The sequence below is a fragment of the Eubalaena glacialis genome, chromosome 14 (genome assembly GCF_028564815.1).
Source record: "Eubalaena glacialis isolate mEubGla1 chromosome 14, mEubGla1.1.hap2.+ XY, whole genome shotgun sequence".
Lineage (NCBI taxonomy): Eukaryota > Metazoa > Chordata > Mammalia > Artiodactyla > Balaenidae > Eubalaena > Eubalaena glacialis.
This window is the reverse complement of record NC_083729.1, coordinates 15,423,263-15,491,627: the sequence shown is the minus strand read 5'-3', so window position 1 is coordinate 15,491,627 and position 68,365 is coordinate 15,423,263. Positions and strand designations below refer to the sequence as shown.

General features: G+C 54.5%; 1 protein-coding gene and 1 pseudogene across 1 annotated transcript; both read left to right on the top strand.

The window, feature by feature from the left end:
* The first annotated feature begins 1,025 nt into the window (after positions 1-1,025).
* Positions 1,026-1,621, top strand: LOC133104750 (peptidyl-prolyl cis-trans isomerase A-like; annotated as a pseudogene).
* Positions 1,622-12,241: 10,620 nt separating this feature from the next.
* SDC1 (syndecan 1) lies at positions 12,242-36,921 on the top strand. The gene is made up of 5 exons (XM_061211373.1): positions 12,242-12,582; positions 32,458-32,539; positions 33,484-33,962; positions 34,564-34,699; positions 34,842-36,921. The coding sequence occupies exons 1-5, from the start codon at positions 12,517-12,519 to the stop codon at positions 35,009-35,011; spliced, it is 933 nt and encodes a 310-aa protein (XP_061067356.1). The 5' UTR covers positions 12,242-12,516; the 3' UTR covers positions 35,012-36,921.
* The last annotated feature ends 31,444 nt before the right edge of the window (positions 36,922-68,365 follow it).

Genomic DNA, 68,365 nt, shown 5'->3' with positions numbered 1-68,365 from the left:
TGCTTTACATATAGTATCTCATTTCACCCTCATCACAACACATGACGAAGGTACAATTATTATACCCATTCTACAGATGAAGAAACTGAGGCTTAGAGAGGTTGTATGATTTGTCCAGGGAGGCAGGGCCAGACTTCAAATCCAATCTGATGCCAGAGTCTGGAACTCAGACCCCCGCAAGGCCCAGGAGCTGGTGGATGAGCTGGAAATGCACACACTTCACGACTAGAGGCTTCAGCTGGTCCTTGCCGTGAAGGGATGTGGGTCCGTTGTTACTAGCTCTTCTCATTCTTCTAGGAAAGCAGAAATCTGGATTCTTATGTGTAATCACTTATGGAAATCTCTTTTAAAATACTGTGAGGGTGGGAATTCCCTGGCGGTCCAGTGGTTAGGACTCGGCGCTTTCACTGCAGGGGCCCGGGTTCAATCCCTGATCAGGGAACTAAGATCCTGAAAGCCGTGTGACGTGCCACCTCTCCCCCGCCAAAAAGTAAAACATTGTGAGGGCAAAACACTTTTACAGGCCAAATGCAGCCCTAGAAGCTATCAGTTTGCAACCTCTGCCTAATACAGTCTCTCTAAAGTGTGGACAAAGAACGTCACCTGCCATTTCAGAAAACAAAGGATGTTACGGTCACCAAGCCATCAGCCACGGGAGCCACTCCCCCACCCTCCCCATGGTGTACCCTGAAGGGAATTCAGAAAAACAGGATACTAACCCTAGGTAGTTAAGATGCATATCAAAGGAGCAATTTCAATGAGCCCAGACTCTTGCATCTTTTCATACATGGAAAAGCACTAAAAGCATTAACTTGAGATGTCTGGTTTTTTATGATTGGCAGTAATCTTTTGAAGTCCAACAACATGTTTGTTTGTTTGTTTGTTTGTTTTCTTCAGCGGAAACTCTTATATATCCTGGCTCCTCCCTTACCCCCTTGGAACTGTCTCTCAGAGCTATCTGAGAGGTGTATCCTGGGCTTAAGTCCTCAGTAAGTCTGCCGAATAAAACATAACTCATGGCTTTGCAGACGCCGCCACCCCGGAACCTCCCGCTCTGCCCAACCATGGTCAACCCTACCATGTTTTTTGACATCGCCGTCGACGGCCAGCCCTTGGGCCGTGTCTCCTTCGAGCTGTTTGCAGACAAAGTTCCAAAGACAGCAGAAAACTTTCGTGCTCTGAGCACTGGGGAGAAAGGCTTTGGTTATAAAAGTTCCTGCTTTCACAGAATAATTCCGGGATTTATGTGCCAGGGTGGTGACTTCACACGTCATAATGGCACTGGTGGCAAGTCCATCTATGGGGAGAAATTTGATGATGAGAATTTCCTCCTGAAGCATACGGGTCCTGGCATCTTGTCCATGGCAAATGCTGGCCCCAACACAAATGGTTCCCAGTTTTTCATCTGCACTGCCAAGACTAAGTGGTTGGATGGCAAGCATGTGGTCTTTGGCAAGGTGAAAGAGGGCATGAATATTGTGGAAGCCACGGAGCGCTTTGGGTCCAGGAATGGCAAGACCAGCAAGAAGATCACATTGCTGACTGTGGACAAATCTAATAATGAATTTGACTTGTGTTTTATCTTAACCACCAGACCATTCCTTCTGTAGCTCAGGAGAGCACCCCTTCATTCCCATCTGCTCAAAATATACTATAATCTTTGTGCTCTCATTGCACTTCTTTGGGTTCCATATTTTCCTTATTCCCCTCCAAGTTTAGCTGAATTGCAAAGTTAAGTTTATGGTTATGAAATAAAAACTAAACAACCAAAAAAAAAAAAAAAACAGAAACAAACAAAAAAAACACATAACTCACAACTCTTAGGTTGTGCATTTTTTTTCAGTCGACAGATGGAATTCGAAGTCACTATCTGTGGAGTGAATCTGCGTATGTATCCTGGGGCTGGACGTGAGGCTCACGTGTGCGTGCAGATGCGCACAGGTGTGTACACACAGGTACCTGCACCCACATAACACCATGTCTTCTACAGCCCAACTGCTGTGAGTTCAGGAATCTCTTCAGAGCCCACCTCGGGGTCTCCCCTGGGGGGCTTTAGAATGCTTAACTTCTCTAAAAATTATTTCTATTTACCTGGCCTGGAACCGGGTAAGGTGCTAACGGTCGTATGTGCATTTTCTCATTCAACTTCACAACAGCTGGAGTTCAGAATACTTAAGGAACTTGCCGCAGGACACATAGGGCTCAAGCTGTAAAGCTGAAGTTCAAACTCCAGTCTATCTGTTTCTCCCAGTCCCACTGTCACATCTTCAGCATCACCAACATGCAGGGAGCACTTGTGTGTGTGCTAGGCACCCTGCCCGCCCCCTCACAGAGCTTACCTCATTTAATCCTCCCAACTCTCCAAGGTAGGTACTAGCATTTCCCCAATGCACAGAGGAGCAAATTAAAGCACAGAGAGGTTAAATTACTTGCTCAAGGTCACACAGCTAAAGTAGTGCTAAGAATTTGTCAGAGGAAATTGTTAGCTGGGAGGGAGGGGGAGGGTGGGATGGACTTGGCCTTCAGCTCCCCTGCTCCCTGGCCCTCCACGGGGCAGTATCAGCGCCCCTTCCCAACCCGGGGCTGAGTCAGAGAGCCAGGCGGCTTCGCAGACACCAGGTCACTGATGATGGCCGAGTGGGGATGGGCTGGCGTGGGCCAGGAGCAAGCGGCGCCCCCCAGGAATGGCTCAGGAATAATCTGCCTGGCTGCACCTGGGCAGGCACGGCTGGTATTGGCACAGCTGCCTGCGGAGAGCTTCCTGTCCCAGCAAAGCGGGCTCCCGAGGTAGCCCAGAACTGCGTCACGAGCCACAGGGGGCTTCGCTGCCTGACTTCAGTGCTGGCGCTGCCCCAGCCCTGGCGGCCACTTCACACGCTGACGCGCGCTATTTACATAAACCAGGTGGAAACATGCCTCTGCTGATTTTCAGAATCCCACACTTGCTCCCCGCCATCCATCTCCGAGCTTCATCACATTCTACCTCCTCCGTAGTTTTCCATCCTGCCCTCTCCTCCATCTTCAATGCCACTCTCTCCAGGCAGGCGTGTCCCCTCTCCCTCTGCTGCCTTTCCCTGTGTCCCATCCAGAAGTCTCCCCTACAGCCAGTCCTCCATGCAGTGGTCACATGATCTTTGTAACACACGACCCTGATTGAGTCCCTCCTCTGCTCGGTGGCTCCTCTGGCCTGGGTGTGGCCCAGGTAGTGGAAACTGTCTCCCTCTGACCTCTGACCCACCTCTCCGGGGGGCCTGTGCTTTGGCCAGTCCAGACTCCTTCCAGTTCCAGAACACTCTGAAGCTCTTTCTTGCTTCCCTGGCTGTTCTTTGCTGGGTTCCCTAGCTGGAACCAGGTCGGGAAAGTCCTCTCTCTGTAATTGGCAGAATAGTGGCCCCCAAATAGCCATGTCCTAATCTCCGGAACCTGTGAATATTACTTTACATAACCAAAAAAACAAAAAACAAAAAAAAAAATCTGAGAGAAGGGTCTTTTGCAGATTTGCAGATGTGATTCAGTTAAGCATTTTGAGATGGGGAGCTTATCCTAGATTATCCAGGTGGGCCCTAAAGGCAATCAACCACCTGTATCCTTAAAAGAGGGAAGCAGAGGGAGATTTTACTGCACACAGATGAGAAGGCGATGTTAAGACAGAGCAGAGAGAGCCTTGCAGATTGGAGTGAGGTGGACACAAGCCAAGCAATGCTGGCAACCACCAGCTGGAAGAGGTAAGGAACACATTCACCCCTAGAGCCTCCAGAGCAAGTGCAATCCTGCCGATACCTTGATTTCAGCCCAGTGAAACTGATCTTGGGCTTCTGGCTTCCAGAACTGTAAGAGAATAAATATGTGTTATTTTAAGCAGCCAAATTTGTAGTAATTTGTTACACCAGCCACAGGAAACTAATACACTGCAAAACCCTCTTTTCATCTAAGGACAGGTACTAATGGCTTCCCCAACCCCCATCTGTGAAACTTTCAGGAAACCTTTTTCTGCCTTCTGAATCAGTTGTTCCCTCCAGCTATCAATAAACAGGCTGATATGACACGTTGTTCTTCTTTGTTTTATAATGATTGTCTATATCTGTTTCTTCCCCAAAACTATGACTTCCTCAAACTTGAGAACCTTATTTGGGGGCTGATTCCAGCAGGTACTCTTTCAGCTGTCGCAGTGCTGCACTGCCCAATTCCAGGGCCACCATTCGGGCCAGGTGCTATGGGATGTGAATCCCTAGGGCACAATCCCAAGGGACACTGTTTACCTGGAAGGCACTGGGGATGGCATTTCCGGGGAGTTGGGCAACACTGCTACTTTGGACACATTTATCAAGTGCATGAACTACTACCCTCCACTCTCCTCAAAAAGAAAAAAAAAGTCATTCTCATAGACAAAGAGTCCTACTCCTCCCTGGGGTGATGGGATGGGTAGCAATTGCATCAGGTGATAAGCACGGTCTCCAGAGGGAACCACTTTGGGAAAGTAATACTCTGATTTGGACAGGTAAATTCTAATGATATTTACATAGGATGTACTTATTCTCTCCCCTGCTGATATTCTATCAAATATTACAGGCACCTTAGAAGGCGAGGGATTCCCCATCAAGAGATATACATAATATCTTTGAGCTGTTTTGCAGATACTGAAACCACCACCAGGTGGGAGAAGTTAACTGTATGCTGCCCACAAGCATGTAGACCCCAGACCGGTTGGAACCAGAAGGCTTGATGATGTTGACTCCCACTTACCTCACCACGGAAGGTAACCAATCAGAAGAATGTCCACAAGCTGATCACGCCTTCTTTGAACCATTACTATAAAATTCCTCACTACCCCCTCCAGGTCAGGACACAGTTTTGAGGGCATTAGCCTGCTGTGGGAAAGACATAAAGCTATTATTTCCTACTTCATCCCCCCACCAAAAAAAAGAAGGCGAGGGAAACTATACATCAGAAGTGGGCAGGTAGCATGGGGGGTGAGGCAGGGTGTGAGGATGGTACCAGAGAAGCAGGATGTCCAGTCCAGTACACTGGTAATAACCCAATCACCCGTTGGTCTGTTTCAGTAAAAACAGAACACATGCAGTTACATCTTTCTCACTTTCTATGAGAACAAGCACATTAGTTGCTTAGAAGAAACAAAAATGTCCCACGGCTTTTATTCTTCCTGTCTCCCAGTGGATTCAAGCCCAGCACCATAGCAGGCTTGGGTGAGGGGCTACATGCTGAGCCTCCATGGAGGTCGGGGCCGTGCCTGCCTGCCACCCTGTGAGAGCGGTCCCCAGGAGCAGTCCCCAAGAGAAGCAAAGGGTCTGCACACCCTTCAGACTCTGAAAGAACCCCCTCACTCCAACAAGATATTTCTTGTCTATACTTCTTTTTGGGACGGATGTTGTTAGGTGACTCAAGTCAAATCCAGAATTTAATGCACAGTCCAAGACCAGGAAACTGGCTGGGTTACCTCCTATAGGGGCGTATTGGTGGCATCCTCAGAGCCATTCCTCTCTCCGTCCTCCCCAGGGACAACTGTCCTCCCACACTCCCTTGGGTCCTGTGTAGAAGACTGAATTGATCAGTATATGGTTAGATTGGATTAGCTGGTGAGGGATAGAAAATACAGGATAACAGTGTCTGAAGCAAAGCAGAAGTCTATTTCTCCATCATGAGTATGTTTGGGTGGGCAGTCCAGGGTTGGCGTGGTGCTTCATGGGTCAGGGACCCATGCTCCTTCTAACCTGTTCTTCTGCCATGCATGCTTTGGTTCCCAAGTTCACTTCGTGGTCCAAGATAACTGCTCCAGCTGCAGCCATCATATCTGCATGCCAGCCAAAAGGAAAGGGAAAAGGGAAGGAGAAGGGCATGCCTCCTCCCTTTGACACTTCCCTGAAAGTGCGCCACTTCTGTTCACGTCTAATCAGCAAAACACTAATCACGTGGCTACACCTAGTTGTAAGAGATGCTGGGAAAGGTAGTTTTTATCACAAGGGGCCATGAGCCCAGCTGAAATTTAGGGGCTCTTTTACTGAAAAAGCGGAGTAAAACAGATGTGGGAAGCAACCAGTAGCATCTGTCCAGTCAGCAACAAAAGGCCTCAGCAAAATGTTTCATAACAAGAGAGCCATTCAAAATCAAAATGGTGATGAGATATCATTTTACATGCATCAGATTGGCACAGTACAAAAGGTCCAATAAGTGTCAAGTCACGTAGAATGTAGAAAAATGGGAACTCTCATAATTGCTGCTGGGAGTGTAAATTGCTGTAAGCCCTTTGGAGAGCTTTAGAGATTTGTTTAGAGAAATTGCTTAGAGCAATTCCTAAGAAAACCAAAGATATTTATACCTATAGCCCAGGAGCTCTATCTACTTCTAGAGAAAACCTCATATGCACTCAGGGAGAAAGGTACAAGAATTGACTGCAGACAGGAATAAAGATGCAGACGTAGAGAATGGACTTGAGGACACGGGGAGGGAGAAGGGTAAGCTGGGACGAAGTGAGAGAGTGGCATGGACATATATACACTACCAAATGTAAAATAGATAGCTAGTGGGAAGCAGCTGCATAGCACAGGGAGATCAACTTGGTGCTTTGTGACCCCCTAGAGGGGTGGGATAGGGAGGATGGGAGGGAGACGCAAGAGGGAGGAGATATGGGGATATATGTATACATATAGCTGATTCACTTTGTTATACAGCAGAAACTAACACACCATTGTAAAGCAATTATACTCCAATAAAGATGTAAAAAAAAAAAAAAAAGAATTGACTGCAGCACTGTGTGTAATTTTGAAAAACTGGAAACAACCACATGTCCATGGATGAATAAATTGTGGCATATGCATGCAAAGAATTGTAATACAGCAATTAAGATAAATGACCCAGCATCACATGTATCAACATGGATACATTTCAAAATATAAATTGAGAAGACTCAGTCGAATCTATGATGTTTCGTTTCATAAAAAAAGAAAAAGAAAAGACATCATGTGAAGATTTGACAAACTGGGTGTTCACCATCATATTATTATTGTACAGGTGTTCATTATAGTATTCTTTTTTCAGGATTGCAATTGAAGGTTCTTTTTTTGTATTCTTTTTTACTGTAAAATATACATAACAAAATTTACCATTTTAACTTTTTTTTTTTTTTTTTTTTTGGCAGCGCGGGATTTCAGTTCCCTACAAGGGATGAAACCCCGTGCCCCCTGCAGTGGAAGCGTGGAGTCTTTTTTTTTTAACATCTTTATTGGAGTATAATTGCTTTACAATGGTGTGTTAATTTCTGCTGTATAACAAAGTGAATCAGCTGTACGTATACATATATCCCCACATCCCCTCCCTCTTGTGTCTCCCTCCCACCCTCCCTATCCCACCCCTCTAGGTGGTCACAAAGCACTGAAGTGATCTCCCTGTGCTATGCGGCTGCTTCCCACTAGCTATCTATTTTACATTTGGTAGTGTATATATGTCCATGCCACTCTCTCACTTCGTCCCAGGGAAGCTCAGAGTCTTACCCACTGGACCGCCAGGGCAGTCCAAGGCATTATTGTTTAACAGATATGGAGTTTCATTTTGGGGAGATGAAAGAAGATCTATACTGTAGATAGATGGTGATGGTTACACAACAATGTGAATGTGCTTAATGCCACTGAACTGTACACTTAAAATGGTTAAAATGGGGACTTCCCTGGCGGTCCAGTGGTTAAGACTCCGTGCTTCCACCGCAGCGGGCATGGGTTTGATCCCTGTTCAGGGAACTAAGATCCCACGTGCCGCACGGTATGGCCAAGAAAAAAAACCAAAATACAACAACAATAATGCCTCATTCTCCCCTCTCTCCAACCCCTGGCAACCACTACTCTACTTTCTGTCTCTATGAGTCTGACTACCCCAGGAACCTCATGTAAGTGGCAGCATCATATGGTATTTGTCCTTTTGTGACTGGCTTATTTAACTGAGCAGAAAATCTTCCAGGTTCATCAGTGTTATGGCATGTTCATCAGTGTTATGGCATGTTCCTTCCCTTTTAGGGCTGAATAATATTCCATTGTACTTATATACCACCTTTTATTTATCCATACATCTGTCAGTGGGCACTTGGGTTGCTTCCACCTTTTGGCTATTGGGAATAATGCTGCCATGAACATGGGTGTACAAATATCTGTTCTAGTCCCTGCTTTTAATTCTTTTGGGTATATATCCAGAAGTGGAATTTCTAGATCATATGGTAATTCTATTTTTAATTTTCTGAGGAACATTATTATTTTTCTTTTAAAAAAATTTTTATTGGAGTAGAGTTGATTTACAATGTTGTGTTAGTTTCTGCTGTACAGCAAAGTGAATCAGTTGTACATATACATGTATCCATTCTTTTTTAGATACTTTTCCCATATAGGTCATTACAGAGTATTGAGTAGAATTCCCTGTGTTATACAGTAGGTCCTTATTAGTTATCTATTCCATATATAGTAGTGTGTATATGTCAATCACAATCTCCCAGTTTATCCCTCCTCACCCCTCTCCCCCTTTGGCAACCATAAGTTTGTTTTCTGCATCTGTGACTCTATTTCTGTTTTGTAAATAAGTTCATTTGTACCATTTTTTTAGATTCCACATATAAGGGAACCTTATTTTTTATTATATGTTTGAAATGGTTCACAGTAAAACGATTAACGGTATTTTAAAATGCTTCATAATGGGAAGAAGTTACTCTGAAAACGTATCGTCTAGAAGAATGCCTTTACATGCGTCTGATACTCTTTAAGAACTCGAAATATTTAGTGGATGTGGCATTGACTCCCCCAAATCAAAGCCCCTAGAAGATTAAGCTACACCCACACCGGTATTCAAGCTCCCCTTGCTAGTGTTGGCTTCATGAAGGCATGGGACACACTTCAGGTCAGTGAGATGGGAAAAGAAGTGTGTGTGTGGTGGGGAGTGAACTTCAGGAACTATTTCCTTACTCCTAGGAAAGACACTAGGAGAAGGTGGCCTCGGTTCTGGGCGTGGCTGTAACGCTGCCATTCTGCCACCATCTTGAAGGTGGAGCCACAGAGGAGAAGGCAGAGCCGAAGGGTAGGAGGGGCTTAAGTTCCAGCGTTGTGGAGTTTTTGGCTGTTGAGTGGGTAATACAGGCATAGGTACATGCAATAAATGTCCTATTATTCAAGCGACTTGAGTGGAAGCTATTAGTTGAGGTTGAAAGCATCTTCACTGATTGAGTAAATAACTTCTAATTTAAAAAATTAGATAAGTAATATATATATTCTAATTATAAATACTGAGAAAATTTTAAAGTTCTCCTTCGCTTTCCCCATCCCATTTTCCTTCCCTAGACCTTTTTCACTATATACATATGCAGTCTATGTTTACTCACGTTTTTGTTTTAAGAAAATGTTGGCTATACTACGTATAGATCATTCTTTGCATCGCATTTTTTACCTAAAAATAGGTTTTGAAAAATGTTCCATACCATTTTCTTAATTTAAAAAAGTGTTGTATAGTATTCCATGGTGTGGGAATACCCACATTTATTTCACTGTTCCTTTATCAGTGAACATTTAGACATGCCTCTTTGGGCACTGGTGAAAATACTTATGAAGAGTGAATTCACTGAAGCAGAATTCCTGAGTTAATGGATAAGTGCATTTTAAGTTTTGATAGATGTCAACTTGCCCAGAGAATGCTTGTGCCAATGTAGGTGCCTAATGCATCAAAGGGGCAGCCCCCGTGCCCAAGGTTCACCCTCCCCCCGCCCACACACACAGCTGCCAGCCTCTTCCTACCCTCTCTCCTCCAGCTGCCACCCCAGTGGCAACAGCAAGCCTTTCTCCCAGAAGGAAGCCCTGTGTGTACGTGGGAAGAACGACAGAAATGAGGGGAGGAGACACTGGCCCTGCCTTCCAGGAACTTCTTTTCTCTCATGGGAGAAGGAAGCAACATTGAAGGCAGTTAGTGACTCAACAGGGATATTAAAAATATTTAATACTCCGTATTAGGAACACAAATCAGGAGGCGGCCTTGCCTTAGTGCCTCCAGATGGGAGGCTAGAGGCCCTCTGCTCAGCCAGACATTAACCCTTTAGTTGTCAGATCTATGAAGGTCTGGGGGAATCCCAAGGAAGGGACTGATGAGAGTGCAGACAGGGTGACCACAGCAGTGCATATGGGCTGACGTCCCTGTGGCATTCCAAGGGGTCATTGGGGATCTGAGGAGGCACATGTCCTGGGTACTATGGGACTCTGAGAGAGCTTCCGGGAGGAAGATTTTCTTGCAGAATTTGGGTTGGGAGGAGAAGCAAGCAGGCCAGGAATCAGCTGGGTCAAGGCAAGCCCTGACCCTCTACTTCCTTTCTCTGTTTAAGTGTCCTCCTTGAGTCCCCTTCTCTTCCTAATCTGCCCAAAGAAATATACATTGATCTGGGGCAAATTTACTCAGTTTGAAAGAAACAGTGAACTGGTCATTTTTATAATATAAAAAGACTCCATCAAATGCTCCCTGACCTCAATTTTCTTTATTTTGTGCATTAGAGAAAGGCAAGATTTCAAACGTACCTACTTTTCCTCCATATTGGGTTGAAAGGGCTAGAGAGCTGACTTCAGAGCATGAGCCGCCCCCTGGCAGACACACTCATGGTCTTCTTTTTTTTTTCATGGTCTTCTACTAAAAGGGCATTTTACCCCACCAGGACCCCCTGAGCTCCTTGGAGGAGCTCCTTGTTGGACGATCCTTGAAACCGAGGCACTAAGAGACCCTGCATCAGGCCTCAAGAACCCGGATGAGGATCTGTCGTCCCTCATAGACAGATCCGGGGACACTGAGATCCCGGAAGGGAGAGCTGCCTGAGGTCAAACAAGTATACAGGAGCAGAGGCAAAACCAGGGCTGAGTGCTGTTTGGGGGTGGGGGGGGCATCACTTTTTAGTGGCCTGATGGAGGAGCGGATAAGATGGGGACGCAGGAAGTTGCTTAGCTCACCGCAAACCTGCAGGGTGGGTGGAGAAGAATCCAGGGGCCCGCAGCCAATTGTCCCTACTTGCAAAACCCAGGACCCAGGAACGTTTAATCCGTTTAAAGAGAAACACGGGAGACTGCCCAAGAGGCCAAGACGCCTCAGGAGGCTTTTTGGTTCCTAGTTCCGGCCAACCGGGCGGGCCTTGTCCTCTGCCTGGGGAGGGCGGGTGGGGAAGACGCCATCTTTGGTCTCCAGGTCCAAGGTCATTTGGCACCATCTCTCCTGCCTACCAGATTGCCGGCAGGGCTCCGCCGGTCCTTCCCCTTTTCTTTCCCTGCAGTGGAAGCATGGAGTCTTAACCACTGGACCGCCAGGGAAGTCTCCCCTCCCCCCTTTCTTTCGGGGCCTTTTGCACTACACCCGCAGGTCTTCCATAGTCTTTTTGCACCGAGGTTCCAGATTGGTGATGGAAAGACTGAGGTCTGGGGCCTCTCCGGGAATCATGAAGGAGCAGGAACCTCAGTGGTGCTTCTCAGACCTGCAGGCCAGAGATCACCTGGACACAAAGCCGTTTATTTTTCCTTTTAGCTCGGAGGATGAAGAGAGAGGGCACTGCTTTCTATAGAGACACCGAAAAGTCCTTTCTTAATTCCCCACCCCGCCTCGGCAGGCGGAGGTGACCGGAGATTCTTAAATTTTTTATTTTTTAACAGCCCCTCCTGAGCGTGTCCAGCTGTTTAAAGTAAGGCCCCGCGTTCCCAATACTGGCAGAAGGCGAGCGCATGTGGGAACCTGTGCTGGGGGGAGGGATGGGGGGCGCTGACAGCCCCATCCGCAGCCAGGGAAGGGTCCATCCGTTTAAGGCCTCATCACCTCGGGGCCCCGCACAGCCTCGAAGTGTTCCTGACCGGATCTGGGAGTCCCACGCACCTGGAGGGCGCTCGGTGTCCACTCCCAGAGGGCGCTGCAGACCGTCGCCCACAGTCGACAACCAACTGCCGCCCCTCCCGCCACTCTCCCGGGCAGAGCCTCAATACCCTGGGCCGGGGCGCAAAGGAGTGCGCTCAGCCCCCACCACCCGGGAACCTTGGAGCTGCTGAGCTGCAACGCCGGAACCGCGGCCAGCTGGGAAGGTGGCTCGGGAGGTAGGCGAGGCTCTGCCCACGCACCGCGGGCCGGGGGCGGGGCGTTCCTGAGGGGCCGGACCACTCAGGGGGCGGGGTCCTAGGGGGTGGGGACTGGGGCTGGCCCCAGGACCTGGAGAGCTGGGGGTGGAGGGCTAGTTTTTGCAACGGCTAAGGGCCTACGGCTTTATTATAAGGCGGAGCTCGGCGGGAGAGGTGCAGGCGGGAGCCGAGCTGAGCGGGGAGGAATCCAGCCGTAGAAAGCGGATTGCAGCCGGCGGACCCCGCAGCCCTCGCCTAGGACAGCCAGCCGCGCGCTGGACATCGCTCGAAGGAGCTGCGCGCAGCGCAACCCGCGGAGCCGACCCGGAGCCCCGTGCAGTCCGGGCAGCGCAGCGCAGCCCTGACCCGCGCAGCTCGCCGCGCTCCTGCCGCCGGTCCGGGCAGCATGAGGCGCCCGGCGCTCTGGCTCTGGCTCTGCGCTCTGGCGCTGCGCCTGCAGCCGGCCCTCCCGGTGAGTGCGGCCCGGGGCCGGGCTGGAAGGCGGCGGGAAGCCGGGGTTGGCAGAGCCGCCGATGTCGGCGGCTGCACGTGGAGGGGGAGGGGAAGCGGGGACTTGCCTTCTTCCCGCGCTAGCCCGGCGGGCCCCGGTACCCGGAGCCCCGAAATCAGGGCTCCCGCCCCAATTACCTCCGCCGTCGGGGGGCGCCGCACGGGTGCCGCCGCTCGGGGCGGGGACCCGGGACCCGCGGCGCCCAGTGGAGCGGAACCTGCGCCGGGGCTCCACGCTCAATTAGGTAAAACGGTTCCACAGGCGAAGGAGCCCGCCAGCCTGCGGCGGCGCCTGGGGTCGCCGGCTCCCACCCGGTCAACCCGGGCGCCGCGGCGGCCGGCTCCCCCGCCTGTGACCCGGGAGGATGCGGTGATCGCGGCAACTACGCCCCGTCCGCGGACCCTAATTCAAACCAGACTCGCCGAGCCTCGGCTCCTGGCCCCTCGGGCGGAGGCAAGTTTGGGCGCAGCGGTGTCGGCGCGGGAGCAGGCGGGCGTGTTCGCTAAGGAGCCCCAGCCAGGGCTGCAAGGGGGACTGGGGCGGGCGGGCGGGCGGAGGCGGGGTCCTCGGCTGTCCGTTGGCTGCCCGAGAGGAGCCGGGCCGAGCTGGTAGAGGGAGGTTCCGGGAAGTTGGCCCCGGAATGCTAGAGACCCGCAAGAACCCAACTTCTGGGCTGCTGAAGTTGTGCTGCCCGGGGAGGGACGCGAGCCGGCGCTGGGCGCCGCGGCGCGCGGGCTGCTTCCCCGAGAGTGGACCCGCGAATGGCTCTTCCCCTCCCCCGGCCTGGCTTTGTGCTGGAGCCATGCCGAGGGAAGGCGGGTCCCTTGGCCCGCCCAGTGGAGCTGGAGGAAAAGGGGGACAAATGTGGAGCCCGAGGCTGGGGGGGGAGGCCTTTGGGTAGGACTCCAGCATCCACCTTTGGCGAGGGGTGAGTCCCCTCTGAAGAGGGACCTGGCCGACAAAGAGCATCCCGAGGGTCCCCAGAAAGTGATCTCCCGCCTCAGCCGCAGTCCGCTGGCCCGCCTTCCCCAAAGGGGGCGCTTTGTTCTCGGCCCCTGTAACCCTTTCCTGGGAACCGCCCCGCAGCGCCGTCCCTAATATGGGCTGGGACCTGGGCTGCCGCCAGGTGTCAGCCCTGGCCGCTGGGTGGTCATGTCCACCCCCCAGTCCCCACACCCATTGCTAGAGTCCCGGGGTCCTCCCCGCGGGCCGGGTCGGCCATCCCCCGGGATGGAGAGGGGAGGTGCGGACCGAGGGGCTCTTCCCGTGCCGGAAGTGGCAGTCTCTGGCCACCACATCTGGACGGCTCGACTTCCCTAGCTCTGGCAAAAGGAGGCACGTGGGAGGGGAAGGAGCGGCTGCCGGGAGTGGGTACTCCGGTCCTCCACTTATAATGTATTATCTGGACAAGTCCCTCAGCAACGCCAACCCTCTGAAAGCGGGTCCCTCCATAATAATAGTAGCTCCCAGTTATTGAGAGCCTTGCGGTATTTTGCAGGTCTGGCTCAGGTGAGGTGCTCTTCAGGCTGATATGTGAAGTGCCCTCCTTGCTTCCCAGGTGACTGTTATGCTTGGAAACATTTTGGAGTCCAGGAAAGGGTCCCTAATGCCGCTTGAATTGCTGATGAGTTGGAGTGTTCATGTGGGGTGCCCTATCTGGGGTAGCCATGGGGAAGGACAGGATATCTGAGCTGGGTCTCCATAGCACTCCTGGCTTTTAGGTCCAAGAAGTTGGCATCTGGCTTCTCCTTCACTCTTGAAGAGCATGGCTTCTGTGGGATTCAGACTGCACCTTGAACCAATAGTTAATACTCTGGAGAAGAGGGTGAAGGTGTTTAGCTTACCTCCCTGGCCCACCTGGCCTTTCCTGGCTGCCCCACTCTCTCCAGGCACAAGATGGGGCCTCAGCAGTACTCCACCTATTTCCAGCCAGAATCAGGAGTGCTGGTGGTGGTTCCTTTGCTTGCCTTAGGTGAGGCTGGCATTCCTGAGCGGGGATCCCAGAGTGCCTTTTAACACGGGGAGGCAGATGGGATTAGAGATTCTCTGTGGGCCACGTTTCCCGGACTTTTTCTGTGTGCTGGGAAGGAGCAGATGCTGCATTTTTTTTTTCTACCCTAGAAAATGTGATACATTATGGAAAGGCAGGGCAGTTGAGTTTCAAGGGGGAAACGAGGAAGGGAGGGAGGCTCTTTAGAGCTGCAGTGGTGGGAGGGCTTCCTGGAGGGGGTGGTTGAGCTGAGCCTGAAAGCACTAAGCTTTGGGGTCAGACACTGGCTCAGAACTTAGGTTTTTGTTTGTTTGATTGTTTGTTTATTAAGTGTAGTTTGTTTTCTCTTTCCCAGCCCTGTCCTCTCCCTTTTACAGTGGCTGTCTATATTTGGTTCAAAGTGGGGGCATAAAGTACCTTCCCAGAGCCCTCTTCTACCCTCTTCCTAAAAGAAATAAGGCAGTGGGATTTGCTGAAATAGGAGAAGGTGTCCACTGGTTGCAGAGATCTGGCTTCTCCCAGGGTTCACTTTGGCCCCAGTGGGAAGCAGGTCAGAATCCCCTGGGGATCAGTGAGGTAGGGTATGATCCTGGGCGCCTGACTTTGGACAAGGGAAGGCTGCTAGGGCAGGAGGTTGCTCAAAACCACTCCCAAGAGACGAGAACAGGTTTGTCTAAAAAGGTTTCCGTGTGGTTGTGTGTGTGTGAGATTCCCATGGTCTTTTGTTTCTGCCATGCAAGAAAAATTGCTTGTTCTGGAAAGTTATTTGCTGTTTCCTCTCTTTCTCTCTTCCCTTTCTTGAAAGGCAGAAAATCCCTTTTTGCCTTAATTATGGGGGCTAGTAGAGACATTTCCCGACGGCCTGGCGGAGTGGGTGGGGCGGGGGGAGGCATTAACTTCCTCCGCCTGGGCTCAGAGCCTTCTGGAGGTGATGTCACTCCTGGCTTGAGCTCCACAGGGAGGGTGGGGCTGGTTTAAGTCTCTACCTGTGGCTCATAGTGGGTTCCAATAAAACCTCATTAACCCAGATTGGTGGGGAGAGGGATAAGAAAGGGAGGGAGAGGAGCCTGGAAAGAATTAATGAAAAGCTTGAATTTTGGAGTAGTTTATAGAGGAATCTTTTTTATTGCCGCAGAATTTTGGATACTGAAGTCTCTTGAGAATGAGGTATCCTTGGTATCCAGGTTTTTTCAGGAAGCTAAGAATCCTTATTACCCTCAAAAATATTCTTACTTTGGGCGGGACTCTGAAATATTTATTTCCCTTCCTTTATTAACAAAAGAGTACTAAGCATAGTTTAATCTCTGGATGCCAGGGTCCTCATAGCTGTCACCATGTTAGGTTATGGCGTTTGTCTCCCGGGTTTATTGAGCTGTGAAGAGCACTTTGCCCCTGGGCCTGGTGCCCTTCTGTTGGTGCACTTGGAATTCTGGTTTGCTCTTTTTCCCCTTCCATCCCTGTCTGATAGCAGCCAAAAGTGACATTTGTGGGCCTAAGTATAGCAAGCGGCTTTTCAGTTCAGTTCTAACTGGCACTTTTCTCCAGCAGTACTAAGAAACTAGTCAGATTTGTTAGAATTATTTCTAAGACAAGAGTTTTCAGCGCTGAGTAAGGGTCTCACCTGTGAGCAATGACCTCTGTGGTGTCCTGATAGTACCTAGAATAACAAAGAGGCTGTCGAGGGAGGTGCTTATGGGCTCCCTAGGGGAACAGATGTCAGTGACCTCTGGAGTAAGCACCTGATGATGACCCCATGTTCCAAGTTCTTCCACCTGGCTGAAGTTGTAAATGACTTGCCAGTCACAGGTAGCCTGGACCCAGTAAGGCTAACTCCGTCTAAATCCTGGTTGGCAAGGGCCCTCATTCCTTTTTCTTTTTTTCTTAATTTATTTATTTAATTTATTTATTTTTGGCCACGTTGGGTCTTTGTTGCTGCGCGTGGGCTTTCTCTAGTTGTGGCGAGCGGGGGCTACTCTTCGTTGCGGTGTGCGGGCTTCTCATTGCTGTGGCTTCTCTTGTTGCGGAACATGGGCTCTAGGCACGCAGGCTTCAGTAGTTGTGGCATGTGGGCTCAGTAGTTGTGGCTCGTGGGCTTTAGAGTGCAGGCTCAGTAGTTGTGGCGCACGGGCTTAGTTGCTCCACGGCATGTGGGATCTTCCCGGACCAGGGCTCAAACCCGTGTCCCTGCATTGGCAGGGGGATTCTCAACCACTGCGAAGGGCCCTCATTCTTAGCTTGGGCCCTGTCTCTATTTTTCACACTGTGTTTTATTCGGGTGGCAGTGCACCCATACTGTTTGGCAGGCCAGAAACAGCTTTGGGTGAGGTAGAGCCCTGGTATTGGGTCTCTGCTCCGCCACTAATTTACCACGTAGTCTCAGGCGACTCACTTCACAGCCAAGTCTTGGTGTCCTGTGTAAAGAGAACATCATACCTGTTCTCCTTGTCCTCATTCTGTCATTTGCGTATTCATTTCATAATGAAGGTGTGAAAGTGTTTGGTAATGAAAACGCCAGAGGAAAGTTAGCTGTCGATAGAATTAGGATCACCTTTTTTTTTTTTAAAAAAAAGACACTTTAAAACCTAGGTCTGACTCTTTTTTTTTCCTTTAATTATTATTCATTTATTTATTTAATTTTGGCTGTGTTGGGTCTTCGTTTCTGTGCGAGGGCTTTCTCCAGTTGCGGCAAGCGGGGGCCGCTCTTCATCGCGGTGCGCGGGCCTCTCACTATCGCGGCCTCTCTTGTTGCGGAGCACAGGCTCCAGACGCGCAGGCTCAGTAGTTGTGGCTCACGGACCTAGTTGCTCCACGGCATTGGGATCTTCCCAGACCAGCGCTCGAACCCGTGTCCCCTGCATCGGCAGGCAGATTCTCAACCACTGCGCCACCAGGGAAGCCCAGGATCACCTTTAATTGAGTGCCTTCTATTGGGTGCTCGATGCTTTTCCTGCATCCCTATTTCATATTTACCCCAAACCTTTACCATGTATGTCATTGTCCCCATTTTGTGGATGAGGCCTGCAGAGGTGAGCCCCTACAAGGGGCCGATGTGGGAGAACCAGGATTTGTACATACGTGTGTGCATATATGTATGGCGTGAAGAAATTGAAGGACTGGCAAGTCTCCCCCACGAACCCGGCATAGGAGACTGGCTGAAACCAGCAAGGTTTGCCCTTGTGCTTGTCCCCAGGGCAACAACCAGCCTGCACTGACTTTCATCGTGGACACTGGGGAGACATTTGTGGAATTAGTAGATCTTTTTTTAAGCCTCGAAGCCAGGCACTGTGGCCCCAGTGGGGCGACCAGAACCCAGGACTCGTGGCTCCTGTACTGGGCTCACCTCCCGGCCCCTTCAATGCCGGGTCCCGCCGCCGCTGCAAGAGCAGCCATGAGGAATTGTCATTAAATGAGTTCTAGTCCTGGAACCCTGGGATTTTTACAGAACAAACGATTTCCTGATTTCCTCCTTCTTTTCAGCAACGAATTTTGGAGTCTTGGGTTGAAAGCCCCCCCTTGAGGGCCTGCGTAAGTGTGTCTAGAGAGACGGAAGGGGATTAACAGAGTCTGTGGAAAGAGGGCTTTTGGCGCCAGGATCCTGCACCCTGGAACAGATTCAGTGCGGTGTCATTTCCCTCTCAGCTGTTCTGGCAGAGGTTGGGCGTGCATTCTGGAACCTCCCTCTGAGCGGCCATGAGTGCCCCGGCAGTGCGGAAAGAGGGCAGGCGTGTGGGCATCCCCTCACCCACGGAGGCACGACCCTGCGCTCGGGGTCACTTCAGCAACTATGCAACTTCCAGCTCCAGGTGGACGTGGGGAGCCCCCTCCACTGCCCCCCCCAGAAGCACTAGCTTTATCTGTGTGGTGTTACCACCTCTGCCTGTCCTTGGGATGCTGACATTGGGTGGGGAGTCAGCCCTAGAAGTCCCCTGCATTTCCAGGTCCAAGGCAGGGGCACCTGGTCAGCTCCCTGGGGCTTGGTACCCTGCGGGGGAGTGGTGCAGAGGAGGGGTGGCACGGGCCAGGGTGGGCTAAGCTTTTTCTGGAAAGGGTCCTGCTGCCTGTCATGCCGTTGTGGGTTTGGGGAGCCAGGGGGTCTGGCAGAGCCTCAAGGCTGTGGAGGCACTGGGCAGTCGTGGGGCTCGGGGCCGTCGGATCAGGAGGGGGAAGGCTTGAGGGTCTCTCTCCCGCGTTTATGGCTCTGTGGTGCTGCCTAATTATATGGAGAGGCTGCTCTTCCTCTGGCCTTCAGCCCTGGGAAGAAACTCCTCTGCCCAGTGACTCACCTGAGGGTTGCAGCCCCACGAGAGGCCGTGTGTGCGCGTGCACGCTGCACGGGTTGCAGCTATGACTGGGCTTTGCTTGGCCCGTCGATTTCCCCACTGGGCTTCCCCGCAGGTTAGGCTGCAGTCTGAGATTTGGGGAAACCTGGTCACCACCTGTCTGCAACTTCCTCCTCAGAAACCAGGAAGCTGTCTTCCTCCCTCCCTCCCTTTTTAACTGCAGCTCTTCCTCTATCCCTGGCTTTAGAAGAGTGCGGAAGTTATTCCTACGGACAAGGGTGGCCAGGACCCCTGTCCCACCTAGTCTCAGTTTAATCCTCCATGGTATGACTTGGGCAGGTCCGTGCCCCTCTGCGTCTCAGTTCCCCTGTGCACTCAAGCGGCCCCTCTTATCTGCTTCAGCTCTAACAGCCATGTGGTTGCAAAGAGACCTTGTCCTGGGGAGGGTGAACGTGGCCCTGGGGGGACCTAGCGGGGACTCAGAATCCTCCAACATTATTCCTCTGGGGACTCGAGGGAGCACTGCCTGCCCGAGGGCTCATCTGTGGGGTGGAAGTCGCGGCAGGCTGCTCTTGGAAGAGGTGGACTTAGGGCTCAGTGTGGGAACCAGAGGTGGATGGAGGCCCCTGGGCAAGGTCAGGCTGGGGGTGAGGGCCGGGTGGTGTTCTCTGCACACGCCCAGGCCTCCTGGCCACCTGCCCCAGGTCCGCTCATCCTCAGGAACGGAAGCCGCGGCGGGCAGGTTGTGGCAGTTGGGCGGGCACGCGTGCTTATCGCTCCACTCATCGGCTGAGTCATGGTGCCAGGCCCACAGATCCTCCCCTGAGACTCATCCAACCAGCTTGCCCCTGAGCGCACTGTGTGTGAGGCAAGACTAGGGCTCGGGGGCCTGGCTTCCAGCCCGACCCTTTTTACCGCTGAGTGACTCTGGGCACGGGCCTCTCTGGGGCTCAGTGAGTTCACGTGTGAAATGGGGGTGCGGCTGAGAGGCAGAGGCGAGGTCACGCATTTGGATGTTGGTGACTGTCTCGTGGCTGTGTCACAGGGCTGGTGGCGTCTGGGTGGGGCCTGCCTCTGCTCCTGCTGCTTCAGGAGAGTTCTGCCGCAAGCGCGGGGGGTTGGGAAGCCTACCTGGCTTGACCAGATCTAAAGCCCAGAGCCTGGCTGCCTGCCGTGCGCACGGCCCTGAGCAGGTGGGGAAGGGTCCGCGCCTGGTCCGGGGCCGCGTGTAAGAGAGGGTGGCCGTTACTGGGACCAGACAGCAGGGTCGGTCTGTGCAGACAGGCCAGGGGGGCAGTGACCACCAACGGTCATTCAGCCTGAGAAAGGGTTCATCCCAGAGCCCCTCAAATCAGGAACTCAGGCCGTAAGGCAGGGCATTTTCTGTGTTGGGGCAGGGGGCCCCTCGATGGAGGCAGCGGGAGTGGCGGAGACTGCCAGTGCTGCTCTGGGACCCCGCTTGGGCTCCCTTCGTCTCCGGAGCAGCGTAGAGACTTGTCCCACCACGGAACGTTGAATTCACAACCTTTCTCGCTTGGGCTGCCTGAGGCTTCCTGTGGCCATGCTGGGCCTCATTGGGTGCCTTCTGCCCCCCAGCAGGCTTAGGAGACGGGGTTCTGGGGCCTGGCCCAGGGTTGGTGGGGCGTGGGGAGGTGGGGGGGAACTTCTGGAGGTCCGAGGTGGCTCGTCCACCCCAGCTCCTAGCACGTGCTGGGCCCCAGGAGGCCTCAGGAGGACCTGAGAACTTGCACTGCTGTTTCCATGTCACGTCTGATGCCCTGGCCGCGTCTGACCTGTTTGGGGACTTGACTGTGTCAGTCCCGTGGCAGGGGCACAGAATGCATTGCCTCTTTTTTCTAGTAGCTTCTCAACATCCCTGCTGCCCACAACACTGTCCAGGGCCTTGGAGTCCCATCTCTGGGGAGTGTCCCAGATGGACATGTGGTCAAGTTTGGGCTCGCAGGGTGTTTCAGGAACCTCTGAGACTATAGTAGAGGCTGAGGTCACTCCAGCTTCTCCCGGAGAAAACCGCTGGGGGCCATACTGCTGTCCCTGGTGACCACACTCCTCCAGGATGCCGTGGGGGGAGGGCCTGGGCAGCACGACCTCCAGGCTGGCCAGGGCCTGCCGGGCTGGGAGAATGGGCCCGCTGGGGCTGAGCTGAGATCCTCGGGTGCTGCCCCTGCCTCTCCTCCCTGCCCCCCACAGGCACTGGGGAGCAGGGGACAGGGGTCGGAGGGTGAGCATAGGTGCAGAGTTTCCCTGGGGCAGGCCTGGTTGTTGTAAAGTTCCGGGAGGGCTCAGGCCAGGAAGTCAGCCCTGAGGTCTTCATGGTGACCCTGAAGGAGTGGCTGAGGCCACCTGGGTTCTGGGAATCGTGTGAATAGCAGAAAACCCCCAACCTAACCCCCTCTCCCTTCCACCCCTCTGTGGAACAAGATCATCCTTCCAGAGCCTCATCTAGGGGCTGGGCGTCCAGTGGATGCCCTGGTCCAGCTCTCCTCCCAGGGTAGTGGCGGCAGCCTGAGCCTGAATGTCTGAGTCTGCCTGCCTGTGGAGTGGATTTGGGGCCCCGTCTGGGGTCCTGAAACCTTGGGCCTGGGCAGGCGAGGTGGGACCCAGAACTGGCCAGTCAGTCTGCCTTGGTTAGTCCCACCTGGGGCTGGCGCAGAGAGAGGTGTTGTGCGGAGGCCGGAAGAGCACAGGACGTGGAGTCTGGGCAACCCACGTCATTACCAGGCTCCACTGCTTCCTCCCCGGAGCATCCTGGGCAGGTTTCGTCACCTGCCTCGAAGCTTCAGTTTCTTTATGCGTAAAATGGGATTTTTTAAGTCCTGCTTCGGAGGGCTTTTGAAAAGATCCTGTGAAATAACCTGTGTGGTGTGATTGGGAGCCTCTTCCTTGTCTGGGCTCAGAGGAGCAAGTCTGGGAGAGCTTTGGGGCTGACGCTGCTTAGGGAGTCCCCTGGGGAGAGCCCCCCGTGGCTGTGACTGGGGGGAGGGGCACAGTCTGACCTGACCTGTGTAGTCGTCACTCAGTGTGAATGGCCAGCTGGTCTTACCCCAGGGTGCTGATGTAGCAGGACCTACAAACACGGCTTTTGCCCCTTCTCAGAAATATGAGCCTTCTCTGTCAGGCCAGACTTTGCTCGCCTCTGCCTGAGCCTTTGCCAGGGGCCGGCTCCTGCCCCGAGGAGGTGTGGGCTAGGCTGGTAAAAAGTGGGAAGAGGCCCGGTGAAGCCAGATGCCGGGGCACCTGGGGGGGGGGTCTCAGGCCAGCTGAGCAGGGCCCCCTGGCTGTGGGGGACCCATGGCCTGTGCCCAGAACTGCAGACTGAGGGGTGCCCTGGAGTGGGAGCGGGGCTAGGCTGCAGGGTGAAGGGGGAGGGCCCCACCCCCACCCCCACCCGGGAGGGCCCCCACCCCCACCTCCACCCCCACCCCAGGGTCCTCCTTCCTTCTGCACTTTCTCCTGTGCCGCCTCCAGTGGAAATGATGGCTGTTTTCTCCCTGAGGGTCAGAGAGCCCGCAGTCCTCCCTGTGATGGGGTGGCTAACTGCATGCCTGCTGGAGCAAGACTTCCTGGTCCCAGACCCCCTCTCTAAGCACTTCAGTGGCTGTGTGCCCTGGGACAGATGACTCGTCCCCTTTGCCTCAATTTTCTCATCTGTAAGGTGGGTTTGGTACTAGAATCTAAGGTTATCATGAGGTGTAAATGAATTCATTCAGGTAAACTGCCTAGACTAGTACCTGGCACATAGTACTCAAGACATATTAGCCGTGATTACTATTTTTCCCCCCAAGACCTAATTCCAATATTTCTATTTTTCAAGTGACCCCCCACCCCCAGCCCAGGTCAGATCCTTGGGTTCTTCCTTCTGCCCCATGACTGTCCTGAGTCCTGGGCAGGTGTTAGGGCTTCTTCCCCTTTCTGGGGTTTCTCTGAGTTCATAAGACTGGGGCTGCATCCACAGTCCTCCTTTTAACTGCCTTAGCACCTACTGTGTGCAGAGGCTGCCAGGGCCTGGGAACTCAGTGCTGGACATTTGAAGCTGTGCGAACCTTCTAGCCATCAGGAAGCCACTGGAGGAGGGCAGGCTGACAGTGAAGGGGCCCAGGCTGCTTTGCTTCTTATTGGTGGGGGTCCCACCAGTAATCTGGGGAACAGGCCCAGCCTATTCAGACCTGGCCTTCACAGGAAATTCTGCCTTCCATCACTCAGGCCGGAAAGTACCAGCTCTGCTCTGCCGCTGGACCCCTTCAAGGACACTCTGACCTTCCTTTGTCTTTGTCTGGGCTCCAGCAGCCTCAGTGCCTACTAGGTCTGAATCGTACTTTATCCTAGAGGCAGGTTCCCAGACTAGCCCATTATTCTTCTGGACGTGGGAGGAGAAGCCATGTACACCTGTGGCTTAAGCAGGAGCAAAGGGAATTTCGTCGTTCTTTCTTGGGTATGGGGTTGGCTGGCAGCCACATTCTGACACAGGTTAAAAAATTTGCTCTTGGCATCTTTCAGCCTCCTTTTTGCAATCCTTTCCCATCTTCCAAAGCCCCTACCCATCCCCAGTGCCCCAGTTCCAGAACTAGCCTTCCCCCATAGAGCTAGTTTCTGCTCTAGTGTGAGTGACTAGCACCCCTTAGCCCTCCCAGAGGCATTTTCATCTTAAAAGGGATGCTCTGTAACTGCACGGACACTGCTGGGGAGATTTGGAGGATAAAGTGCTCCCCTCCCTCCACATACACACAGCTGGAGCCCTGACCAGAGGCTGCAGGTGTGTCAAAAGCTGCAAGTTTCTGCCTCCTTGAAACTTGAAGACACTTTATTTAGCCAGAGCAGGGGGAGGATGTCTCTAGAAGCCCATATGCCAGACGTGTCAGGCCCCCAAGCCAGGCGGAGTTTGGGGATTAATCAGCTAGAGAGCAGCTCCAGGGGCCCTCATGGGGTCCGACTGGGGGATCCTGCCATGAGCTTCTGGCCTTAGCTGTCTCGTTGGGACAGCCAGGGCGGCGGGGAAAGAGGCTCTGGGGGCCTTGGCTGCTTGTTCTGTCCCCGTGGGTTGACAGTTGCCATCTCCAGAGTCACTTTGATGTGGGACATCTCCAGCATCCTGCCTAGGCCATCATGCCCTTGGGAAGCGGAGAGCGGTGACCCCGAGTCACTGTGATCAAGTGCCCCTCCCCCCACTTGCCATTGCGGGTCCTCCCCCTGCTGAGTCCCATGTTGGTGGTTGGCTGCCCCTCCCGGGCGGGCCTTGAGTCCCCACCCACAGACTTGGGACTCAGACCCCCCTTTCGACCTCTTGGCCAAGCCCCTGTCGTGCAGAAGGGCACCCTGAGGCAAGGTCTCTTCAAGGTCATCCAGTAAGTTGGAAATAGAGCCCAGGTTTTCCAGTACCAGGTCTGGTCACTCTCCCCTGGCCAGCCCTTGTCTGGCTCCCAGGACAGTGCTGGGCACAGAGGCTGGCTGGGCTGGGCCAGGCGGCCTTGCTCAGTGCCCAAGTGGAATCCTACCCTGCCTGGCCCAGGTTCTGGCAGGTGGGGAAAAGCAGAGGAACTGGTCTTCCAGCTCCTGGCCTCACACCCAGCCCTCAGCTGGGCCTGTTCTAAGACGAGCCTCGGCACGCGGGCAGTGAGGCAGGCGCCAGCTCTCCGGAGGGGTGGGTACGGGGGTGCTGGTGGCAGCTCTGACCTGGCTTGGGCATCGGGGCTGGAGCTGGCTGCCAGGATCACCCCTCCTTCAACACAAGCCTGACCCCTGGGGTACTCCAAGGGAGAAAGGCTCTATGACCTTGACCGCGGGTTTCCCTTGTGAAAGGCCTGACGTGCAGTGCCCTGGGAAATGCTACTGCAAAGGGTCTTTAAGCCAAGTGTGGATGGCGCCCTGCACCCCGGCCCTGCCGTGGAATCCCCCAGAGCAGTGAAGTCTGTCTCCTAGGGGCAGGGTTGGAACAGCTGAGGTTGGGTCGTGTGTGGGGCGGGGGGGGAAGGGTGCATGCCCAGGAGGTCCCCTGAAAGGTGCTCCTCCTCAGGGGCCCCTGTGGGTGCCCTCACCGATGCACGTTCTCAGAGCGAGGGCAGAAGAAGCCCCCTCTTCCCTGCCTGTCTGTTCCCGGGCCCCTCCCGCCTTGAGCTGTACCCATCACCCCTCTGCAGGTCCCAGCCTGACTTGGTTCTTGGTGAGCTGATAAATCACCATGCCTGTCAGGCCAGGAAATGCTGGTGCTGCCCCGAGGCACCGGTGGGGCCCCTCCCTCCCGGAAGTAGAGGGGGTGGGGGGAAGATTTCAGGGTCTTGAGGCCAAAGCCAGGAGATCCGGGCCTCCTCAGTGGCCTCGGCAGGCCTCCCTGGCAGCTCCCAAGTGAGGAAAGCGGCGTTCAGAGAGGAAGTGATTTCTGCACCACCACCGTGATCTCCTGGGCTAGGGGGAGCCCAGCGTCTTCCTGGGCCCTGGGCTGCGGTCCTGCCCTCCCACCCACCCCGCCATGACCATCTGTGGCCAGTTTATCACCCCCACGCCACTCTGGCCTCACTGGTAAGGAATTGGGGCCGCAGGGCCCAGCCTAGCCTGTCAGAACCCTGAGAGGGTTTAGGCTCTTCAGCCAAGCCCCTTGTGTTGTCCAGGCAGGAACCAGGTCCAGTGAGAGGCAGAGAGCTGCCCAGGTCCCCCAGCAAGGGAACAGTAGAGCAGGACCTCCGCCTGGGGTGGCCCCCCTGGTCAGGACTCTCTTCCCCCGGCATCCTTAGCTCTGGTCCTTTCCCGGAGACCCTTGATCCAAGATGCTTTGGCCTGCTTGGCCCCTCAGGTCCGTGCTTAGGCCGTGTTAGCAAGGGCTGAGGGAGGGAGTGCAAATGATCCCTCCGATGAGGGAAGGCAGAGTCACAAACCCCACTGATGCCGGGCACCAGGGCGTTTGGTGGGCCACGGGAGGGGGCTGGGTATTTGTAACATTCTCTTCCCCTGCCACCCCTAGGCGGGCAGGCACCCCGGGACGATGGCACCGAGGCTCTGCAGCTCCCCATACCCTCTCAGCTCCTTGGCCTCGTTGGTGGTGCCCCCCCCACCCCCACCCCCGAGAGAGGGCATCAGCGGCTCTGCGCGGCTCCTGTTGGTTTCAGCCTGGGCACTGCATCAGGCCAGCTGACGGGATGAGAGTTGCCCGGAGAATCGAGGAGGTCCTGCTCAGCCCCGGGCAGGCAGGATGGAGGCTCAGCTCAGCTTCAGGACAGACGAGTGTTGCTTTTCTTTGTTTCCTGTTTCTAGCACTACTGGGAATTGAGGGGTTCTCCCAGCTCTGCGGCGAGGCCTCTTCCTCAGACCGGGCAGGCACTACGGTGTACTGACTATAGAGAATGGATGTATCAGAAATGTAGAGAGAATGTTCTAGAACTTTCTCGGATCACTTTGTCCCTAGGACTTGTTTTCGGGGCTACTTGGTACCTCTTCTTTGAACACTGGACCTGAGTGGGGCTGGGGGTGGGGTCTCGCCTCCCCCAGCCCCCAGGCCACTCTGGGTGAGGCCTTCTCCTGTCCAGACTGTTGTTCTCCACGTGCAGTCTGCAGACCACCTACAGGAGCTGGAGCTTGCAACGTGCAGAGTCCTAGGCCTTTGCCCCAAACCCACTGAATCAGCCTCAGGGATGGAGCTTGGAAGACTTCATCTCCAACAGTCTCCTGGTGATGCTTAGGCACCCCAAAGAAGAGAGCCCCTGGCCTGGAGGCAGGTGATGGTGTGAATGTCACCTTGGCCAGTTTGGCATCTTGATACACAGGTCAGGGGCAAAGGCTGAGGTTCTGTAGCCCAGACACCTCAGCCCCCGAGAGTTGTGTGGGGTTGGGGGAATCAGCTCTTTTCCCTTAGATCCATAGATCTGACCAGGAAACCGAGGAGGGTAAAAAAGATTTTAAAAAACCATGAATCTCATTTAAGCCTCCCGAGAATGCCTGCTGTTGGGTGGGATTTTGGTGGGATGGGAACGAGGAGTGTTTATCCTGGTGTGATTGTGCGGCCCACCTGCCTTTAGACTCCTCAGCCTGGGCTCATGGAACAAATTGGGCCCCTACCCTTCACCCGCTGTCTTCAGCCCCAGCACTGGCACCAAGGCTGGCTGCTTGGGAAAGGCTGTGACCTGGGCACTGTGACAAGGGGCAGCTCTTTATCCTTGTGGATTCAGTGACTGAGCTCCCACCACGGCAGCCAGGGCTTCTGTCACCACACCCAAGCCTTACAACCAACAGATACCTAAACCTCCCTTTCCCACTTTGCTGCAGAGGCTGCCACACCAGTGAGGCCACAGCGTCACCGAAGTTGTGACTCAGGGCTGAATGTTGTCCTAACCTCTCCGGGGTCTGGCTGGAGGCTTCATCTGCCGGCCCTAGCGTCCCCAGTGGGGTGACCCTCTGTACCCCAGCCTGTGCAGCTCCCCCTTCCAGAAGCGTCCTGGAGTGGGGGCTATACCTGGGAGCTCACCAAGGCCAAGACGAGACCATTTCTTACCCTCTCTTCTCCCCAAAACCCCTGGATGATGGTCCCCTGAGTTTTGAAGTTGAAGACTCTCTTTACTATCAAAGGACCTTGCGTGATATTGTACTTTTGGCATGTGACCTCAGTAATGCTTTTTTTCTTTTTTTTTAATTTATTTATTTGGTTGTGCCAGGTCTTAGTTGTGGCAGGTGGTCTCCTTAGTTGTGGCATGTGAACTGTTAGTTGCGACATGCATGTGGGATCTAGTTCCCTGACCAGAGCTCGAACCCAGGCCCCCCTGCATTGGAAGCGCGGACTGTTAACCACTTCGCCACCAGGGAAGTCCCTTCAGTAATGCTTTTTAAAGGATTTGTGTTTATCCACCACTTAGATCAAGCAGTGGGTAACACATTAGTGACTCAGGGTGTGGGTTGGAAACCACAGGTCTTTGGATCTGACGGCTGTGGGTTGATGGGGTGCTGGGGTCGGGGGTCAGACAGGCAACCTCTTCAGTCAGCCTGGAGTTAGAAGCCCTTCACCTGAACGTCTCTGAGACGCCCACTTGGTATCCTGACTTGTGACCCTCCCAAGGAACTTTCATGCTTATGCCCAAGGTGTCTTGGAGGAATGCTGCAACACAGCCCCAGGCCTCCTGGGCCAGCCTGGGCAGAGGTCTGCTCAGATGGAGGTGGCCCTCCTATGGCCAGTGTGGGGTGAGCGATGGCAGGAGTGGGCTTGAGGCTGCCTTCTTGAAGCTTTCTCTGCCAGCCCTCTGCCCACAGACTCCCGACATGCTCTTGGGAATGGCTGACAACCTGGTGATGGAGACCCTTAGCCCCTGGTAGCCCTGACCCTGCTTGTCCATGCCATCCTCTCTCCACCTCTGAAGCTGGGTTGGCATCTTGGTCTCAGCTGCTGGCAGGGGTCAGGAACTTTTTTTTTTTTTTTTTTTAATGGTTTGCCTTTTAAAAAAATTTATTTATTTAATTTATTTATTTTGGGCTTCATTGGGTCTTCGTTGCTGTGTGCGGGCCTTTCTCGAGTTGCGCTGAGTGGGGGCCACCCTTCGTTGTGGTGCGTGGGTGGCTTCTCGTTGTAGAGCACGGGCTCTAGGCGCACGGGCTTCAGTAGTTGTGGCTCGCGGGCTCTAGAGCACAGGCTCAGTAGTTGTGGCGCATGGGCTTAGTTGCTCCGCGGCATGTGAGATCTTCCCGGACCAGGGCTCGAACCCATGTCCCCTGCATTGGCAGGGGGATTCTTAACCACCGCGCCACCAGGGAAGCCCAGGAACTCTTACTTGTTGAGGATGACATGCTCATCCCATGGCTCCTGGGGCCTGCAGTGCATTGAGGAGATTTAGGCAAGTTTCCCTTAAAACAGCTGGACCATCAGGGAAGGTGGTCCTTCGGGGCAGGGGAGGGAGAGAAATGGCAGGTGAAGGGAGCAAACACTGCCTGCAAGTCTGCAGATACTTCACTGCCCGGTGACCATTGGCAAGACCCTCACCCTTATCTCTGGGAGATGCTGATCTCAGGCCTGCCTGCCTCAAATCAAAGGATAATGGTAGGAAAGGGATGGAAAATGTTTCCAGTGTCAGAGAAGGCCTCCCTCCTTTCACACTCCCTTTCCTGCTCCGCCAGACCCCTGACCCCAGGTCCTCTCTCGGGGTGTCCTCCTCACGCCGCCCCAGGTGTGGCCCGGAGACCAGTGTGGCTGAGATGAGATGGGCTGGCCGTTCCTCTCATGTTCCTTGTCCCCCAGGCTCCACGTGTCTGCCCCCCGACCTGAGCGAAAGATGCCGGCAAAACCGGGGAGACCCAGCCTCTCACCTACACAGAGAGGCCCCAACAGGTTAGCAGTTTCCCAAGAGAAGGGCTTCTCTCAGGACTAGATAAGACTTTGGATCTGCGCACTCCCTAGAAACAATTTGGGACCATTTGGCTTTGGTCTTTCAGGCCTTGGGCTTCCAGGGTCTGTGCTGTGTGTGGGAAGGACCAAATTGGCCTTTGCCTTGAGCAGACCAAAGGTGTGAACATCTAGACCTTCTCATACGGCTTTTGATTTGTTGTACAAAAAACTGATTTTCCTGGGCCTTACAGAGGTTAAAGGGCCCCATTAAAGGTACAGCTGGCTCGCCTTTGTCTTCCCAGGCTGTTTGAAGTGGGTTCCAAACTGGGCCAACCCACCCCTGGCATCCCTGAGTTGTGGCCATGTGGTCTCAGAACAGTGTCAGAGGCCGTGCCGAGGAGAGCCCCATATGGGGCTTTGGAGGCAGCTGACCACAGGCTCGTAGCACAGCAGGCCTGCTGGTGAAACCGGAAGTCTCACCCCAAACTCCAGAGTCAGCTGGCACCTGGTGATCCAAGTTCAACCTCAGCAGTTTCTGCTAACTTCCTCCACAGGGAGCTGAGGCTGTCACTGGAGGTTCAAGCTGGAGGTCTGGGAGATCACTACAGCCTCTCCCCTTGGTGGAGACCCAGCCCCAAAGGGGAGAGGCTGCCCTGAGGCCTGGGAGCTGGTTTCAGGGGAGAAGGTGTTTGCTTAAGAGCTTGTTGTATAAACAAGACTGTGATAAGGTGAGGGAACAAATGGTTTCTAGGGACTGGGCAGATCCAAAGTCTTATCTAGTCCTGAGAGAAGCCCTTCTCTTGGGAAACTGCTAACCTGTTGGGGCCTCTCTGTGTAGGTGAGAGGCTGGGCCTCCCTGGTTTTGCCTGCATCTTGGGCGGTGCCTCCAAGGTGGACGGGGTCCTGGTGCATTGTGTTCTCTGCAGGCCTCAGTGCCCCCGTCTGTGAAACAGGGCCTGGGCCCGGGGACCCTGGCTTCTGCTTCACAGTGTACGGCCGAGGCTGGTATGGCTGCGGCCCTGGCCCCCTGCTCCAGGTCCAGCTTTCTGCCCAAGGCTGGGAATTGGAGCACTGCCGCCTAGGGTCTCCTCCAGAGCTGCGAGGGTGTTGGGCGAAGTGAAGGGGGGTCTTGGTGAGTGTGGGTGGGGCGTGTCCCCTGAATGCTTGTCCCCCTCAAGCTGCCCTGTTGGGAGCATCTGCCGGGGCCTGAGGCGGGGGTATGTTAGGGTGCGGGTACCCACTCTGCACCTGCCTGGGGGACGGTGTTCTTTGTTACTGGAGGGGGTGAGCTTTGGGGAGGCGAGGGTCAGCTTCGATCGAAGCTCCGTGGAGGCAGGACAGGTGTTTGAGGTGCCACCTGGGGACAGTACAGACAGGATGTGGCCTGAGGCGCAGGTGGAGGCCAGGGTCTGTGACTGTGCATTGTGGATGGGCCGTGGCAGCTCATACAGGCCCTGCTGCGGCCAAAACTTTTCTCTTGGGGGGCGGGGGGGCGGTGGAGAGGGGAGGAGGTACAGTGTGCGTTTTGTACTTTCAAAGGAAGCTCAGTGGTATTTTGAGCCTCACGGTTTCTACACGTTTCTGAAGCTTCCCTCTGACCTGGGCCCTTGGATGGAGCCTCCACCTGATCCAGCTCTGCCTCAGGAGACCAAAGGTCTTGCCTGTCCCTCCCTGCTCTGCTCCACTCAAGAGGGAGGGCCCGTGGCCCGTGGCCAGGACCTGGCGACGCCTCTTGGGCTGAGGAGGCCCATTCCCTGGAGCCCAGCCTTGGGCGGGGCCTGCTCTCTGACAGGTCTGCACAGAGCTGCCCATGAATTGGCTCCCTTCTGCCCCCTCTTCTCCTGAAACCCTACCAACCTCCACTCCCCCTCTTCCTAGACAGGCCCCAGAATCCTCTTCCCCTGGCTGAGTGGCTCTTGCTTCCCCAACTTAGAGTAGCCACCACTGTTGGTGGGACCCTTACTGCGAACCAGGCTCTGTTAGGTTCTTTTCATGCATAACCTCATTAAACTTCTGCAACAGTCCTGGGATGTAGATATTACTGCCGTCCCCATTTTAAAGATGGGAAGACTGAGGCCGTAAGAGGTTTAATGATGTCCTCAGGGCCATTCAGCTAGTAAGTGGCAGAGGTCAGGGGGGCTTGCAGAGCCCATGTGCTCTGAACTATGCTGTCCTGCTTCTTCATTCGTTCTTTGTTCTGGCCCTTGACATTGGGACTGCAGCACGGGGTCATTTGGGTCAAAGTCTTGTTGCTGAACAGGATACTTATGGCTACTCTTCCTGCCACCTGGCTGCTGGGTCCTCCCTTCACCATCTGCTGTCCTGGAGCCAGTGTTAGGGGTGGGGGCGGTCCCCCCGGCCGCCGGGTTTCCGCGCAGGCCAGCTCGGCTGTGTGTGGTGTGTCCTGCCTCCGCCTGGTCCCACTCCCTGTCCCTGCTGGCACAGCCCCTGCTTCAGGGCCTGGGTATATGTTTGCAGTCTGGCACCTGCAGCCTCTTAGGCTCGGCCAGACAGGCAGCATCCCTGGGGCGGCTCTTTGCACACAGGGCCCATCCCAGGCTCACAGACCATTTGCCTCCTTAGTTCAGGGTCCCTTCTAGATCAGCCTCATCTATCCCCAGGCTGATGGATGTCCTGTCCTTCCTTCCCCAAGTGGGTCTGGACCCAGTTTTTCCAGTGGATGAGAAAACAGGCTGAGTGTGGGAAGGAGCATCGTGGCCAGGCCTGCCTCAGCACAGGCAACTCACCCTGCGCTCATCCCTGCCCCTCCCTGCCGTGGGGCCCTCGGTGTCCACACCCTGGTGCTCAGCATGCCTGGAGGTGGCCTTCCTGGAGCCAGGTGGTTGTGATGTTGTTCCGGGGGGCCCTTGAAAGCCCCACTCTTGGACCCTGAAGCTCCCTGGTCAGTGGCCCCCAGGACCTGATTCTCAGTGTAGGGTGGGCTTTGGTCCCAGGGGGGCCACAGTCTCTGTTCCCACTAGTGGTGTTGTCTGTCTGCTCCTCTGAGAGGTCTGGGGCGCCCTGAGCAGACTGAGCTTCTAGGGGGTGTGTGTGTGTTGGCAGGGAACCAAGGGGCAGCCCGGAACCGAGGGTTCCAGAGCCACACACGAGGGCTTCCTTCCTGTGCTGTGTGTAGTGGTGTGTGTGTTTGGGGAGCAGGGGGGTGCATGATTTACTCAGCTACCTAGGATGGGGACCCCAGAATAGCAGGGCCCCAGCCAAACCTCCACTCATATTCTTTTCTGATCATTTTCCAGCAAACTGTGGCTATAAATGTGCCCCCCGAAGATCAGGATGGCTCTGGAGATGACTCTGACAACTTCTCTGGCTCGGGCGCAGGTGAGTGGGCATGAGGGCTCCACCCCAAGACGGCACCAGGCCGTGGGCTGGGGGTGGCGGTCAGACAGCCCCCATAGCTGGGCCAGAAGGGTGATGCTAGGGAAGAGAATGGGCACCCTGCTGCAAGGAGAAAACATGTGTGGGTTGAGGTGGGAAGGGTGTGGATTCCACGAGGTCCTGGGGGCTGCCTGCTGCAAACAGACTTGGGCTCGTGTTCTCCTTTTTAACTCACTGGGCAATCTTTGGAAGGTGATTTGACTTCTCCAAGCCTCTATTTCCTCATCTGTACAATGGGAATAACATCTTGACTTCATAAGGTTGGGAGCTGTTAGGCTGTGCAGAGCCTAGTGCGGTATAAATGTTTCTTTATCTTCCCTATTTCCCCTTTCCCTGGGGGAATGAAATCCTTGAGCCTAGAGATGGTCAGGGAGGCTCTCTGAGGAGGTGCTCTTGAACTAGACCTCAGAAGAGGGCTATGGTCATCCCTGGGGAAAGTGGCCTAGGCAGGGGCCCGGGAGCTAGGACGTAAGACACAGTCCTCTGTACTTGGGAGGCTGGGGAGAGGGCAGGTGGATCAGGGAGGGGGCCAGAGAGGTGTGTGTACGGGGATATGGCGTTCAGGCCCCTAAGGATGCCCCCACCCAGGGAGCGGGCTTCGGCAGTCGCAGGAAAGATCCCTTCCCAGATGGCTCCAGAGACCAGGCTGTCCCCAGGTACGTGCAGCAGAAAAGGGCAGCTTTCCTAGTTCATTTTCCAAAGTTGAGTTTCGCCTTAGCAGCTCTACCCCAGGAAACACAGCTTCTCACGGGAGGAGGGGTTTGCTGTGCTGGCCTGGAAGTCAGAGCCTCGGGTCCTTGGCCAGGCCTTCCTCATGGCCTGAGCTTGGCTGGTCTTGATGTTCAGGGGCCTCCCTCAGCCCACACGCTTTGCTTCTGGCCCTGCAGGTGCTCTGCCAGATATCACCTTGTCACAGCAGACCCCCTCCACCTGGAAGGACAAGGGCCTCCTGACGGCCATGCCCACGGCTCCAGAGCCCAGCCGCCCGGACACTACCGCCACCTCCACCTCCATCCTGCCGACTGGAGAACAGCCTGAGGAGGGAGGGGTGGTGCTCCTGGCAGAGGTGGAACCTGGCCTCACCGCCCAGGAGAAGGAGGCCACCCACCCACCCAGTGAAACCACGCTGCACCCAACCACCCACTGGGCATCAACAGCCAGAGCCACCACGGCCCAGGGGCCTGCCACCTCCCATCCCCACAGGGACGTGCAGCCTAACCACCACGAGACCTCAGCTCCCACAGGTCACGGTCAGCCCGAGCCTCAGGCTCCTAGCGTGGAGGATCGAGGTTCTTCTGCCACCGAGAAGGCTGCTGAGGATGAAGCCTCCACCCAGCTCCCAGAAGGAGAGGACTCTGGGGAGCAGGTGGGTGTCGGCCCGCTGTCGTCCTCTGCACTTCCTGGGACGTTGGGTGGCCAGTGGGTAGGGTGGCCCTTAGTGCCTGGCGGGGCACAGTGCATTGGGTGGGGGGCACTGGCCTGGACACCTGGCACGGCCAACCCCCTACGCCCTGTGAGCACGTCGTAATCCCCACAGTGAAGGCAGGGTCCCGAGGTCCCATCCTCCCCTGCCCCCAGGGCTGAGCCCAGGGCGGGACAGACTAAGTACGAGACCAGTGCAAAAGAGCCCTTCAAGATCCCCGAAGACAGGGCTTCCTAAAACGTACGCCTCTGCGGCGAGTGTGAAAGTTCTACCAGGTCTTATTTTTCGTCTTATAGCATCATGGTAATGTTACACTTTACACTAAAATGAGCCTATTTATTTTCACATAAAAACGTGGGCTTTATATCACTTGATGGGATACCTTTGCCACAGTCCAGCAGGGTCCAGTGTGATGTGGCGAGAGGGACCTGGGTTTGGGTGTGTCTGAGCTGGTGGCAGAGGTGACCAGGGAAGCTGGAAGTGGACCTGGATGCAGCTTTAGCTGTGGTCTCCCAAACCTGATCCCATACCTGCCCTCCCCTAGGACTTCACCTTTGACGTGTCCGCGGAGAACTCAGCCGGGGCCACTGTGGAACCTGGCCAGCGGAATGGGCCCCCAGGGGATCCCGGGGCCACGGGAGCCTCGCAGGGCCTCCTGGACAGGAAGGAAGTGCTGGGAGGTGAGTTTTCTCTCCGGTGGGTAGGATGGGGGACAAACTACTGCTCTGGGGGCGGGGGGCTGTCTTTAGCCCTGGCGGGGCCGCCACTCAGCCCAAGGAGCAGCCGAGCTCAGCTGGCCTCTGTCCTCCCCGCCCGCCCCAGGGGTCATTGCCGGAGGCCTCGTGGGACTCATCTTTGCTGTATGCCTGGTGGGTTTCATGCTGTACCGGATGAAGAAGAAGGACGAGGGCAGCTACTCCTTGGAGGAACCAAAACAAGCCAATGGCGGGGCCTACCAGAAGCCCAGCAAGCAGGAGGAGTTCTACGCCTGATGGGGGGGATGCCTCTCCCCTCCCCCTGCCACTCGCTAGGCCCCCACTTGCCTTTTCTGTGAAGAACTGCAGACCCTGCGCTCCTCCACCACGCCACCTTCCTGGCGCACCCAGCCCCGCCGGCGGCTCCCTTCCCGCGGAGTCCTGGGCGTGCCGGGGAGAGGGCTCGTCTCCGCTTCTCTGACTTCTGCCTGGAGACTTGGGCACAAGGGCTTTCTTGCATATGACTGACCTTTCCATCACAGCCGGCACCTGGCAGCCCACCACGCTGACTCAGTTTCTCCAAACCGGAGCAGCCCGTCCCTAGGCTCAGCTCTGGAGAGAAGGGGACCCCGCTGCTCGGGACCCGGATGGCTGGAAGATGCTGTGGCTGAGGGCTGACATGTCTGTAGCACTTACTGGTAGAGACCAGCGGGCCTGGCTGGGGGTGTGTCCCGCTGAGTGGTGGGGACAGGAGGTCAGGGCTCTGTCGGAATTCACTTTGTTTTGTGGAGAGGTCTAATTTAGATGTCAAATTGTTTTTGCACATGTTTCCTCTAGTTTCTTTGTTTATAGTCCAGTAGACTTTGTTACTTCAGAGGTAAGTTAAGTAAGTTGATTTGGTTATCCCCCATCCTGCTTCCCTAATCTATGGTCAGGAGACAGCATCAGGGTTAAGAAGACTTTTTTTTTTTTTTTTTTGACTAGGAGAACCAAATCCAGAAGCCAACATATAGGCTTAGTTCGTGTGTTGTCTCTTGAGTTTGTCACTCACGTGTGCAACAGGGTATGGAATGTCTGTTGGGTGGCCCTGTTGGTGGGCTGGCCCATCCCGGCTGCCGTGGGTGATCACCTCTTTGAGCAGTCATGCCTGTGTCCATGAACTCGGGGCCAGGGCCATGGCCCAAGTGGCTGGGATGCTGGGGAGCCTGTGTGAGAATTGAATCCTGGAGCCTCAGGCTTGGGGATCGAGGAGAGAGGACCAAGCCCTTCCTTTGATGCCATCTCTGGGGGACACTTTCTCCTGGAAGGTGACGAGAGGGGTCTTGGCCCTACCTGCCACTGAGCTGCCCCATGAAGGACCAGGTTCACTTTGATTAGCTCCTGTGGCCTGACTCTGGGCTGGAATCAGGAATATTCCAAAGAGTTGATAGTCTTTTGCTTTTGGCAAAACTCTGCTTAATCCAATGGGTTTTTCCCTGTACAGTAGATTTTCCAGATGTAATAAACTTTAATATAAAGTAGTCATGTGAACTCTACTGCCTTTGCTTCTTTCTGTGCTGGTCTTGTGGCCGTGACCAGCCTTTTCTCTAAACGCCAATGATATTGGGAAACTTGGCTAAAAGCTCTGTGCCTTCATCTTTCCCGTGGGGAGGGATTCTGGGGCCAGAGTCCCTCTGGTTTGTTTGTTTTTTTGTTTTTTGTCTTTGCTGAAATTATTCTGGAGATTGGTAGGTTCATTCAAGGTTATACAAGGCCTGATATAAATTTCCGTGTTGCCAAGTTCGAAGGACAGTCTCCTAAATGGTGACGAAGCTGTGTCAGCCCCAGTCCAGTTTGATCCGAGGCCATGTGCCCCATGGAGGCCTGGAGCCAAGGCCTGCCTGTCAGACACCTTTGCTGGGACCAGAGACCCCCAGCCCTGGCTCCTGGGAACTCCTGTGGTTGCTTATTTAATTTGACAACGTTCCAGCTACTCTGTTGGCCGCTCCGAGAGGGGACCGTCTGTGATTCGGAGAGACGCCCTGCCCAACGAAGGGAACTTGTGCCCTGTGTTCCATACAGAGACTTTCTACCAGAGTGTATGACTGGACACGACTCTGGGGTGGAGAAGGGGCTGTGACCGTGCTCATCTCTGCTGGTCCATGGGACGGCGCTCAACCCATGGCTGGGCCCATTCATGTAGCTAATAAACGGTACTTGTCATTCGGGCTGTGGTGGTGGTTGAATCTCCTCTTGGCCTGGTGATGTCCTTGCCTGTCACCTTCTTGTGGGGAGCCTGGCTCTGTGCTGTGGCAGGATGGGAGCCAGTCCCGTTTGCTGTTAGGGAATCCGTGTCCACCTCTGCCCCCCTCCCCCAAGCCCTGTGTCAGATCTTCATCTCACCTCCTCCTAGGCCTTACTCTCTGCCTTACTCTGTCCTGCCCAGCCTCTCCTTCTAGATCATTCCCTTCCCCAAGGACACAAGGCTCCCTGCTGACTCAAAGTTTGCTACCTATTCTGTTTGCTCATTGTTGTACAACTCCTGGAAACTCACGAGCAAACGGTCTCAGTGCCAAAGGTCTAAAAAAGTCTGCATGTTAGGGGAAAACTATAATGAAAATTTGGGGGGTTGAAAAAACGCAGTGCGCTGCAGGAACCCTAGTGTTCTAAGGGCATCTAGCCACCCTCCCCTTCATTCTCGTCCAGGCTGCTGACCCCCTCCCAGCCCCTCAGGTGCCCCTCCATGGCAGGTCTCCCCACCTGGGGCCCTTGGCACCAGACCTGCTCTCTGGCCCTGGGTGCAGGCCAGCCCCTGACACCAGAGCCCGAGTGTGTCCTGGGAACACAGAGCGGCAGGGACTATTGCTCCCAGGGCCCTGCACCTGCTGATGGGGTGGGCACTGTGGGTTCAGGGCGGCTTTGCAGAGTGAGTTCTGTTCTCCCCGACACATTGTGCTTGAACCGACACATTGTGCTTGAAGGGTTCAGAGGCAGAGACAAAGTCCTCAGATCATTCATTCAACAAACACTGTCTATTTTCTGCCTGTCCCCAGACTGGACAGTAAGGGCACAGTTGCAGAACTGGCCACCTGGATATTAATACTTTCACTGTGGGCTGGACACTGCTAGACATAGCACCTGGGTGATTTCATTCACTGGGAAAAACTTCAGCCGTGTTGGAGACACACTTCTATGACTTATCCTCGCTTTGCAGGCAAAACCTGCAGTATGGAGGGTAAGTACCCTGCCCATGATTGCATGCCAGTGAGCTCACAACGACCCCTGAGCCCGCAATGGTGACTCTGGGTGACAGTAGGACTGGGGAGGACGTCCCCGCAATGTGGGACCTGCACAGTCCCAAGACCCCAGCCTCCCGGGCCACTTGCTTTCCTCGTATTCAAATGGGCTAAACCGCGCCCCGCCTACCACTCTCCTCTCACTCTGCTGATACCCCTACTGCTCTGTGCTTGCCCCGGATCACCCCCATCCCAGGGCACCGCCAGCACGGCGTGGTGCCATAAAACAGGCTTTCCTGAGTGTTTGAGACGAACAGTGAAGAAATGAAAATGTGAAGGGGTTCCTCTAGTGTCCTGGCCTCAAGCAATTTCTCTCTGCCCATCTATCCTCAGATGTCAGCTTGCTGCCCTACTTCCCACGACCTTGACCCCCTTCTCCTTCTCTCTTTTCTGCTTTCCCAAGATTCTCCCCTCCCGCCCCCCCCCCCCGCCCGAGAACGGAGCAATTGAGCACTATTTCATTTTCCCCTCACCTTTAGATCACGCCCATGTGGCCTGTGTGTGTGTGTGTGTGTGTGTGTGTGTGTGTGTCCATGTCCGAGTATGCCAGTTTGTACATTGTATGGGGATGGGGGACTTGCTGCATTTCCACTGAGTTCTTTCAAGTTATTTTCTAAACTAATGAGCCATCTTCTCTTAGATTGATTGTGTTGCCTTCTTAATTTGCAGCCAGTTTCTGCTTGAAATTGCGTTTTCTGCCTTGCTTGCCTCTTGGGTTTTGCTCTGGAGAGCAAGCACTGTGTTTTCACTTACAGAACAAAGATGCGCAGACCTGCTCTCAGGGAGGCTGGGGTCCAGGGGGAGACGGACGCCGAGAGAGTGGTGTCAGTGATAGAGCTCGGTGCGGGCTGGAGGGGGAGTCAGGGCACCTCGGTTCCCAGAGGTGGCACTTGATCTGAGTCTTGAAGGACAGATTCAAATCAGCCTCTCAGACAAGGGGGAGAAGGCATTCCAGGCAGAAGGCACAGCTTCAGCAAAAATAAGGACTCGAGGTGCTTCGTGCTGGATGTGGATTGAAAGCAGGTATGAGAAGAGAGGGGGCTGGAATGTGGTGAGAAGGTGGCAGTGACCTCTCCGAGGGCTGCAGGAGAGGCTCAGAGCGGATGCAGGAAAGATTAGGAATTGCAGACGGATGGGGGTTGGGTGGGGACGGAAGCCCGGGGACAGAGGAGGGCTGAGGTGGGGAGGGCTGGGGAGGAGGGGCTGGACTGGAGAGCTTGTTAAGAAGTAAAACTGGCAGGACCTGCGAGGCGTGTCTCCACCTCGCTGGGCGTCACCTTGCTCTTCCACTTTAACATGGCGCCCGAGGGAAAAGGCACCTGTGATGAGGTGGTCCTCTCAGCTGGCGGTCAAGGGTGGGGTCTAACAGGGGCAGAAGGGACAGTAGTCCCAGAGCTGGGCCTCGAGGAGGCTGGTCTCACCCCTCCTAGGTTAGACACTGCTGGTAGGCAGACCTCAAAACAGCATCTGGGAGAGAAGGCAGTTTTGAACAGGTGCAGGGAACTCCTGCACGGAGAGGCGCCCCGGGGCCACGCTCCCACCTCTCTCCCCATCAACCCCACCCACCCCCTGTCCCTGGAGCCTGGCAGAAGAGAAAGTCAGGCTGAGTTGACCTCGGGAGGAGGGGAGCTCCTGGTTCCTGGAGCTACAGGGGCTGGGGAGGCCCCAGCCCAGGGAGCCTAGAGGGGCTTGGGATTCTGCCAGCTCCGCCGGGCCGTGGGCACAGCCCTCGCCTCGCTTTCTGTCTTCCTCCCCCTCCCTAACAGCTGCACTCCCTCACCCCCAGTACTGATCCTTGAGCCATGCCAGCTTTGCACCCACTCATGGTGTGTAGGTGTGAGAGTGAGTGTGAGGGTGCCCCCAAATCAGGCCCTCGGCTGTGCTACCCCAGTGCCTGCACGACTTCGAGCCTCGGCTCAAAGCTCCTCCAGGGAGAGGCCTTGCATCCTCTGTGCCCCTGCATCCTCTGTGCCCCCATAACTTCTGGGTCACTGCTCTCGGCACCTCTCGCCCCATTACCGCAGGTGTCCGTTTCCACACTGGCTTCCTGTTACCTCGGGTGCTTCTTGAGGGTAGATGCTTTATTATGAGCCCAGCATGAGGCGTGATGGGGGAGCTCGCTGCAGATATGGGAGCCTCTGCTTTTGGGTTTTCCTTGTGGACGCCTGGTGCTGCTGTCCTGTTCTGCAAGTCAGGTGGTTGTTAGAAGCTTACTAACGGTGCAAGACACTACCACACACCCCCCAGAAAGGCTGACGTTAAAATTGGACGATTGTTGAAGGGCCCGTGGAGCCACCGGGAAGCTCCTGTGCTGCTGGAAAATGTGCCAATTGTATGAGCACTTGGGAAACTAAAGCCAAACCTATGCCTATGCTATGCTCCAGGCAGAAGGAGAGCACGTGTCTGCGGAAAGGGGTGTGTGAAAAGGTCCACAGCAGCCTCACGCATCACAGCCCAAATGTGGAAACAACCCAAGTCTCCACCAACAGGAGAACAGATAAATAAATTGTGCTACGGCCCTACAATGGAGTACTACTCAGCGATGAAAAAGAACCAACGACTGCTACGCATCCAACATAGATGACATCACAGGCTATATATTAAGCACAAGAAGCCAGACACAAAAGAGCCCAGACTGTGTGATTCCATTTATATAAAGTTCAGGAACAGGCAAAACTAATTGGTGATAGAAGCCTGTGGTACTTCTGCTGGGGGTGTGGTACTGACAAGGCGGGGGCACGAAGGACCCTTCTCTGAAAGGTTCCCTGGCTTGTTGTAGGTGGTGATTACAAGGGTGTATGTATCTGTAAATAAATCATCAAACTATACACTTAAGATGCGTGTACTCTGTTTTATTCTGCAATAAGAAAGTTAAAGGGAGGGGGAAAACAGCTTATAAAAGGGCTTCTGAGATTCTAATTAGTTCCTTTAAACCCACTGTAGCTTTTTCAGCAAAAATGAGGGAGGCCCGCATGACCCGCGTTTTCTTCAGGATCCCAGAGGATTCTAATTTATGGGCGGAGAGGCCCAGGACAAAAGCCTTCCAGGGCTGCTTCCCGACCAGGAGGGTGGGCACCGCCCAGAGGGCAGCCCTGATGACCCCCTCCTCCCCCAGCTGCAGCCAGACCCCGCTCTTCCTCTGGTTCCTGGAACCTGCCCGACCCAGCGGTGTTTCCAGCACTTAAGGCTGGGAGCTCAGCCGCTCCTCCACTCCAGGAAAATATTTGCTCAGGGACTTGGCACCCGTAGAGGAGGAAATAAAAGCCACCTTGGAGTCGAGCAGGCGGCCCTGCTGCGGTTGCTTTGTCTGCCCCTCCAGGTTGCCTCGCAGGCTCTCAGGCCCGCCGTCCGGGGCCAGGCCCAGGAATCCCACTCCACAGACGGGCTTGCTTCAGGGGTGGACCTGGGGTGCCAGCTGCTCCTGCCTTCCTCATTCCGTTCAGGCAGTCATCTGTCAGTCTAGTCAGCAGACGGTTATGAAACCTACTATGTGCCTGGCACAGTGCAGGGCCCTGGACGCTGTCGGTGAACCAGGCCCTGCCCTTACCTCAAGGCTCTTGCGAGCTAGCGAGGCAGGCTGACCAGTGGGGAGGCCGTGACAGCCTAGGGGGAGCTGTGGAGTGATGGAGTTGGGGCCAGGGTAGGCAGGCAAGGCTGTCAGTCGGGGGAGGATGGGCGGGCACCTGGCGTCAGGCTGAGGGGTGAGGAAGCAAAGGTTAGGGGCGATCAGACAGAGTAGCATGGTCAGAGGCCCAGAGGCGAGAGAGAGCAAGGGGCTTTGGGGTGTGGACGGGGGGTGGGGTCGGCCGTGGCCGAGACCCAGGAGTCAGGAGACCGAAGGCGGAAGCTGCCCCTGGCGCCGTGGGACCTCCCAGCGTGAGTTCAGGAGCATGGACTTTATCCCAGGGCAGTGAAAGTTTTTGTTTGTTTTGCAACATTTAAACACATTGATTTCGATTCTTTTTGATATAGCAAAGTATAAAGAAGAAACCGAAATTGGCCTCAAATCCCCCACCGCCCCAGATCTTTCCTGATGACATTTTAAACATTAAAATACTCTGTGCACACGATTCGAAATCCAAGCAGAACAGAAGAGTACACCATGTAAAGTTAAAGCCTCCTTCTCCCCACCTGTCTCTCTCTCCAAAGGCAATTTCACTTAACAGATTTTTGGTGTGTGCTTCCAGAAATTTTTTCCATGCATATACTTGTTAGGATAAGTCTACACTTTCGCAGAGCTACACCAAAGGGATGGTGCTATATGCCGAGACTGCAGCTCCCTTTTCTGACCTGGTTTCATTTCAGCACGTGCATTCGGTCCTACCCCGTTGTTCTCTTTTTTTTTTTTTTTTTTTTTTTTTTTTTGGGCTGAGCCGCATGGCTCGGCCTGCAGGATCTTAGTTCCCCGACCAGGGATCGAACCCATGCTCCCTGCATTGGGAGCGCGGAGTCCTAACCACTGGACCGCCAGGGAAGTCTCTACCCCATTGTTCTTAACATCTGCGGAGCATTTGCTTGTATGGATGCAGCAGACGAACACTACCCGACTCTTCCCGCTGGGTGGGCGTCTTATTTCCAGGCGTTTGCTGTATAAACCTTGCTGGAGGAAATCTTCCCTGACAGCCGTCAGAGTATCACGTGGTCCAGACACAGGCAACTGCTGGGAGGATATACCACGGGCACCTCTCTTGCAGTGGGTTCTGGATGGAAGGGGCCATTCTTTATGATCATCTTCCAAAAGTTCCACCAGTTTGCCACACCTGTCACCACACCCAGGCTGTGTGGGAAAGGCCCTGAGACCACCCCCTCCCATGTCACCACACATATCATCAAATGGTTCCATTTTCTTTTCTCCACTGGGATGGGGGATGGAGGTGGTATCCCATGGTTGTTTTGATTTTCATTGATTTAACTATAAATGAAGTTAGGAATCTCTTCATATGTTTTTGCCATTTGCATTTTTTTTTTCCATAGGCGAACTGCTTCTTCATATTATTTGGCCCATTTTTCCAACGGGCCCCTTGTCTTTTCTTCATCGATTGGCATGGGTTTCTTGCGCGTTAATGATTTTGAGCGAGAGCGGCCTGTCAAGCTTTGGTCTTGAAAATATCCCTCTGGCTGCGATGTGAGGGGAATGGGGGACTGGTCTGCTGGGAGGCCTGTGCAGGGGTCCCTGTGAGAGGTGCCTGGCCTGGAGCAAGCGGGGGCCTTGGGGACGGGGGCTGTGAAAACATTCAGGAAGGAGCACCTACAGGACTAGCCAGGGGATTGATTTTTTGCACAATAGTCCAGGCACTCTTGGGTCAGTGAGAAAAAAACATTGCCAGCTGCCCTCCCCAAACGTAGTAACACTGGATTCGTATTGATAAGACACATTTGGGCCAGAGCCCCTGCCTGGTAGTTTATGCCACCCCCTGCTCATCTTCCCCGACTGTGTGGGGCACCAGCGGGGTGAGGTGACAAGGAGGACGGAGGTGTCGAGGACGGTTCCCAGGTTCCCATTTCATATATTATGGTCCCATAACCATGGAAATGTCTCAGAAATTCCAGTGTTTCAGCACATAGATATCGATTGACCCACATTAGGCAGAAGTGATCCAGAGCCCCCAAAAGGGAAATAGGGGTGCACTGGGCCTGAGCCCGTGTGTTGGGAAGTGTAGGGGGAGGTACGGGCTGACGACACAGCTGAGGAGGGGCGGGAGTCCCACTCCCATCTCCGTGCAGAGCAGAGGGCCTGGCACACAGGAGGCACTTCAGAAATATCCACCAAGTGAAATTCGTTAATATTCAAATTTAGGTTAAGGTCAAAATGAATGGGAAAGGGACTGAAAAGGAAATGTAGTTTTTTTCTGTTTTTAAAAAATTAAGTTCTGTTTTATGTACAGTAATTCATTCTTTTTTTAATTTAAAAAATCAAAATCCAGTATTTTTTGTTTTTTTAAATCGAAGTATAGTTGATTTACAATCAGTAATTCATTCTTATTGTTGTACAGTTCTTCTACGAACACGTACAGTTGTGTAACTACACCACAATTATGATATAGACCAGTGTCAGCACCCCTAAAACTCCCTCCCGTCCCTTTGTGGTCGAACCTCCCGCCCCACTCCCCAGACCCAGCAACCCCGGATCTGTTTCTGTCCTGGTAGTATTGTCTTTTCCAGATGTCCTATAAATGGAATCATATAGCATGGAGCCTTCTGAGTCTGGCTTTTTTCATTTAGAAGACTCCATTTGCGCTTCATCCGAGCTCTTGTGTCAGGATCTGCTCCTTTGTGTCGTTGAGTAGTGTTCCATGGTACCGATATGGCGACTTTATTTGTAATCACCCCAAACTGGAAAAACCCAAGTGCTCTTCAACTATAAGGATTTCCTTATTTCTAGATTCATAAGTCAGAACACTTCCTTTGTCCAAGTACAAATCCTGATTTAGGATGCAGAAAGCATGGTGCCTATTGCCTGAGGGTGAGAAGTTAATTTCAAGACCCTGCAGAGGTTAACAGGCCCCTTGTGAAGAGGGGGACCAGGGCCGGAGGACGGGACACCTGCTCCAGGACTGTGGGACTGACTGCCCTACCTCCTTAGGGGCAGGCCCACCCCCAGACTGCACAGCGTGTCTGGTGAGTCGGAAAATGTTCCCCATTTGGGGCCCAGCTCATTTGGCGGATGGCGCCTTTAGCCGTGAAGGGAAAGGCACCATTCCCTCTAGGCCGGTGAGCCTCACAGCAGGACAACAGGATTTCAGCCCCGACTTGCTCCTTGACCCAGACAAAGCCCACGGGGCAGCCCAGATTGGGACCTCCCACCCTCCAAGGCTGCAAAGTGCTGAGACTGCAGACCCAGGAGGCAAGCAAGCATGAGACCCTGTGTGAGCCTCAGAGCTGGCCTGTGTGGTGTCCCCCGCGTTGCCTCAGGGCCCCAGTGGGCAGTCAGGATCCCAGAGACCTTGCCAGGGGAGCATCTTGACCTGTCAGGAGCCTAACCTGTCAGGACCCACATTGGCCTCCCCTTGGCACACCTGTTCCAGCAGCCCCAGATCTAAGGGCTTCTCCCTGATGGGGACTCTTGGCCCCCATGTTAGCCCCCAAAGTGAAGGTGGTGTGCGGGAGCAGGAGGTGTGGTCACCTCTTCAGAGCTCGTGGGGAAGGCAGGCTAGCATGGTGGTTAAGAAAAAGCCCAGAGCCAGTGGCCTGTGCTCAGATCCTGGTTGCGCCATCTGCCAATCACGTGACCGCCCTCACGGGGTGTCCTGAGGACTACTAGGTATCATACAGACAGCCTTTGATCATCGCTTCCTCTCAGCAAGTGGCAGACTTCGGGGTTAAACCAGTGACAGCAGCACCTGCTGACAAGGTGTCAGGAGCCCCAGGTGGACATTCTCTTGCTAGGGTTCTCTCCCTCTGCCCTGTTCCCCAGTGGGATGTGGCTGTAGGTGAGATGACCCCTCCCACCTTTCAGGATTCTGCCAGAGCAGGCTGACCAGACCCCATGAGGACCAGGTCCAGGGGCTTCAGTGATGCCACCCCAGCACCCGCCCTTCTGGGAGGCGTTCCTGCAGCCTGAGGGTCCACACAGGGCTCCAGGCGCCCCCAGTGCAGAAGCGGCCTGAGCCTCCCCTACGGGTCCAGCCTGGCGGCTCTGAGCCACGACAGAACCTGCGTGGGCTCGTCCAAGTTCCAGCTGGTGGCTGCCTAGCCATAGTCCACAGAAGGAGGAAGAATTTTACCAACCACTTTTCTCTATACCACCAGGTTCTCAAGGCCACATAAAATACGTATCTGTTTTCTCTTCTTTAATTAAGACGTTTTGCCATATCAGATGTGCTACCGCTCGAAACTATGAAAGAAGTCTTTCCCGGTGTGACGGACAAGCAGCTTTCAGGCCTGAGAACGCAGACAAGAAGCAAAGCCTCCTTCCTTCCATCACAGGGACCTCGTTATGCCCTGTGCACCTAAGTGCCCACATAATCACTGTTCCCAAGGTGAGCTTAGCTGTCCCTGAGATGTGCTTTTCTGCTACAGTTCAGTGCGAGGCTGGCTACCCAAGGCTCATAGGACACCCCTCCCCAGACAGGGCTCCTTCCCTCGCTACAAGGTTTATGGGGTGTTATCAATCATCAGCTCCTCGCGTTCTCACAAACTCCTGGGGCCTCACAGTGGTGCAGGTATTGGTATTGTTCCCATTCTACAGATGAGGAAACAGAGGTCTGGAGAGGAGAAAGATTTGCTGAGGGTCACCCCTCCCCCCACTCAGTTCTGTGGCCCACGGTGGGGGGTAGAGGAGGGGGCCGGTAGGGAGCGGAGGGTCTCTCTGCCCAGACACGCCCGGTTCAGACCCAACGGTCAGCCCTTCTCAGCCGTGTCTTTCCAGCCCCCTTCCTCACCGCACCCACAGACAGAGCAGGTTTCTCCGATGAGCCAGGAGCAGCTGCTCACCCCGCAGTGGGCAGCCTGGGAGCCTGGACCCGGTGCTCAGCCAGGGTCTGCCAGGACTATATGTGGGACCAAAGCCTGAACCTCCTTAGGCCTCATTTTCCTCGTTTGAAAGCTAGGAAAGCTGGTGCCTACCTTTAGGTTCAGGTTCAGAGACTTTGGAAGAGATTTTTTTTTTTTTGGCCACACCACAAGGCTTGCGGGATCTTAGTTCCCTGGCCAGGGATCGAACCCGGGCCCCCTGCAGTGGAAGCGTGGAGTCTTAACCACTGGACCACCAGGGAGTTCCCTGGAAGAGATTTTTTTAAAACTCCATGTCCTGACACATGCCAGCCAGCAGGATTGGCGATAATTACTAATAATAGCCCGGCACACACCTACCCTCTAAATTCAGGGGCTCTGCAGTTTGACCCCACTTTACTTGCTGCGTGACTCCCTTAGAACCTTGGTTTTCTGGTCCGTGAAATGGGGCTAACAGCTCTTATCTCATTGGGTGGTGCGGGGATTAAATAAGATAATGTGAGTAAACCGCATCACAAAAACTGAATTTTGCTGTGGCACTTTGTAAGCACTCCATAAATAGTGGCCATTACTCTTATGTTGACGAGAACCCTGAGAGGCAGGCATGACTACCCCATTTTACAGATGAGGAAACTGAGGTCCCAAGCCATGACTTCATACAGCTGCTGAGTGACCGAGCTGACACGTTAACCCAGGTCTTTTTCACTCGGAAGCACATGGCACTCCCTTGAACACTGCTGCTTCCTGTTTCATCCATTTTGGTCACACAGGACCACCTGGACAGGTGCAGGAGGCTCTTCTAGGCTGGGGCTGCCCCAGCAAGCCCTGAGGCTATTCCCAGGCACAGGATAAGATGCTCCCCCACCCCCGAAATGCCTGGGTGCTGGTGCCAAAGTCAACAATGATAACCTGCCCTGCAGGACACCACGGTCACAAGGATACAAACAACAGTTCCCTTCTGCCCCAGCCCCTGCCAGCTCTGTGCCCCTGGGGGTGGGCTGGGGGTGACACCTGTCATATCTCAGATCCAGGAGCTGAGGGATGGCCCCCTCCCCCAATCCCTGTCCTGTAGCTCTCCTAGGAAGCTAGCCAAGAAGGTGGCACTGGGATCTGCCGGGAAGCATCCAAGATCTCGACTCGGGCCCCTGGGGCGGCTCTCCCCCTGGAGCCCTGAACATGCAACTTCATGCATCTCACGCCCTCAACACAATCACTGAGGCTTTTCCTGGGTCAGAGCCTCTGCAGAGCCCACAGTTTCGTGATATGGACAGACCCGCATTATTGAACAATATAGATGTCCAAGGCAGTATCCTAGGGACACAGATGAAGGGCACCTAGTCCAGCCTGGGGAGTCTGAGAAACGGCCTGGAGGGGGAAACATCTGAGCAGGGTATTATTAAAGGAGCTGGCCAGGCAGAGCAGGAGAGGGGTGTTTGGGGCACGCGCTAGGTGCACTCAGGGACCCGCAGGTCCTATCTAGTGGGCGGTATCTGTAGGGGGGCAGGCGGGAAAGCAGTGGGAGATGAGGCAGGAGGGACAACAGGGGCCGGTAAAGGAGGGCTTGCACCCTAGGCCGGGGTAAAGCGAAGAGGTGTGAGGAGCCGGCTCCTCTGGGCTTGTGGGAGCTCGAGTTCAGTGACCTCACGTTGGTGGTTTGAAATTGGCCATGGTGGGCATTGGCAAGTGCTACAAATCAGAGCCAGTCGTTTAAAAAATAAAAAAGGGCAGACTTTGGCGGATTTAAAAGTCAGGGCACAGGATGATTAACTTTGTTCCTCAGAAGGATGCTCTGTCTGGCGTGAAGGATGGGTGGAAAGCAACGCACTTGGAGACTGGAGCTTGGCCTTGGGTGACCTCCCGGCAAGGGAAAGGGGTAGGGAGGGAGTGGAGAGGACTGGCCCATGGGTCACCTGACGCCGCTGTGTCGGCGCAGCCTGGGGGTGGGGAGGAGGCTTGGGTAACCCTTCAGCCTTCCTCAGCCGGAGCCTGAGAATCTGCAACAAAACCCTTAACGAGAAACACCTGGGCTCTGCCCCAGCCCAGGCTGTGAGCTGGGACCGGAGGGGATCAGGGGATTGGAAGTGAGGTGGTCCATGCATTCACTTGCTGGTTCATCAGCTCCCGGGGCCTGGGCCTGGGGGAGGAGAATGGGGTGCTGGGGGAAGAGGGGCAAAAGAAGTCACAGTGATGGGATCACTGCACACGGGCCCCCGGGGATCATCTGAGGCAAGGTGCTGATTGCGTGGGTGCTGATTCTATGGAAGCTTCTGGTCAAGGTCACAGCGTGTCAGAGCCGCAACAGGCAGGGTCCTGGGTCTCCCACGACTTCCCCAGAGAGTCTTGCGTGTGGCTAAGGGGTTGATCCGTGAGAACGCAGGAAGGATGCAGGCTGAGCGTCACTCCCCCGTTCCCCCCACCTCCCCCACTGCCTGGGATGCACGGGGCAGTGAGTGTCTGAGACCCCAAAGGGGAGACTGGCTGATCCCCAAGCCCACTGGGGCTTGGCCTGGCCTGGTCTGGCCTTCATATCTGAACTGCCCCATGGGCTTTGGTGCCTGGAGAACCAAGGTGGCCACTGGGGAGGCTGTGCCCCAGTCCTTCGCCCACCCTTCTCTTGAAGGAGGTGCTGACAGGGCAAGACTTGCCTTGGGTGGGAGGGCACTTCCAACTGGGCAGCATTTCTCTTGGCTTCTCGAGACCGTCCAGGGCTGGCGCAGAAGCATCCATGGGGCTCCCGGTCCCCGTGCCCACTGGCAGAGCTGAGGCTCCCAGTTGGAAGTGCCAGTGGTCAACAACCGGGTGGGTCAGAAATTGGAAAACGGCTGTTCTGGCACTGGGGGATGCCAGCTTGTGAACTGAGTTCCCACCGGTTATGCACCTTCAGAGCCCTCCTCCCCATCCATATTCTGCCCAGGGATGGGTGACTCCCAGGCACCGTCTCAGGGCCTCAGGGGCACACAGATCACCTCTGTGTACATTAGAAACAGCAGCCCCTCTGGGGAGACCCAGCCCTCTGGGCACATGGCTTGGTGAGGAGACATGGCCTTGATTGCAACTAGGAAGGAGGATACCTTCAAGCAGACGCAGCCCTTCCGAGGTGACCAGTGGGCACACGGTGGCCCCAAGCACATGCTCCAGCGGCTGGAGAAGAGGCTCTGTGTGCATACACACAACTAGGGCTGCCATGCCCGCCCTGCCCTGCCCCCAACCATGGGCCACCCCAGCCCTTGTCATAAACAGCCCTGGAAAGGATCGGAGGGACCTGAAGGGTGGGGAGGGGTGCCTTGAATGCAGAAAGCGTCACCCACTCTGCACCCCACTCGGACCACCCACCCCCTGCTGACAGTCCTGCTGCGGCCGCTTCCAGGAGAGGAAGGCCTGCGTTCCTTCTGGGCACCAGGTGGGGAGGGAGGCCCAGGCGTCTGGAGATGAAAGGCACAGGACCAGCTGCAGCCCCGCCACCCCTCCAGGGCTTCCTTCCGGTGCCATGTGGTCCCATCTTGCCCCCACCCCACCTCCAGACAGGCGGCATCGGGGGCGGAGCCACAGACCCTCCTGGGCAGAGGAACTGGTCTTGCCAGCTGGGCTCTGAGAGGTGGCTCCTTCATCTCAGCCCTTGCAAGTTAAACACCCTTCCCAGCATGTGGGCCCTCTTCTGACGGTCCACCCTTTAGGGCAAATCCTCTGGGAAAAGAGGGGAAGGACACAGAGCTGCAAGCCGGCAGGCCCAGGGACCGGCCCTAGATCGTGGGCACATTCTTCCCTCCGTGTGTGTGTTGGGGGACCCTCCGGTCTCCCATCTGTAAAACAAGGTCAGAAAGTTACATAATGTGCAAGTGAGAGACAGAGCTGGGGTCAGAAGCCACAGCTGCTGGCTTCAGAGCTTCCTCGCGTCACCACAGGGCCGCTCTGCCAGCCGGGGCGGACGGTGCCAGCTGGGACAGGCCCCTCACGGGTTCCTTTAGGACATGGCCTGCTCCTGAGTGCTTCTTCTCAGATGTGGACTTCTGGAAGTCCCAGAGTTGTGAAGATTCTTAGGGTTCTTGCAGCCACACCCTTGAAATTGAGGTTCAAAGAAGGGAAGTGATTTGCCAGGCAGAGGGGGAACCAAGACTCCCTGGGTCTCCTTGCTCCCAGCCCAGTTTTCTTTGCGCTGCTCCGGGTGGGCTCTAGAAACCCATGCTGGTTAGGCTGCAGGTACATCGAGCCCATGTTGTGCCGGGGGGCCTCCTTCCAACGGGAGGAGCCGTCCCCTGGGAGAAGCAGAAGCGATGCGCCTCCCTCTGTGACTGTAGCTGTCACATGAGACCACCCTCTGCCTTTACCTCCAGTTACTGACTCACAGACGGCACTTAGTTCCTCGAAGGGAGAGGAGCAGAGGCCAGTGACCGGAGGAAAGAAGTTGTTGAGAGCTCCCTGGGCGGTCAGTTGCTAAGACCAGGCCCCAGGTTTGTGCAGGCTGCAAGAAGCTGGGCTGCTGCCCGCATTCCTGGAGCAGGACTGAGCCTGCAGGCAGGAATTCCGGTGGCTCTTACAGGCGGGCCAGCGCTGGCCTCGGAGAGTGGCGAGAGGGTGTAGACCAGAAGGGGCTGGAGCTGGGGAATCAGTCCATCAGAGTCCCCACTGAGCACCCAAAGAGGCCCAGCCTGGTCTCCCCTCTGGGATAGGTACCCTGCCCTTAGGGACCCCATGATCCTGCTGGGAAAACACACATCAGGGGACCTGGCAAACTGTGAGCTGGACCCTAAGTCCTGCAGAAGTGCAGGAAGGAGACAGAAGCCTGCTGAGGGTGGGTGAGGGGGGAGGGGGGAGGGGGGAGGGGGGAGGGGGGAGGGGGAGGGGGGGAGGGGAGGGGGGAGGGGGAGGGGGGGTTGTCAAGGAGGGGTCCTCGGCCTGGCCTGCAGGGAGGGGTAGGAATTCCCCATGGGAAAAGTCTAGAGATATGAACAAATCGGAAACTAAAGTCCAGGCTGGGGAAGTAAGCTGGCCTGGACCCCAGCCTCTCTGGTGGTGCTGGTGACGGCACTGGCTCTCCGGGAGCAGCCCTCTGCAGCAGCCACAGCAGTGGTCAGAGCAGGCCACCCCCGAGGGGCATGATGTCTCGTGGAACTGTGATGACGTGGGCTCCAGTGAGTCAGGGGCCACCCCCTGACCCCTGATTCCCAGCACTCCCTCCCTGCTCGAGGACCACTTCCTGTGCCGGTTAGTCAGCTCTGTGGGTGCCCCCAGGCGGGGAGCTCAGACAGCACAGTTAATAAGTGTGTCCCCCATCCGCCCAGCGCCTCCTCTTGGTGGGGGGCAGGGGCTTCTCTTGGGCCTCCTGGATGCTCCCTTTGTCCTGTCCAGAGAGCTTCCTTCTCACTGCTGCCTCTCCGCATAGCTCCCCTTGTGCCATGGGCGGGCACCTGGAGGAGGGGTCTTCAGGAGCTGGGTCCCCAAACCCACAGAGCCAGCCTCCCGGGGAGCAAGAGCCCAGGATGCACCGTGTGGCTTCTTCTCCCTCTCCTTCCTCCTTCTTCCCCCTCCTCCTCCTCCTCCCTCCTCCCCACCTCTCCCACCCAATGTACTCCCCTGGCCTCTTCTTTTCCTTATTACTTTCTCAGCAGCTGCTCTGATTCTAAGGCCATCCGCACTCACAGGGAGGACTTCCAGGAGGGAGTGTTCACTCAGCTGGGTCCTTGAGCACAAGGACAATCTGTCTGTGACTTTAGAAACTTCTGGGAGTTTCTAGGAGCTTCCAGGGGAGGGCCGAGACTGTGAGGGGAATCAGCTGGGCCCCTCATTCCCCACCCTCACTCTGACGGACAGATCCTCTTCTGGCACAAGTGGGAGTTGGGGGTTGAGCAATGGGAAGAAGGTAGGACTAGACTGAGGAGTTCTCAGGGTACGGGACAAAGAATTCTGTCTGTCTGGTGGAGTCTCCAGGTCCGGGGCTGCCTGGGGACACAGCAGGATTTAGAACCCAGAGAGAGAGGGAAGGGGGTGAGGCTGTCCCTCCTCAGTGCCCCTACATCCTGAACACAGGAGGGCTCCTAACTCTCACATCAGCGTCCTGGCATCTCTGTCGCCAGGCAGCCCCTCCTCGGCTTTTCCCTGGAGCCCCTGGTGATCTTAGGATGGTTCCATGGTGCCCGTCCCCAGAGAGGCCCTTCTCCCTGTGCTGTGCTGTTGTGCAGATTGCTGTGGAATCCAGCCTGGGTGCCCAGCGCAGAGAGCCCGTGCTTTAGCCAGGTGCCCTGACGGTGGCTGGACGCTGGACTCGTGACAGTTACAATACCATGCCCCTCCTCCACCCTGCCAGGCAGACTGATGACTTCCTGAAAAGGGGTTAAATGGAGGGGGTTTGTGACATGGAACATCTGATGTGACCTGAGAACTTCCTGTTCAAATGACCTCTGGGGCTCCTGACCTCAGAAAGTGTCCCGTGCACAGTTAGAACGAGCCCCGAGAGTCACGCTTCTCTAAGCAGAGATGCTTACAGGCTGGGCCCGCCCTGGGCAGCGGAATCCAGGCTCCACTATCCCCACAGGCTCATCTGAGCTGCTGCCACAGAGGCCTTGAGGCTCAGAAAGTCACCAGGGGAATCCCAGGACGAAGAGGACGTCATCACATTCCATCCTCCACCCTCACAACTGGAACCCTAGAGTTACAGTTTAATTCCTTCGTGCCCAATAAGGTGTAGGCTCACTAGCTGATCACCTAATGGGTCTTCTGGAAAGCCCAAGTCCTCAGCAGGCTCTGGGATGTCAGAGAAGAAAGACCCAGACAGCAGTGCTCGGCCGACTAACACACCCTACCTACACTGTGCGCTGACCAGGAGCGATTGCTGGGCTACACTAAGGAGAGGTCCCAGGCCTGATGGCAGAGCCGGGAAGGCTCTCTGGGAAAAAAGCCCTTCCGAGTTTTTCAAGGTTTCAAGGCATCACCTGGTGAGTCAGGGCAAGGGGCTGTTCCGTGGGCCCTGTCTTAGCCTCCCAAGGCTGAAGTACACCCAGCTGTTCCTGTGAGCTGCGTAGACCAGCAGTCAGTCAGACCTGGATTGCCCACAGCATCAACTGTCTGCTCACTGGGCTGCCTGTGAAGCAATGTGGCTGAATCAGGCCTTGACTAGACATTAAAGGACTGGGGCTCAAAGCTGTGGTGGCGGGGGCTTGAGGGCGCCTCTCAGGAGAAGGCGATGTGGTAATTCACGGTGGGCAAAGGGAGAGAAACATTGTGCAAACTACCGCCCCCTCAGAGGCATTGAGTGTAAGATAAAGACTCTAGCTGCCTGGTGTTCGGTGGGTGAGAGCCAGCAGAGAAGCCTGGAAGCGGTCCCAGGAGAGGGTAAAGCATGAGTGTGGTCAGCACGATGGAGAGGCAAAACCAGAGTGAGTTTGATTTCCTGGGAGAAGGCAAACTGAACAGTGACTCAGTTGAGAAATATTCAATCAAGTGTTTGTTTTTGGAAGGACGATGTAATCAGAAGGCAGTCCAGCTATGAAGGGGATGAAGCCCTGGAGAGGTCTAATAGAGTTATCCCCACGCGCCCTTCACCCCATGTAGTATTGTCCTAACACAAGGACCCACCCTGGAGGAAAGCCTGGACCTGACCTCCTGCCTCCTGCAAGCCACAAAAGATGAGTGGTTAAAGGGAAGATTTAAACCAAATATCCCCCAAATAGAGTTGCCTCATGGTGTTCCGCATCCCTGGCTGGTGGGCAAAAGCATCTCCTGTCAGCTGGCTGCTCTGGCTTTATTTAACCCTCAGCCCCTCTGGGGATGGAGTCCCCTTAGACCTCTCCTGGAGACCCCAGCATCCTCTCATCACTCCTCCCAGCTAAGTTCACGCATCTGAGAGCCTTTTCCCTGCCTCAGAAAGAGAAGGAAAAGTCCAGCAAATATTTATTCACGGACTGTTCTCCAAGGCTCCCAGGTCATTCCCAGTGTGGTGGCTCATCTGGGAGAACTGAGTGGGTCATGGCTAAAGGTCGGGAAGAGAATCAAGGCTGCAGGAAGGTGGGGTACACCAGTGCATTTAGCCACCTGGATATCCTTCAGGCACCACCACAAACTCATCGTTTCCATGCCAAATCCCTGACTCTCTCCCTGGGGATCCTCTCTCAGCACCTCCGTCCTCCCAGCTACCCCCGCCAGCAAGGCCACTCATCCTGGAGCTTCTTCCCGCTCCCTCACGTTCCTCCTTCGGCCTGTTCAGCTTCTAAATATGTCTCCGTTCCAGCTCTTCCTTCCTCTCACCAGCACTGTCCCATTTTGCTGCTTCATCTTCCTTTATCAAAATCGCAGCAACGGTCTCCTAACTGGTGTCTCTCTCCAGTCTCACTCTCTTTGAATCAATTAGCCAAGTTGCACTCAGGATAAATTGAGAAGAGTTGGCAAAGATGTGGGCAAGGGTAGTGAGACCCCTAGAACTGGTGAGGTAAGTCAGGCCTCAGGCTGTGGCTTTCCCTAAGGGAGGCAGCCGGCTTGCAGACACCCTGCAGGGAGGGGTTGGGGAGTTAATCTCACTCTCCTCTCTCTCCCACTTCCTGCTGGGCTCCCCATTGTCTGAGCCCATCAGGCAGTAGGAGAGCAGAGGAGCCCATGACTCTGTCCACACAGGTTGGTCTTCCCAGCACAGGGCAGTGGGGAGGAGGGTGGAGGAGGGTTCTGGAGGGCAAACCGGTGTTCACACAGATGCCCAACCGTTCTCCACGTAGCCACCAGGGCAGTGCCGCCAAAACCCATACCTGAGCAGGTTCCTGCCTATGAAGCACGTGAATTAATAACCGTCACCCTCTCACCCTAGGTGGCCCCTTGCACAGGACTCTCAAGGTCAGTGCCAGGTTCCCATTTTACAGCTGAAGCTCAGAGAAACAAGCGCCTGGGTCTCACAGCCAGGGCCTGGTGACACTGGAGCCTGAGGCTGGGCTGACCCTGCTGTGATAACACATCCTCTCTGGGTCCTCAAGGCCCCCTCCCATCTTGGCCAGCCCCGCTCCTCACTCCTGGGGCCTCTGGGCTCTGGTCCATCTGCGTAACTAGTTCTCTGCAGCCTCCATACACTCTCACTTCTCCGAGCCTGTAGGACAGGGGTCAGCAAACTGTGGCCCGCGGCCCAATCACTCTTCCGGGCCTGCTTTTGTACAGCCTGAGACCTAAAAACACTTTCTACATTTTAAACGATGGAGAAATGTACGAGAAAAATAATTTGTGGCGTGTGAGAATCACGTGACATCCAATGTCTGTTAATAAAGTTTTATTGGCATATGGCCAGGCCCATTTGTTCATATACTATCTGGGACTGCTCTGGGGCTCCATGGGCTGAGCTGAGTAGTTGTGACAGGAAAGGCATGACCTGCAAAGCCTCAACTATTTACCATCTGGCCCTTTATGGGAAAAGTTTGCCAACTCCTGCTTCAGAGTGTCGCTTTTTGATGTGCTACTCTCTTCATTGTGTTTGCATGTGTGTTTATGTTGCGCCTGTAATCCAGGCCTAGCTCTGCCGCCATCCCGTCTGGGAAGCTTCCCTGGCCCTCCTTTTCTTATCTACCTTGCTTTGTAGGCAGCGTAGCATGGCGGCTAAGAGCACAGGCACCCGGGTTTGAATCCTGGTCCTGCTACTTATGTCCTTGGGCAAGTTACTCAACGTCTCTGTACCTTGGTTTTTCCCTTATCCTGCAATGAGGGTCATGAATTTATCTCCTTCATATCTTGCCGTGAAGCTCATGTGATGAAAACAAGTAAATACCTGTGACCTGCTTAGAACAGGGCCTGGTATACAGAAGGTGCTGCTTAGGAGCCGCAGCTCATGTCACAGCAGCCGGACTGGCCTCTGTCACGGAACTTCTCACTCGTTCTCTGCCATTTGTTCACGTGCCCTGAGGGCAGTCAGCATATTCTATTCTCTTCACCAGAGCAGGTGTTCCGTAAACACACAGACTTCCCGTAAGGAGGCAGGTGGGAGGGGTCAGGGCAGGGGTCTCACATGGCCCTGAGAAGTTGAGACCCAGGTCTTCCCAGTCCAGGTTGGAGAGGGGGTCCTATGAGGGAATAAACAGCATATGGTACCTCTGAGTACATAGCCCAGAACTTGGGGTCCCGGAGAGGCTGGGCAGGTGAATCTGGGGCAAAACAGGGCCCAACCTGTCAGTCAGGAGGAGCCCACCCTGTGTTGCTGCAAAGTTTCTGGAAATCCTCGAGGTCACAACGTCCCTGGGTTGTGAGGAAGGGCCGGGCAGCCCAGTCAGGCCCAGACTCGTGGGCACCATTGGGCCTGGGGGATGGTCTGCTGAGGGGCCTTTCCGGAATATCGAGGAACCCAAGTGGGGCTGGGGAGAGGGGCAACCTCGTCCGAGGCGCCCTCCACCCCCTCCCACCTTCAGAGAAAATTTTCTCTCACTGCCCACTCCCCACCCACCTACCCACACATCCCAGCCTTCTCCAGACTCTGGAGTGGCGAAGCTGGACCTGAAATGGGCACAGAGTTTATTGAGGACAAAGGACTTCAGTGCTTCGTTCAACAAACAAACGGAGGCCCAGCTTCAGGCGAGGCTGGGGTGCGAGGGTACGGGTGTGGCAGTGAGTCTCCAGGCGGATTTTGGCCCAGTCTGAGTGTGAGTGCACCCCCACCAGCACTCTGGGAACAAGGTGGACCCTGGGAAGGGGCCCCGGGGCCTGGCGCGTGCGTGGGTGCACCAGGCCTGGGACCCGCATGCAAGGAGCAGGGAGGGAGGTGCAGAGGAGCAATGTGTGGGGCTCCCTCGCTGTCCCGGGCCTGGAGCCGCGGTGGGGGGCCCAGGGTGAGCTCCTGCCTCCTCCGGGCCAATCTGGCGCGTGCTGCTCTGTCGCTGGAGCCAAGGGGGCCGTTTCAGGTGACATTGTTTGAGGAACATCTTCATCAAGGCAGACCCCATGAGCACTGGGGCTGGAGTCTGCTCCCGTGGTGCACAGGAGCCCCCAGAAGAGGCTCCACGAGCTTGGGGGCTTGGGAGGCGCGGAATGTGGTGGTGATCACGTCTGCAGGTCCAGCCAGGGCGTCCCTTGTCCTTCCCAGGGCCGTTTCCCCAGCTTCTGGGAGCCTGCCCGGCCCTGCCCCCTGGGTCACCCCCGAGCTGGGCAGGCGGGTGCGGCAGCCGTTGTGCAAGGGGTGAGCTCACCCGCCGTGCCCGCCCTGGCCTGCACCGGCCTGCCCGCTGCAGTTAATCATTGTTCAAACACCCTGGCAGGCGAGCGGGCTGCGGAGGAAGGGCAGGGTCCTCCCCCCTGGCCAGCTCTCAGCAACGCTCGAGCCACTCCCCAAGACCCCACATCCTACAGTGGGGCTGAGACCACCTCTCCTAGTTCTTTCGTAGGAACTCGGCAAACATCTTCGATCCCATCAAAGAGCGTCCCTTTGTCGGTTTCCTCTCTTAGGGTGAACTCAGAGCAGTTCAGTGGCAGGGCTAGGAGGGCGGCCCAAAGCCAAGAGGCTTTGGTTCAAACCACAGCTCTGCCACTTACCAGCTGTGTGACGCTGGCCAAGAATCATAGTCTCTCTGTGCTTCAGTTTCCTGGGCTATAAAAAGCTGTTGCCGCTGCTGCTGCTACTTTCCTCAAAGGACCATTGTGAGGATTACGATACACATATACAAAGTGCTTTTACTGTGTCAACAACACAGAAACCCCAGTGCCCAGAACCAGGCCTAAAACAACTCGTCACTGGGCTCTGCTAACTCCCAAGAGGAAGCCAAGGGGCTGGGCTGGGCTGGGCTGTTGGTGCACGTTGTGTAATCACCCTTCATGTGGTTCGTTGTGAGTCAGGTACAACTGTCCCCATTTCCCTGATGAGGACACCCAGCTCTGGGAGTGAAGTGACTGCCCATGGGCACATGGTGTAAGTGACAAAGCCGGGATTCAAGCCCAGGTGCGTCTGTGCCCCAATCCCGAGTTCTCTCCGCTACCCAGCGCTGCCAGGTTTGCAGATCAAAGATGTGAATCTGAAGTTGTCAGGTGCTTAAGTTCTGCCCACACTCACTGACATCCTTGGAGCATGGGGGCGGGGGTGGGAATGAGGCGAGGGGTTCTGGGCTGGGTTCTGCTGTGAGAAAGACAGAGATGAAAAAGGCCCAGCCCAGTTCGTATGCTCAGAGAACCCCAGACAAACGAGGAGACAGGAAGAGCCGTGCACAGGCCTGCAGAACCCCAGCGCCACTGTGGGCTGGGATCTGGGGGCCCCAGGACCCCAAGACAGGCAGGGCTTGGGTCGTAGCTGGAGGGACAAGGGCTTTGAGGCCCGCTGGGGTTTTTCGGCAGTCTGTGTTGACGTGGCATGGCTTGGGGAAGGGGAGCCGTGAGAGGGGACTGTGAGAGGCCTAGAACCCCTTCTCCAGCCCACCCCAAGCCTCCCCACGGCGCAGCAGGAGGCAAAGACAGTCGCAGGGGATTGTGCCAGAGATTCCAGCTGAATGACCCCGGCAGTGGAGCACACACCTCCAGGGAGGGACTCTGCCCCCTGCAGGGGCTCCTCTGCTATTTCAGAGGCACACCTTGAGGGAGAGTCCTGGGACTCGGGTAGCCTGCCCCTGGGCCAGGGGGAGCATTTGGGGGCCCCATGGGAGCCAGCACACCGTGGGATTAGCAGCTAGGAAAATCCCTGTCCGACATGTGATCTGAGACCTTGGGAAAGAAAGGGCCATGAGGGCAACAAATGCAGCCCAGAGACCTCAGGGGTGTGTGTGTGTGTGTGTGTGTGTGTGTGTGTGTGTGTGTGTGTGCGCGCGCCTGTGTTGAGAGCTGGCTAGGGCGTCAGTGCTCCTCCTCAGAATGCTGCAGTTCATTTCATGACAGCTCTAGAAAGCTCCCTCTGGATCCTCCTGCCACCCTCCCTGCGTCCATGTATTGGCATGGACGCCCACCTCTTTCCTCCCTCCCCCACCCCCTTCAAACACTCAGCGCCCTCAACCCACTGCACCTCTCTCCAGCCAAGCAGACCCTCAGCATATGCTCTGGTAAACTCGCTTCCCCTGAGCTGTTGATGGCTGAGAATAAGGCTTCCTGCAGGGCCCCTCCCAGCCCCTCCCGCCATCCACGACTGTCGCCCTGCCTCTAAATGCGTGGCTACTACCTGTGACCAGGGAGCCCAGGGAGCGCGGCTCTGAGCAGCCAGGCCCCTGGCTCCACAGGACAGTGAGGCAGGCTGTTCCCGCCTGGCTACAGCTGGAAGCAGATGAAAGGAAGCTGAAAACCAGGCTTGGCCACCATGATGAATCCCAGGCCCAGAGGCCAGATTCTGGCCCCGGAGCGCTTCTGCACGTTTACTGTCATGCCTCGGAGGCCTTGAGCACAAGGAGACCTTTCCCGGCCGTGGTTGAAGCCACAGATGTAGGCGTTGGGAGCATGGGTGAGACCCTGGCGGGGCGGGAAGAGGTGTGATACGCGGTGCTGGTGCCAAGGAGGTACGTGAAAGATGTTAGAAAATTCCTGAAGGAAGTGACGGGGGTGTAATCTCCCCTCTAATCTACCCCCTCCACACACCACCAGCATTATCCTCCTGATCTCAGCCAATCTGGCTGTTCAATGGCTATCAGGGGCTTAGGTAAACACTGGTGTCCCCAAGGATTAGGCTGGGACTCTGAGTCTTTAGGCGATGCCCTAAAGGAGCATATGTTACATAAAAGCACATTTCAGACCAGATTCTGCCACAGTGACATATTTTTAATAGCAAGTAAGCACCAAAACAGTCATTTGACCCCCTCACTAAGCTTCGGGGCGTCCCCTCTCTTTGTCAAGCACTTGCACGAAAAGTTCAGTGCCCCCAAAATAAGCCTATGTTCTGTCATCAGGACCAACCCACCTTCTAGCTGGACCAGGAGACAGAGACATCTATCAGAACTGGGGATGGTTGGGCCCAGAGGAGAGCCCAGAACCAAATGGGAATAGACCCGGAGCACTGGTCCATGGGCGTGAGGCAATGGGTTTGCTGGATCCTTCTGTCTTGTTTAAGCAAAGACAAAGTTGCTTGCACAATCATTCCAGCCAAACACATTTGTTTTCTTTTTTTTTTTTTTCTCCTTTCTGCCCACGCCGTGTGGCATGTGGGATCCTAGTTCCTCGACCAGGGATCGAACCCGTGCCCCCTGCCTTGGAAGCATGGAGTTTTAACCACTGGACCGCCAGGGAAGTCCCCAAACACGTTTCTTGAACATCACTTATTTCTTCAATAACAAATTATCTAGAACACCTTTTGTTTTTGTTTTTGTTTTGGCCGTGCTGTGTGGCTTGTGGGATCTTATTTCCCCAACCAGGCCCCCAGCAGTGGAAGCGCGGAGTCCTAACTACTGGACCGCCAGGGAATTCCCTAGAACACCTTTTATGCTAACTAATGAATTCTGGGGAGCAGATTTAGATGACTATATTGGAAGCCCTGGCTAGCCACTTCTAGAGTGTGAATTCCTTTCAGTGTTAACTAATCATCCCTAGAGCATAAATTACCGTGAACTCACACATGGATACACATTCCTCCTGTTCATACAGCAGTGCTTTAAGGTAAATTGCAGGCAATTCCACATGCCTAGGTTCCTCAGCCTCAGCGCGACTGATACTTTGGGCCGAGTAATGCTTTGCTGTGGGGCTGCCTTAGCACCTAGCAGCATCCCTGGCCTGTACCACGAGATGACAATCACCCCCCCAGCTGTGACAGAATGACCCAAAACATCTCGAGACGCTGCCAACTGTCCCCTGGGGGCAAAATCCCTCGTGATGAGTGAACTAGAGTGACCATATTTCTGTTCAGTCTGGGACACTTTTTAAAAACTTTTTATATCAGAAAATTTCAAACAAATATAAAAATAGAGACGAGTTAACGAACACCCATGTATCCACACCAAACCCCAGCAATGATGAACTCAGCCAGTTTTATTTCTGCTCCCACCCATTCCCTCCCACCAGCCCTCCCCTCAGATTTTTTGGAAGCAAATCTCAGACAACATTAATCTATAAATATTGAGGTATATATCTCTAAAAGACAAGAACTCTTTTTTAAACATAACCACAAGGCTCTTATCCTATCTTTAAAAATTAAAATGAATTCCTTAATATCATAAAATATCCAGTAAGTAAAACCAGGATACTTTTGAGAGTGTCACGGGGAGTGGACGGGGATGGCGGGCATAAATCAAGACTGTCCAGGAGAACCAGGACTGAGCCAGGCACACTGGAACATTTGGTTTCCCTAAATAGAACCCTCCTAATGCACATGTCCTAAGAGTCATTCCCCAGCTCAAAAACCTCCAAAGGCACCCCAGTGCCAAAACACAAAATCCCCACCCAAGCTGACCCTCAAGGCCCCCTATGATATGGTTCCCCTTGCTTCTGCCTTATCCTCTGATGGTCCCTCTCCTGCCGCTGCTGAGGTTACATCTGGTGACCAAATCTCCCAAGGAGGCCATCCGCCTGCTTCCTGCTGCCCAAAGACAATGCTGGCACATGGGGCAGGGTGTGCGCACGTGCAGCGAGGCACTGGGAGAGCCCTGGACGTGGTTTCTTCGTTCACTTAGGTTCTAGCTCTCCCTTCCAGGCACATGAATTTGACAGCTGGCAGAAGTAGGATGTTTGGTGTTTGCTGTAAAAGACATGTTCTGGGCTAGTGAGGGCTCAGCCTGGTCTGACGTTTTTTTTGTCCCTCCCTTGTTTCTTTCTTTCTTTTTTTTTTTTTTAACTTTTTGACCACGCTGCTCGGCTCGCGGGATCTTAGCTCCCCAACCAGGGATGGAACCTGGGCCCGGGAACTGAAAGCACCAAGTCCTAACCACTGGACTGCCAGGGAATTCCCATTTTATTTTATTTTTTATTTTATCTTATTTATTAAAAAATTTTGTTTTCTTCCCTCCTTTCTTTTTTTTTCAAACACATATCCAGGACCTACTTTGCTTTTGCAGGACTGAAAAAACTTACTCCCAAATGCAGGCTCTCATCCATCCTCAGCCATGCCCGGGGAAGGGTGCAGAGCTGGGGCTCGGCCGAGGTGTGTAGCCAGGGCTGCCAACTGTGGAGGTGCCATCACCCCTGCACAGATGGACAGACAGACATACACAGACTTCAACTTGTTTGTCCAGAGTCAGTACTGCTGCTTCCCAGGAGGGTCTCCTCAGAGCCCAGGGGTCCCAGTAAAGGAGTCTTGCCCTCTCTGTCTGGAAAAGGCAGAATCTCTTTCCTCTCTGGCAACCCCAGCTCCACAGCCAGGCTTGGTGGGGGAGCTTCTATCTCTGTACGTCTCTACAAACCTCCTGATCTGGGGGGCTTCTCGCCGAGCCACAGCTCTGAAGAATGAAAGCAAGCCATACTGCCTGAGATGAAATTTAAAAATAATCAGAAAATTGTTCCAGATCCCACAAGGCCATACTCCTCAGCTCTGTCTCACGCCACATGCCCAGGACAGGCTGGAGACTGGCCTGTTCAGGTCCTGGCCACCTACCACCAGGATGCCATCAAGACAGACCTTGCCCTGGTGCTTGCAGAACCCTGTTCCTTGGCTTTCCCCACCCTAGACAGGTCTCCCTCTGCCTGCCCAGTAGGGAGGCCTCGTTTGTCCAGATCTCTAGCCAGTCCTCTCTAGTACCCAGTGCCTGGCCCAGGCCTTGAGTTGGCCTCATGTTTGCCCTGTCTTCCTGTTGGTTACCCTTCTGGGCCCTTAGAGTCCTTTCCTGCCAGCACAGCTTCATTCATTTATTCATGAAACAAATACTGAGGACCTACCACGTGCCAGGCACAGGACTAGGTGCTGGAACACTCTGAAACAATACAAACCAAACCTGCATTGTGGGGCTCTTATTCCAGGGGCCATTGCACCCAGGTCACCATGATGAGTTTTCATACAGGGGTTGGGGTCCCTTCGTTTTTTGGAAGCCCTGGGATTCTTATGCAAATGATTCTCCTCTTCCCAAGGGACCAGGTTTGCAGGTCAAAGGCCCTGAAGAGAGGCCTGCCCTGGTCAGGCCACAAAAGGTCGCATTACCCCCTTACCCTGGACACTGGGGGGCTCCAGCCCCTACCTTTACATAAGAGATAGATCTGTCAAGTGGCCTCTCTCTGAGGAAAGAAAGCGCAGCTCAAGGTGACTTGCTCTTTCCCTTGGCGAGGACAGGAGTGTGTGTGGGGGGGGTGGGCAGTGGGGATTTAGGCTACTAGAAGCAGTCTGGTGAATTCTATGTGAATTTTATGTGGCTTCTAAAAGGATTCTATGAATCTTCTACGTGGATTCCGTTAAGATCTCGTAAGGATTTTAGGTTCATCCACAAGAAGTCTACACGGATTCTGTAAAGATTCTAAAAGATTTCACTGTGTCGAGCGTTGAAGCCCTGACGTGTGAGCTGGATGATCAGTCTCTGCTTTCGGCTGCACCCTGCCCACCACAAATGGCCGCCCACCTCCCCTTCCCCTATAAATTATATAGCATTTCTTTTCCGCTGGGTTCCTTCTTTTGCCCTTTACAGAACCAATCAAGATGAGTTTATAAACGAATAAAAGGAAAACCCCAGAGCAAACAGCACATGGCTGGCTTGGCTAGGGACATCCTCCGACATCAAAGGCTCCGAGGAGCATCAAAGATGCCGCAAAACAAACACTCAGTGCGTGCCCCCTCCTGGGGCCCCTCGTTAGGACCAAGGCGAGCGGCTTCCAAAATGCACACAGAATCAGCTCTCTTCCCAGTGCTGGGTTTCCGGGCGCCAGAGCTTGGGATGCAGGAAGGTGGGCGGCGGCCCTCGCAGGCCCCAGCCCCCTGGGCCGCAGGAGGCTCAGCTGCTCCCATGACTGCTGACTCCCGGTCAGCTGCCTGCAGGTTCCCGCAAGCCGCATTCCTTGCCCCTGGGTGGGTGTGGGCAGCAGCAGACAGGCATCCGGTCAGGTTAGGCAGCCCAAGAGAGGGGCTCAGGCCTGGGCCCTGGGTGGGGCCCTTCTCCAGCTGGCTGGTCCTTCAAGGTCTTCTCCCTCCAAGAAACACACCTCCGCATCTGGCTCAATTCCAGCGTTTTTCATTTCACCTGGCTTCCTTCTAGGGCCAGTGCTGTCAGTAGAATTTTCTTTTTTTTAATAAATTTCTTTTATTTATTTATTTATTTATTTATTCAGGCTGCGCTGGGTCTTCGTTGCTGCGCGGGTTTTTTCTAGTTGTGGCGAGCGGGGGCTACTCTTCATTGCTGTGCACGGGCTTCTCATTTCGGTGGCTTCTCTTGTTGTGGAGCACAGGCTCTAGGCGCGTGGGCTTCAGTAGTTGTGGCTCGCAGGCTCTAGAGCGCAGTCTCAGTAGTTGTGGCGCATGGGCTTAGTTGCTCCGCGGCATGTGGGATCTTCCTGGTCCAGGGATCGAACCCATGTCCCCTGCATTGGCAGGCAGATTCTTAACCACTGCATCACCAGGGAAGCCCAGAATTTTCTGTGACAGTGGAAATGTCCTATATCTGACTATCCAATCCAATAACCTCTAACCAAATGTGGCTCTTGGACCCAAGGAACTGAATTTTAAGTTTTACTTAATTTTAATTAATTTAAATATAACTTGTGAAATGTGGCTAGTGGCAGTGGAACTGGATGGTGCCACCGTGAGCGGGGCCTCCTTTGGCCCATGGCTGCTCTCCTCCCACGTGCTGTCTACACAGAAGGCCTGGCACAGGCCTGGGCACACCGCAGGCCTCAGGCTGACTCGCCTCTGTGTGTCTCATGCAGCTTCTTTTCAGTTCATGCCTGCCTGCAGTGGTGGTTCCTGTTGCCCAGTCCCCACTGGGCCCAGGTCACAGGGGCTGTGGACGTGCCTCGGCCTGGGGATGATGGAGGAGACCTGGGTTCTGGTCCCAACTCACTGCAGACTTTGTGGTGCCCTGGGCTTCTCTGCCTCTCCACCGTGGCAGAACAGGGCTTGACGGTGCCTGAGTTCCATGGGTCTCCCGTGGCCTGGGGTCCAGAGAGGTACAGTGCAGCTAGACATCCTTCCTTGTTTCTCCTCCTCTTCCCCATCAGGCCCACCAGTGGCTAATGGGATGGCTTTCCAGAGCCAAAGAAAAATATTGGAGACAATTATCCCAATGGTAGTGGTTAAGAACGTGGCTTTGGAGCCAGACTGGTTTCAAATCTCAACTCCGCTACTTACTACCTGTGGACCTCTGGTACGTTTAGCTGTGTCGAGTAGGATTAAGAGCGTGGGCTTCCGTGTCAGAGGTCCTGGGTTTAAATCAGTGTGTGCTGTACCCGGCTTGGACACTTCACAAGAATGATTGTGAAATTTTTGGAGATTTTGCAAGCCAGTTAATAAACGTGGCCATTGTTAATAATTAACTTAAACTTGAATAAATCATATGAAAAACGAAGATAGCAAACACTCAAAACTCACCACTCCCCAATTATTTTACTATTGTCTACACTCTGAGGTCATTTACAACTACTGTGTCTGCAGATGGAAATCCTACATAACAGCCAGTGTCCCACTTTACATCTCCTACCAACTCTTTTCCCATAACGTCACTTTGGTAGCTTGAAATCAGCCACAGTGAGAATATTTACACCATGGAAAGTGGCAAAAACTATAAATCATGGCTTGATTTATTGTTTAGTTGGTTGTCTAGGTGTAAGAAAGCACTGGAGAAAATGTTAATAATGCAGGTAAAATGTGTGTCGTGTCTGTAGTTATTACATTGTGAATAGCATAAGAGACTAAGGAAATATCCAATTCAGCAAAGAAGGCACTTGTGTCAGTGGTGAAAGAGTGAAGTTCCAATATATGTCTTTGTTGTTTCACTTCTGTTTTATTCATTACCAGAAAGAAAAATATCAACCAACATTCCTGTTGGAATGACACGTGGAGAACTGGTTTTCAAAACTTTGCCAGCTCTCTACTGGCTTAAGTCCTTTAAGTCCTGGTTTTGCCAGTTGCTAGCAAGGTGACTAATTCAAATGCTTCTCCTCTCTAAGCCCCAGTGTCACCATCTGTAAAATGGAAATTTAACATGTCAAATATGCCAGCAGCTTGATGGACTGTCGGCATCCATTTTCCCTTCCTAATGTGCCTTCCCGCTCACTAGAGGTGAGAAAGATCAAACTACATTTATACATTCCCTTGCAGCTAGGGTTCTGGGGGTGAATTGGTCCCCCCATATAGATGCACTCACAAAAGATCTGGAAAGCAGAGGGGAGGCAGAGCTATGGTTCTGGTGCTTCCAGCAATGTTGTGCAGATGTGGGATTGTCTGGCAGCAGTGCCTCGGCGCTCCACCAATTCTTTAGTGTCATGAGGAAGTCGAGATAGGCTTTCCTTGGGCTCTTCTTAGTAGCAGTGTCAGGCTGAGGCTCCCAGGCCCTCTCCGAGCCCCAAGGGAGAACCCCAGGGACACAGTACATGGAAGACAGGTGCAGAGGTATGCACAGGTGAGCTCTCACTGCTCGAACTGGTGCCCAGGGCTCCCGGGTCAGCCCAGGCCATACCCGGTCTAACATGGACCCACTTTCTCCCCAGAGGGCTGCATGCCCTCCCAAGCCCCGGCCTCTCTTCCATGGGCCTTTGATAGCCCCTCAGCCCAGGCTGAGGCTGACTCGCTTTCTGCCCACTTGAACCTCTCTGGGCTACGTTGGATCCAAGGACAAACTTCCCCATTTCTGACACCAGGAATAAAGTCACACTTTGGAGGATGTCCACGTCAGCCAGGAAATGTTTAGGTGCATTCCCTATGCTCAGAAGAAGGCCAACAGTAATCCAGCACCTCTACCTGACAGTGACACCACAGCAACCGCAGAGAAGCCCTACAAAACCTCCTTTCAGAGATCTGTACCCTTCCTGTAGGAACTTTACCATGACCACACTCAGAATGGTGCATTTTCATTTCCCCAAATCAGGTGTTTCCTTCTCCTGGAATGACCTGACTTCTGTCTATCTCTGTGTGTCTCAGCCCTTCTGGTCCTTCAAGGCCAAGTTCCATGTAACCTTCCCAACTGAATGTGATGTTTTACTACCTCGATCTTCCCAACTTCACTTGCTCCTTGTATATCCCTCTATTAAACTTCTGTCAAAGACCCCAGTGAGATGAAACTTCTCAGCTCCCACCATCCTGTGGGCACAAAGGAGGCCACGTGAGCATGGCTCCCCCTTCCACTGTGGGGCTGCAGGGCAGTGCGGAGTCACCCCACCCCACGACGGCTCAGGTCTGTTCAAGAACGAGCCACACCTGCTGGGCGCTGCGGCTTTCTCTCCCAGCAGGCCTGGGGGCATTTACCTGCCCACTGAAACCTTTGTCGCCTGCTTCTTCCACTTTTGCTGCTCCTCGTTCCAAAGCATCAAATGCTTGAGCCACCAACCCAGGGCAGCAGTCCCTTCAGGCCCCCTTGGGGTGGGCCACACCTCCAGGTCTGCTCTCCTTCCAAACTGTGTCACATTTTGTCACCTGGGCCTTAAGGTAGTAAGCTGCTGATGTCCAGGCTCTCAGAAAGCTCTTTATTTCAAGAAAATGAAAGGAAACAAAACTATTTTCAGTTTTTGTCTATAACCCCTCTCTCCATACAGCCTCAAAAACTAGCCCAAGGGGTGGGCAGGGGACCGGATGTGGTCACATCCCTCCATGGTCCTATGCGTTATCGAACACAAGTTTGTGTGCATGACACAGTGAGGCCAAACAAACTGAAACATCAGCGTTTGGAGCAGAGAAAGGTTTATTGCAGGGCTATGCAAGGAAAACGGGTGGCTCATGCTCAAAGAACCCCGGACTCCTCGAAGGGTTTCAGCGAAGGATTTTTAAAGGCCAGGTGAGAGAGGGGCGTCCCATGGTGTGTGATCAGCTCGTGCACAATTCTTTCTGATTGGTTGATGGTGAGGTCACAGGGTGGTTGACGTTATCAATCCTTAGGCGCCAGTAGGTCTGGGGGATACAGCTCATGATCATCAAGTAGTTAATTTCTTCCATTTGGTGGTGGTTTTTAGCATCTGAAAA

Excerpts from the sequence above, each read along its gene's own strand:
- SDC1 (XM_061211373.1), top strand. The coding sequence starts at position 12,517 with ATGAGGCGCCCGGCGCTCTGGCTCTGGCTCTGCGCTCTGGCGCTGCGC. Across the intron at positions 12,583-32,457 it reads GCCTGCAGCCGGCCCTCCCG|CAAACTGTGGCTATAAATGT; the intron begins GTGAGTGCGGCC and ends ATCATTTTCCAG. Across the intron at positions 33,963-34,563 it reads GAGAGGACTCTGGGGAGCAG|GACTTCACCTTTGACGTGTC; the intron begins GTGGGTGTCGGC and ends GCCCTCCCCTAG.